Below are 67,092 nucleotides of genomic sequence, written 5' to 3'. Positions count from 1 at the left end.
AGATAACTCAATCATACATAAAAGAATTCAGAGAAGATTCAAATATTATTCATAGATAAGTTGGATCATAAACCCACAATTCATCGGTCTCAACAAACACACCGCAAAAAGAAGATTACATTGAATAGATCTCCACGAGAGAGGGGGAGAACATTGTATTGAGATCCAAAAAGAGAGAAGAAGCCATATAGCTACTAGCTATGGACCCGAAGGTCTGAAGTAAACTACTCACAGTTCATCGGAAGGGCTATGGTGTTGATGTAGAAGCGCTCCGTGATGGATGCCCTCTCCGGCGGAGCTCTGGAACAGGCCCCAAGATGGGATCTCGTGGATACAGGAAGTTGCAGTGGTGGAATTAGGTTTTTTGGCTCTTTCTCTGGTCTAATGGGGGTACGTAGGTATATATAGGAGGAAGGAGCATGTCGGAGCTCCGAGGGGCCCACGAGGCAGGGGGCGCGCCCAGGGGGGCGCCCTCCACCCTCGTGACCTCCCCGCAAACTTCTTGGAGTAGGGTCCAAGTCTCCTGGATCACGTTCGGTGAGAAGATCACGTTCCCGAAGGTTTCATTCCGTTTGGACTCCGTTTGATATTCTGTTTCCTCGAAATACTGAAATAGGCAAAAAAAACAGCAATTCTGGTTTGGGCCTCCGGTTAATAGGTTAGTCCCGAAAATAATATAAAAGTGGAAAATAAAACCCAATATAGTCCAAAACAGTAGATAAAGTAGCATGGAGCAATCAAAAATTATAGATACATTGGAGACGTATCAGGCATCCCCAAGCTTAATTCCTGCTCGTCCTCGAGTAGGTAAATGATAAAAAGAGAATTTTTGATGCGGAGTGATACTTTGGCATAATTTCAATGTAAATCTTCTTAGTCATGGTATGAATATTCAGATCCGAAAGGTTCAAGACAAAAGTTCATATTGACATAAAAATGATAATACTTCAAGCATACTAATTAAACAATTATGTCATCTCAAAATAACATGGCCAAAGGAAGTTCATCCCTACAAAATCATATAGTTAGGCTATGCTTCATTTTCGTCACACAAAGATGTTCCCAACTTCTATACCCCCGATGACAAGCCAAGCAATTGTTTCATACTCAAATAATCTCAAACTTTTCCAACCTTCACGCAATACATGAGCGCGAGCCATGGACATAGCACTATGGGTGGTATAGAATATGATGATGGGGATTGTGTGGAGAAGACAAAAAAGGAGAATGTCTCACATCAACGAGGCTAATCAATGAGCTATGGAGATGCCCATCAATTGATGTTAATGCAAGGAGTAGGGATTGCCATGCAACGGATGCACTAGAGCTAAGAATGCTCAACAAAAGAAAACTAGTGGGTGTGCATCCAACTTGCTTGCTCATGAAGACCTAGGGCATTTTGAGGAAGCCCATCGTTGGAATATACAAGCCAAGTTCTATAATGAAAAATTCCCACTAGTATGAACAAGACAACTTATGAGACTCACTATATGAAAATCATGGTGCTACTTTGAAGCACAATATATGAGACTCACTACATGAACAACAAGGTGCTACTTTGAAGCACAAGTGTGGAAAAAGAGATAGTAGCATTGCCCTTTTTATTTTCTCTTTTTTGGGCCTTTCTTTTTTTCCTTTCTTTTTGGCCTTTCTCTTTTTTTTGATTGGGCAATGCTCTAATAATGATGATCATCACACTTCTATTGATTACAACATAATGATTACAACTCGATACTAGAACAAGATATGACTCTATATGAATGCCTCCGGCGGTGTACCGGGATGGTGCAATGAATCAAGAGTGACATGTATGAAAAATAATGCATGGTGGCTTTGCCACAAATACGATGTCAACTACAAGATCATGCAATGGAAATATGACAAAAGTAAAGCATGTCATGATGATGATGATGATGATGATGGAAGTTGCATGGCAATATATCTCGGAATGGCTATGGAAATGCCATGATAGGTAGGTATGGTGGCTGTTTTGAGCTGGGCCTCCGGTTAATAGGTTAGTTCCAAAAATAATATAAAAGTGGAAAATAAAGCCCAATATAGTCCAAAACAGTAGATAAAGTAGCATGGAGCAATCAAAAATTATAGATACGCTGGAGACGTATCAGGCCCCTGTTGGCTGCCCGCAATCCACGCTTGCAACCCCTCAATCAAGGTAGGCACAATGGCGGTGAGCATCGATCCCAGTTGTTGTTGTACTTGCTCTTGGATAATCTACGGAATCCGCGCCACTTGTGCCTTGAGTTCTTGAACCTCGCGCGACTGGCTTTCCGAGCTGGTCTTTCCCTCCTTCCGCCCACCAGTGTTATAGTATGACGACCATTTTGTTGACAAGCCTTTGCCGGCCACACGACCAGCTGACGACGACTTACTGAGCTTATCCTTGTTTTTCATTACGTTCAACGCCCTATTTAGAGTGTTGTCCCAAGGGGTGCTCTGAGCCGACCCCGCGCTACTGCTTTCAGTCTCCTGCGGAAGGAATGTGAACCATTTAGAAATTTGGCTTCATTAATTAGAATGCAACCATATGGAGCTAATTACGCGGGGGTGTATTCCTTACCAGAACACGCTCAAGCGCCCTGGTCTTCGGATCCGTGGTAAGCTCCTTTGTTACTAGGTCCTCCTTGTACCGGGCCCTGACATAGTTCCTGGTCTGCTTGTCACGGTATTTCTCGAAGCAGGGCGGTAGGCCTTGCTCGGCACGCTCCGCGTCCTCCTTGTCCCATATAGGCTCCGCCACTCTTTAACCGTCGGCACCGAGTTTGTGTTCCCCTAAGTTCAACTCCCGCAATTCTTTCCCCCACTGACTTGATTCGGAGGTTGCGCTGCTCTCGCACTTGATCTTGAACTCCTTGTAGTCATCTTCGCTGATCGAAGGATTTTTCGCCTTGATCTTCTCATAACTATCACCTTTGTCAATCATTCTCTTCACTGTGGAGCGGGGGAGGGTGCGGGGGGTCGTCGGCGACGGTGGAGCGGGGGAGGGTGCGGGGGGTGCTCGGCAGCGAGGGGGATCTGCGAGGGGGGATAGCGATCGAGATGGAGGACACTAGAATAGAAGAAATATCATTTCAATATGTCGAAATACAATCGAGAAATGAAGGCTACAATTGAAATACAATCGATCTTAGCTAGCTATCTGTTCACAATCTTCTTGCCCTTCTTTTTCGCAAATGGAGTTCTTCTGTGGAACGGACATCCTTTAGGTAGGGTGGTCCTGCTTCTTCTTGTGGTGTATGGCACTTCATCGTCGTCGTCATGTTCCATCTTCAGGTCACGATACTTGTCGAAGTTTTGCTCATTGGCGACTCCATCCATTCCGATGATCTTCCTTTTGCCTCTCCTCACGACAACACGACTGTGCTTTGACAGGTCGGTAATGAAGAAGCATTGGTCCACTTGGGAAGCCAGTACCCATGGCTCATTTTTTGCGGTGACGTTTGCGCCCGTGGTCTTGGATTTGGCTTCGGGTATAACCATGGTGGTGAAATACCGGTCTTCTTTTAGGACGCTCTTGGCCCATCTGACGCGGAACATCGGGACCTTCTCTCCAGCGTAGCTCAGCTCCCAGATCTCCTCGATCCTTCCGTAGTATCTGTCCTTGTCGTTACCGGTGTAGGATTCCATCGTTACCCCGGAGTTCTGATAACCATCTCTCTTCATGTCCTTGTCATCGGTGTAGAATGTGTAGCCGTTGATATCGTACGCCTCATAGGTCATCAGGTTGTGCTCGGCGCCCTGTGACAAGGCGAATATGAGTTTTTCTTCCGCGGAAGAATCCTCATGTAAAGGGTACGACAGAAGCTTCTCCTTGAACCAACGCGTGAAACATGAGTTGTGGTCTTTGTTTATATTTCCTTCCGTCCTCTATTGGCCGCGGTCATTGTACGTCTTCTCAATAAAGGTTTTGTGCTCTACCACCCAAGGATCGACCACGTCTATGTGTTGTAGCGCGACTAGGTTTGCTCTTTCAAAGTCGGTGAGTCGACCCTCGAAGTCGACATGCATTTCGCGGTGACCCTCGCGGTGACCCCATCCAGCGAAGCTGCCGAGGTGCCTGTTGATGGGTAGACCAACGGGGTTCTCGATGCCTAGATAATTCGTGTAGTACGAGATGCACTCTTCGGTCAGAAAGCCCCTGGCTATGCTTCCCTCTCGACATGACATGTTGCGAACGTATCCTTTGATGACACCATTCTTCCTTTCGAACGGCATCATGCTATGCAGGAACGTCGGCCCGAGTTGGATGATATCCTCCATGATATGGACCAGCAGATGCACCATAACATCGAAGAATGCGGGCGAGAAGTACATCTCAAGCTCGCATAGTATCACCACGATCTCTTCCTGTAGCCTTCTGAGTTGCCTCGCGCCAACCGACTTCCGAAAGATAACGTAGAAAAAGTTGCATAGGCCAAATAGCGTTTCACGGACGTGCGCGTCCAAGAGCCCACGGAATGCAATTGGAAGTATCTGCGTCATCAGCACGTGACAGTCATGAGACTTCATCCCGTTGAACTTCTGCTTCGCTGGGTCTAGGTATCTGCTTATATTCCCCGCGTAACCGTAAGGAAGTTTTACTCCTACGAGGCAGGTGAAAAACTGCTCGATCTCCTCCTGACTTAGATTGAAGCACGTGGGAGGGTAGTCATTTCCGGTCTTCTTGGCCTTTTTGCCTTTGCGATGACTTTCCGTGTCCTGCTTCGCCTCATCATCATCATCATCATTAGCGTGAAGCTCCTCCCTGATGCCCATTGATTTCAAGTATGCCCTTGCTTTCGGCCCATCTTTGGTCCTCTCTGGCATGTTGAGCAGTGTACCAAGCAGACTCTCGCACACGTTCTTCGTGATATGTATGCCATCAAGGCTGTGAGGCACACGGTGGATCTTCTAGTACGGCAAGTCCCAGAAAACAGACCTCGTTTTCCATACCTTCAGCAGCGGCTCTGGCGCCTTTCGCTTCTTTCCCAGCTCTGGCGCCTTTTGCTACTTTCCCGACAGTGGGCAATCTTTCCAATTTTTCAACAGCTCGTCTATTTCCTCGCCGCTCCTCGTACGCGGGCGTCTTCGGGGTTTGGTTTCACCATCGAACAGATCCTTGCGTTTTCTCCATGGGTCATCATCGTGAAGCCACCTTCGATGTCACATGAACACGGTTTTCGAAGACCCGGGATCTCTGTCTAGCTGGCGATACGTTGTGTCATCCATGCACCTGACGCATCCAGAAAATCCATGGACCACCTGCCCCGTGAGATATCCATAACCGAGATAGTCGTGCACCATCGTGAGCAGTGCGGCTCTCATAGGGAAATATTCTTTCTCTGTGGCGTCCCACGTATTGGCTGGCATTTTCCACAGCGTGTCTAGCTCCTCTTTCAGCAGCCCCATATACAGATTGATGTCGTTCCCTGGTTGTTTCGGTCCTTCAATTAGCATACTCATGTGAATGTACTTCCTCTTCATGCACAACCAGGGGGAAGGTTGTACATCCACACAAACACAGGCCAGGTGCTATGTGTGCTTCTCTAGCTGCCAAATGGATTGACTCCATCGGTGCTTGCGCCTAGCACGATGTTCCTTGGATCGTCCCCAAATTCTGGGTGTTCGAGGTTCAACGCTTGCCACTGGCTCGCATCCTTAGTATGACTCAGCATCTTGTCTTTTTTATTTATCTCCGGATCATTTCCGTCATCTTCTCGCTTCTTCTCCTCCCTATCCGCGTGCCAACGCAGGAGCTTTGCTAGCTTAGGGTCCGCGAAATACCACTACAGACGAGGAGTGATCGGAAAGTACCACACCACTTTTCGAGGAGCTTTCTTCCTCTTCTTGTATCGAGTGACGCCGCACACCGGACATATGGTAGACTCCGCGTGCTCGTCCTGATAAATGATGCAATTGTTCATGCACACATGGTATTTCACATGCGGTAAATCCAGAGGACACACGATTTTATTCGCCTCCTCGAAACTGGTCAGGCACTTGTTCCCCATGGGAAGACGTTCGTGCCAGAATGACATGTTCTCGTCAAAGCATGCGTCGGTCATTTTGTGTTTTACGTTCATCTCCAGAGCCATGAGCGTTAATTTCAGGCGGGTATCCTCGGGCCTGCGTCCTTCATACAATGGAGTTACCGCGTCTATCTCCAGTTGATCCAGCTTGGCTTTCTCTCGGCTGGCAGCTCTTGTGTTATCCGTCTGCTTGAGAAGCAGCTCTTGAATATGAGGGTCCTACACCCAGTCCATCGATGGTGCATCGTCGTTTGCTCCGGCATCTTCATCTTCCTCATCATCATGTCCGGCATATTCTACATGATGACTGTGTACAGCATCACCGTCGTGATCATGTCCTGGAGATTCTTCGTCTTCTCGCCCGCCCTCGCCGCGGTGGTTGTCTTTCTGCCCTTCCTCATTTCTTGCCCGCCCCCCATGGACGACTTCATAGTCATCTTCATCACCTTGCCACCGATAGCCATCCATGAAACCATGCAAGAGCAGGTGGTCCCGCACCTACCCGGAATCCGGGTCAGCAATAAGGCTCTTCAGCTTGCATCTTCGGCACGGACATCTTATCTCCGTCTCGTTCTTTTTAAGCATCTCGGCCTTCGCGGAGCTCAAAAACCTATTCACGATGCCTTCGGTCATCGTGCGGACCATGGTCGCCTGCGGGGTAGAGCAAAACGATATTTTAGAACCAAGAAAAAATTTGGCATGACTTTCCCTAAAAATAGGACTAAAAAGAATGCATAGTGCCAAATTTCTCGCCGAAACGGAAATGAGTCAACATTCCGGCAAAATATTGGCAACTATCGCATTTCAAATACCGGTACCTTTAAACACAAACATATATGCAACACCACAAACATACATACATCTAGCTAGGCCATAAAAAGTGCATGTGCACGTTGTTGGAGGGAGAAAAAAAAGTAGATCTACAACATAAATATAGCTTTCCCCTTACTTACCTATCAAAAAAGGTAACTTAACCACTTAATTTGGATGAATCTATGGTGCAAATGAGGTGAGGAGGAGGAGGCAGCCGAGACAAGCTTGGAGGAGGAGGTGGAGAGAATGAAGTGGGGAAAGTGAGTGTGTAGGTGTGACTGTCCAAAATATCTAGCTGGTCCCAGGTTACTAATGGCGCACCACCCACAAATGCGCCATTAGTAACCCTGCTTACTAATGGCGCACTAGCTTGTGGTGCGCCATTAGTATTTTTGCAAAAAAAAATGACATTAGTGGCGCACATGATGAGTGGTGCGCATTACTAGTTAAACTAGTAATGGCGCACTGTTAACTAGTGTGACATTAGTATTTTTGGAAAAAAATATGTTAGTACTAGCGCACCATTGGTGTGGTGCGCCATTAGTGTGATAGACACTAATGGCACACCAGCACATGGTGCACCACTACTATATAGTAGTGGCGCACCACATGTCTGGTGTGCCATTAGTGTCCATATTATCTATAGCCCTTTTCCTAGTAGTGGGTGGCGCGAGAGAGCAGTCTTATGGTTTCAAACCATGAGTTGCTATGACGCCACACTTGGCAAGCCTGAAGGGGAACTTGATGCCCCACAAGAATAAGCTTTTCAGAAAATGGATACTCTATTTAAGGCTGCTCTCTTGAGTGTTCTTGGTGATAACATAGTTGATGCTTATGCATCAATTGACAATGGAAAAGATATGTGGGACGCACACGAGGCCAAGTTTGGGGTCTCGGATGCAGGCACTGAGCTGTACATCATGGAGTAATTCTATGATTACAGGATGACTGAAGAGCGCTCCGTGGTTGAGCAAGCTCGTGAGATACAGTCATTTGCTAGAGAACTTGATCACTTCAATTGTATGCTACCAGACAAGTTTGTTGCCGGAGGTATCATCACTAAGCTTCCTCCTTCGTGGAGGAACTCTGCTACCTTACTGAAGCATAAGAAGCAGGAGTTTTCCGTTCCGGATCTCATTGGCACTCTTGATGTGGAAGAAAAGGTGAGAGCAAGGGACACACGTGCTCAAGGTATTGAGGGAGGATCTAGTGCCAATTTGGTACATAAGAAGAACTTCCAGCCCCACAAGTTCAAGAACAAGGGCAAATTTGATGGTAAAGCAAAGTTTGATGGGAAGAAGAAGGCTGTGCAACACACGAACTTCAAGAAGAAGAATGACAAGAAGAAAGGTGTTTGCCATGTGTGTGGGGATCCTGATCATTCGGCTCCTAGTTGCCCTAATAGCTATGACAAGCGTCATCTTGGGAAAGGCGGCAAGACCGCTAATGTTGTCATTGGAGATATTGACATGAAGGATGCTGGGTATGGTATATTTCCCACTATTCTTTCAGTATGTCATTCTCCTGATTGGTTGATTGATACGGGTGCTAATGTGCATGTATGCGATTGGGGTGGTCGAGGTGGTGGTGGAGGAGTGCACCGGGTAGAGCTCGTCAAGACTATCACATCGGTGAAGAACCATCCGGGTACGGGCCTCCTTCACAGAAAAACCAACATCATCAAATTCAAGGGTAATAGGATTCTCACGAGCAAGACGACGAACAAAAACAAGGTTCATGACTAAATCAGGAGAAACAAGAACATTAGACATGGTGATGGGTGTAGATGTGGAAGGAAACAAAGTACGACCAATATGTGTGATAGGTAAAGAGGAACCGTTACCAACGGTGATGTGAGTAGGAGCATGAACTGGGGTGGAGGAGGTTAGGTTACTGGGATGAGATGTCATGTGGGCGGTGGCGCCCGAGTCCATGTACCAATCTCCATCCCCACTGTATTGGCTTGGTCACGGGGCCGAATGCAGTGCATCCAGAAGAGCAGGGTCCCATGGAGGAGGAACATGTGGTGGGAAGAAATCTTCGTAGGGCGGCAGCACAGCCGCCGACCATTGGCGGGGTGGGATGGGCCGCGTAGCCGGCGCTGGCTGACGTGGCGAGGTAGGCCCGATGGCCCGCCGGTCGAGGCCCGACGAGGCCTGGCGCTGGGGCCCATGGCACTGGCATTGAGTACGCATGGACAACGCCGGTCCACGGGTTGGTGCCTTAGGTTCAGGGTGGGGTGGGATGGTGGTGCTGCTTAGGATGCCTACCTAGCGGTTGTTACGCCGGCCACCGCCGGGCTGCTGTTCAGGCGCACCGGGGAGGGGGGGTGGCGCTGTTGAGAGCGGGTAGAGGCATGACGACGCAGGGGGCAAAGGCCACGGAGCCGGCGGAGTAGGTGGTGGGCGGCGCCACAAGAAGTGCCGGCGGCGAGGACGGTGTGCTGCATCCGCTTCTTCACCTGCTTCATCCGGCGTTCCTCCCAACCCAGGTATGCAACAAACTTGGGGAAGGAGGGATCCGACATAAAGGTGAGATTGGCGGTGGCGTTGCCGAAGTCCTCGTTGAGGCCGGCCATGAGCGTGCTGAGGAGGAGATCATTGTCAATCTTGATGCCAATGTCACGGAGCTCATCGGAGAGCGTCTTGAGGCGTCGGCAGTAATCATCAATTGATCGAGCATCTTGATGACCACAAAAAAATTCTTGTTGCAGAAATACGCGATGTTGAAGATGATTGTCAGTGAATAGGCTGTTGAGCTTCGCCCACATGACGTGTGCATCATCACCATCGCTCATGACGGTGTGAAACAAGGACTTCGAAACGGTGAGGAAGAACAACCGGATGAGCGTGGCATCGATGGCGTTCCACTCGGAGTCATCCTTCATGGCGCTCGAATCGACGTAGCCGTCGACATGATCCACGAGATTGTACTCGCGAAAGACGATAGATAAGTAGGTTTTCCACGCGTAGTACATGGAGTCATGGGGATCAAGACAAATGGGAACATGTTCATGGATGTTCAGGTTGCGGGTGTCGGTGGGATCCGGGCCGGCGAAGGGGTTGGTGGCGCTGGAGAGGGAGGAGTTGAAAGACATGGGGGGAGAGGGGAAAGTGGCGGTGTGGCCACGGTAGGGAGTGGGGGCGGTGGCACATCGGCTTTATGGTTAGGGTTTTTGGAGGGGGAGGAGGGGGCGGCCCGACTGCAAGGGAGGTGGCAGCGGCGGTGGGAGAGGCGGGTGCGGCGGCGGCGGGTGATGAAGCTATGTACCTAGGGTAGGGTCATGGATCTGTTCAAGATACCCTCCCCAAGTACATCCCTAAAGGTACCAGGAGCATTCGAAGAAAAATCATCATCCACTCGACCATGAAGTTATGTTCCACTCGACAATCCTGAAGACACCCGACTGTACAGATAATCACTCGACTACCAGAAGATCTAGAGCCACTCTACTCTGCAACGGTCGAGAATTAAGTCATAGCTTTAATGGTCATTATGTATCTTTATTGCAGGTGTTACCAGTAACGCCCCCTTCTTTATGTACCTTAAACCCTCTGTGACGTGGGCTGGCAGGGGTCCTGGCGCACTCTATATAAGCCACCCCCTCCACAGGCACAGGGGTTCGCACTTTTTGTAACACACACGCATATAATCCAGTCGACCACCTCCGGGCTCCGAGACGTAGGGCTGTTACTTCCTCCGAGAAGGGCCTGAACTCGTAAAACTCCTATGTACAACTCTTCCATAGCTAAGATCTTGCCTCTACATTCCTACCCCCCATTCTACTGTCAGACTTAGAACCACGACTTCGCTTGGCTTCAGGAGGCTCCACTCGACGTCGACGCACTCCCCGTCCGCGGGGCAACGCACTTTCGCGCATGCGTCCGCGGCGTCCTCCTGCGGCAGCCGTCGACCCAGTATCGGTCGGCTCCTGTAGCTTCCCCCCTCCATGCGGCCCTCCGGAGCAAACGTTCCGGTCGATCGAGGCTTCAGCGGTGGGTGAAGCATGCGGTGGCTCGCCAGTCGGCCACCCCCCAAGTCGCGGCAATCGAGCCCGACGAAACCCTCTATGGCCTGTTCGATCTGTCGACTGGCTCCGTAGAGACTACATCCGAGTGCGACAGCAGCGACCCTGCGGCGGAAGTTTTGATAGTCAACGGACCACGCAGTCCTCCTAGCTCCCCCCATGAAGACGGAGGCGATGGGGGCGGTGATCCGTCGCGTGTTCATGAAGAGTACCGCCCCGAACCCCTCTCGTCGCAGCGTAGAGAAGAACTTCGCCGCCGGAACATGGATGCACTTCACACTCCTATCGTTGGAGAAACCCCTGAGGCCCAGGCCTTGGAGGAGGCGCGCCTGGCCAACTTGGCTGAGCGCACTCGACTGGAGAACCTCCAGCGCGCACTCGACGAGCGTGCTCGGCAGCCTTCTCCTGAATCCAGTCGGCGTCAACTTTTTCCGCCTCCGACTCAGGTATACCGAACTCCAATCCAGAATCTCGCAGCTGCAGCCCGAATAGCGGAGACAATTCAACCTTCCCAGTCAGAAGCTGGTCGGGGTTTGGTGCAGATCCGGGCCTTGCACCGAGCCGCGGGTGAGCAGAACACAGTAGTATCTCAGTCGCGGAATAGGATTCACAGCACATCCATGGTTGCAGACACAGTCTAGTCGACTCACAGCCCAAGATCGCCCCCGAGGCGTGAGGGACGTGGAGATCGACGAGATCAGTACATAAACCGTGAGCAGTATGATCACCGAATCGATCGCGATGATCGTCGTCGAGTGCCCACACCTCCTCCAAGGAGTGGGTCATACGTGCCTCAGCAACATGATGACAGGCACCCTCACAGTGTTGGGCGAGGGATTCCAGTCGACCCCAGAGAGCCAGGTTTTGATGCGAGATCTATTTGTTGGGGAACATAGTAATTTCAAAATTTTCCTACGCACACGCCAGATCATGGTGATGCATAGCAATGAGAGGGGAGAGTGTTGTCTACGTACCCTCGTAGACCGACAGCGGAAGTGTTATGACAACACGGTTGATGTAGTCGTACGTCTTCACGGCCTGACCGATCAAGAACCGAAACTTCGGCACCTCCGAGTTGAAGGAAATATGCCCTAGAGGCAATAATAAAGTTATTATTTATTTCCTTATATCCTGATAAATGTTTATCATTCATGCTAGAATTGTATTAACCGGAAACATAATACATGTGTATACATAGACAAACAAAGTGTCACTAGTATGCCTCTACTTGACTAGCTCGTTAATCAAAGATGGTTATGTTTCCTAACCATTAACAATGAGTTGTTATTTGATTAACGGGATCACATCATTAAGTGAATGATCTGATTGACATGACCCATTCCATTAGCTTAGCACCCGGTCGTTTAGTATGTTGCTATTGCTTTCTTCATGACTTATACATGTTCCTATGACTATGAGATTATGCAACTCCCGTTTACCAGAGGAACACTTTGTGTGCTACCAAATGTCACAACGTAACTGGGTGATTATAAAGGAGCTCTACAGGTGTCTCCAAAGGTACATGTTGGATTGGCGTATTTCCAGATTAGGATTTGTCACTCCGATTCTCGGAGAGGTATCTCTGGGCCCTCTCGGTAATGCACATCACTTAAGCCTTGCAAGCATTGCAACTAATGAGTTAGTTGCAGGATGATGTATTACAGAACGAGTAAAGAGACTTGCCGATAACGAGATTGAACTAGGTATTGGAATACCGACGATCGAATCTCGGGCAAGTAACATACCGATGATAAAGGGAACGACCTATGTTGTTATGCGGTCTGACCGATAAAGATCTTTGTAGAATATGTAGGAGCCAATATGAGCATGCAGGTTCCGCTATTGGTTATTAACTGGAGACGTGTCTCGGTCATGTCTACATTGTTCTCGAACCCGTAGGGTCCGCACGCTTAAGGTTACGATGACAGTTATATTATGAGTTTATGCATTTTGATGTACCGAAGTTTGTTCGGAGTCCCGGATGTGATCACGGACATGACGAGGAGTCTCGAAATGGTCGAGACATAAAGATTGATATATTGCAAGCCTATGTTTGGATATTGGAAGCATTCCGGGTGAAATCGGGATTTTACCGGAGTACCGGGAGGTTACCGGAACCCCCCGGGAGCTATATGGGCCATATTGGGCCTTAGTGGAAAAGAGAAGAGGCAGCCTAACATGGGCCGCGCGCCCCTCCCCTCCCTTGGTCCGAATAGGACATGGAGAGGGGGCCGGCCCCTCTCTCTCTTTTCCCCCCTCCGCGAATCCTATTCCAACTAGGATTGAGGGGGGGCGGGGTGGAATCCTACTCCCAGAGGGAGTAGGACTCTCCTGGCGCGCCTCTCCTAGGCCGGCCGCACCCCCCCCCCTTAGTCCTTTATATACGGAGGCAGGGGCACCCCAGAAACACACAAGTTGATCCACGTGATCTTATTCTTAGCCGTGTGCGGTGCCCCCTTCCACCATAGTCCTCGATAATATTGTAGTGGTGCTTAGGCGAAGCCCTGCGACAATAGTGCATCAAGATCGTCACCACGCCGTCGTGCTGACGGAACTCTTCCCCGACACTTTGCTGGATCAGAGTCCGGGGATCGTCATCGAGCTGAACATGTGCTAGAACTCGGAGGTGCCGTAGTTTCGGTGCTTGATCGGTCGGGCCGTGAAGACGTACGACTACATCAACCAAACGCTTCCGTTGTCGATCTACTAGGGTACGTAGATCATACTCTCCCCTCTCGTTGCTATGCATCACATGATCTTGCGTGTGCGTAGGAATTTTTTTGAAATTACTACGTTCCCCATCAGTGGTATCAGAGCCTAGGTTTTATATGTTGATGTTATATGCACGAGTAGAACACAAGTGAGTTGTGGGCGATATAAGTCATACTGCTTACCAGCATGTCATACTTTGGTTCGGCGGTATTGTTGGATGAAGCGGCCCAGACCGACATTACGCGTACGCTTACGCGAGACCGGTTCTCCCGACGTGCTCTGCACAGAGGTCGCTTGCGGGTGACAGTTTCTCCAACTTTAGTTGAACCGAGTGTGGCTACGCCCGGTCCTTGCGAAGGTTAAAACAGCACCAACTTGACAAACTATTGTTGTGGTTTTGATGCGTAGGTAAGATTGGTTCTTGCTTAAGCCCGTAGCAGCCACGTAAAACTTGCAACAACAAAGTAGAGGACGCCTAACTTGTTTTTGCAGGGCATGTTGTGATGTGATATGGTCAAGACATGATGCTGAATTTTATTGTATGAGATGATCATGTTTTGTAATCAAGTTATCGGCAACTGGCAGGAGCCATATGGTTGTCCCTTTATTGTATGCAATGCAATCACGATGTAATGCTTTACTTTATCACTAAGCGGTAGCGATAGTCGTGGAAGCACAAGCTTGGCGAGACGACAATGATGCTACGATGGAGATCAAGGTGTCACGCCGGTGACGATGGTGATCACGACGGTGCTTCGGAGATGGAGATCACAAGCACAAGATGATGATGGCCATATCATATCACTTATATTGATTGCATGTGATGTTTATCTTTTATGCATCTTATCTTGCTTTGATTGACGGTAGCATTATAAGATGATCTGTCACTAAATTATCAAGAAGTGTTCTCCCTGAGTATGCACCGTTGCGAAAGTTCTTCGTGCTGAGACACCACGTGATGATCGGGTGTGATAAGCTCTACGTTCAAATACAACGGGTGCAAAACAGTTGCACACGCGGAATACTCAGGTTTTACTTGACGAGCCAAGCATATACAGATATGGCCTTGGAACACGGAGACCGAAAGGTCGAGCGTGAATCATATAGTAGATATGATCAACATAGTGATGTTCACCAATGAAACCGCTCCATCTCACGTGATGATTGGACATGGTTTAGTTGATTTGGATCACGTAATCACTTAGAGGATTAGAGGGATGTCTATCTAAGTGGGAGTTATTTAAGTAAATTAACTGAACTTAAATTTATCATGGAACTTAGTACCTGATAAGTATCTTGCTTGTTTATGCTTGATTTTAGATAGATGGCTCGTGCTGTTGTTCCGTTGAATTTTAATGCGTTCCTTGAGAAAGCAAAGTTGAAAGATGATGGTAGCAATTACACGGACTGGGTCCGTAACTTGAGGATTATCCTCATTGCTGCACAGAAAAATTACGTCCTGGAAGCACCGCTAGGTGCCAGGCCTGCTGCTGGAGCAACGCCGGATGTTATGAACGTCTGGCAGAGCAAAGCTGATGACTACTCAATAGTTCAGTGTGCCATGCTTTACGGCTTAGAATCGGGACTTCAACGACGTTTTGAACATCATGGAGCATGTGAGATGTTCCAGGAGTTGAAGTTAATATTTCAAGCAAATGGCTGGATTGAGAGATATGAAGTCTCCAATAAGTTCTATAGCTGCAAGATGGAGGAGAACAGTTCTGTCAGTGAGCATATACTCAAAATGTCTGGGTATAATAATCACTTGATTCAATTGGGAGTTAATCTTCCAGATGATTGCGTCATTGACAGAATTCTCCAATCACTGCCACCAAGCTACAAGAGCTTCGTGATGAACTATAATATGCAAGGGATGAATAAGACTATTCCCGAGCTCTTCGCGATGCTGAAAGCTGCGGAGGTAGAAATCAAAAATGAGCATCAAGTGTTGATGGTCAACAAGACCACTAGTTTCATGAAAAAGGGCAAAGGGAAGAAGAAGGGGAACTTCAAAAAGAACGGCAAGCAAGTTGCTACTCAAGAGAAGAAACCCAAACCTGGACCTAAGCCTGAAACTGAGTGCTTCTACTGCAAGCAGACTGGTCACTGGAAGCGGAACTGCCCCAAGTATTTGGCGGATAAGAAGGATGGCAAGGTGAACAAAGGTATATGTGATATACATGTTATTGATGTGTACCTTACTAATGCTCGCAATAGCACCTGGGTATTTGATACTGGTTCTGTTGCTAATATTTGCAACTCGAAACAGGGACTACGGATTAAGCGAAGATTGGCTAAGGACGAGGTGACGATGCGCGTGGGAAACGATTCCAAAGTCGATGTGATCGCAGTCAGCACGCTACCTCTACATCTACCTTCGGGATTAATATTAGACCTAAATAATTGTTATTTGGTGCCAGCGTTAAGCATGAACATAATTTCTGGATCTTGTTTGATGCGAGACGGTTATTCATTTAAATCAGAGAATAATGGTTGTTCTATTTATATGAGTAATATCTTTTATGGTCATGCACCCTTGAAGAGTGGTCTATTTTTATTAAATCTCGATAGTAGTAACACACATATTCATAGTGTTGAAGCCAAAAGATGCAGAGTTGATAATGATAGTGCAACTTATTTGTGGCACTGCCGTTTAGGTCATATCGGTGTAAAGCGCATGAAGAAACTCCATGCTGATGGACTTTTGGAACCACTTGATTATGAATCACTTCGTACTTGCGAACCGTGCCTCATGGGCAAGATGACTAAAACACTGTTCTCTGGTACTATGGAGAGAGCAACAGATTTATTGGAAATCATACATACAGATGTATGTGGTCCGATGAACATTGAGGCTCGTGGCGGATATCATTATTTTCTCACCTTCACAGATGACTTAAGCAGATATGGGTATATCTACTTAATGAAACACAAGTCTGAAACATTTGAAAAGTTCAAAGAATTTCAGAGTGAAGTAGAAAATCATCGTAACAAGAAAATAAAATTCCTACGATCTGATCGTGGAGGAGAATATTTGAGTTACGAGTTTGGTGTACATTTGAAAAATTGTGGAATAGTTTCGCAACTCACGCCACCCGGAACACCACAGCGTAATGGTGTGTCCGAACGTCGTAATCGTACTTTACTAGATATGGTGCGATCTATGATGTCTCTTACTGATTTACCGCTATCGTTTTGGGGATACGCTCTAGAGACGGCCGCATTCACGTTAAATAGGGCACCATCAAAATCCGTTGAGACAACGCCTTATGAACTCTGGTTTGGCAAGAAACCAAAGTTGTCGTTTCTGTAAGTTTGGGGCTGCGATGCTTATGTGAAAAAGCTTCAACCTGATAAGCTTGAACCCAAATCGGAGAAATGTGTCTTCATAGGATATCCAAAGGAGACTATTGGATACACCTTCTATCACAGATCCGAAGGCAAGACTTCTGTTGCTAAATTCGGAAACTTTCTGGAGAAGGAGTTTCTCTCGAAAGAAGTGAGTGGGAGGAAAGTGGAACTTGACGAGGTAACTGTACCTGCTCCCTTATTGGAAAGTAGTACATCACAGAAAACTATTTCTGTGACACCTACACCAGTTAGCGAGGAAGCTAATGATGATGATCATGAAACTTCATAACAAGATACTACTGAACCTCGTAGATCAACCAGAGTAAGATCCGCGCCAGAGTGGTACGGTAATCCCGTTCTGGAAGTCATGCTACTGGATCATGATGAACCTACGAACTATGAAGAAGCGATGGTGAGCCCAGATTCCGCAAAGTGGCTTGAAGCCATGAAATCTGAGATGGGATCCATGTATGAGAACAAAGTATGGACTTTGGTTGACTTGCCCGATGATCGGCAAGCAATTGAGAATAAATGGATCTTCAAGAAGAAGACTGACGTTGACGGTAATATTACTGTCTACAAAGCTCGACTTGTCGCAAAAGGTTTTCGACAAGTTCAAGGGATTGACTACGATGAGACCTTCTCACCCGTAGCGATGCTTAAGTCTGTCCGAATCATGTTAGCAATTGCCGCATTTTATGATTATGAAATTTGGCAGATGGATGTCAAAACTGCATTCCTGAATGGATTTCTGGAAGAAGAGTTGTATATGATGCAACCAGAAAGTTTTGTCGATCCAAAGGGAGCTAACAAAGTGTGCAAGCTCCAGCGATCCATTTATGGACTGGTGCAAGCCTCTCGGAGTTGTAATAAATGCTTTGATAATAAGATCAAAGCATTTGGTTTTATACAGACTTTTGGAGAAGCCTGTATTTATAAGAAAGTGAGTAGGAGCTCTATAGCATTTCTGATATTATATGTAGATGACATATTACTAATTGGAAATAATATAGAATTTTTGGATAGCATAAAGGGATACTTGAATAAGAGTTTTTCAATGAAAGACCTCGGTGAAGCTGCTTACATATTAGGCATTAAGATCTATAGAGATAGATCAAGACGCTTAATTGGACTTTCACAAAGCACATACCTTGACAAAGTTTTGAAGAAGTTCAAAATCGATCAAGCAAAGAAAGGGCTCTTGCCTGTGTTACAAGGTGTGAAGTTGAGTACGACTCAATGCCCGACCACTGCAGAAGATAGAGAGAAGATGAAAGATGTTCCCTATGCTTCAGCCATAGGCTCTATCATGTATGCAATGCTGTGTACCAGACCTGATGTGTGCCTTGCTATAAGTTTAGCAGGGAGGTACCAAAGTAATCCAGGAATGGATCACTGGACAGCGGTCAAGAACATCCTGAAATACCTGAAAAGGACTAAGGATATGTTTCTCATATATGGAGGTGACAAAGAGCTCATCGTAAAAGGTTACATTGATGCAAGCTTTTACACTGATCCGGACGATTCTAAATCGCAAACCGGATACGTGTTTACATTAAACGGTGGAGCTGTCAGTTGGTGCAGTTCTAAACAAAGCGTTGTAGCGGGATTTACATGTGAAGCGGAGTACATTGCTGCTTCGGAAGCAGCAAATGAAGGAGTCTCGAGGAAGGAGTTCATATCCGATCTAGGTGTCATACCTAGTGCATCGGGTCCAATGAAAATCTTTTATGACAATACTGGTCCAATTGCCTTGGCAAAGGAATCCAGATTTCACAAGAGAACCAAGCACATCAAGAGACGCTTCAATTCCATCCGGGATCTAGTCGAGGTGGGAGACATAGAGATTTGCAAGATACATACGGATCTGAATGTTACAGACCCGTTGACTAAGCCCCTTCCACGAGCAAAACATGATCAGCACCAAGGCTCCATGGGTGTTAGAATCATTACTTTGTAATCTAGATTATTGACTCTAGTGCAAGTGGGAGACTGAAGGAAATATGCCCTAGATGCAATAATAAAGTCATTATTTATTTCCTTATATCATGATAAATGTTTATTATTCATGCTAGAATTGTATTAACCGGAAACATAATACATGTGTGAATACATAGACAAACAAAGTGTCACTAGTATGCCTCTACTTGACTAGCTCGTTAATCAAAGATGGTTATGTTTCCTAACCATTAACAATGAGTTGTTATTTGATTAATGGGATCACATCATTAAGTGAATGATCTGATTGACATGACCCATTCCATTAGCTTAGCACCCGATCGTTTAGTATGTTGCTATTGCTTTCTTCATGACTTATACATGTTCCTATGACTATGAGATTATGCAACTCCCGTTTACCAGAGGAACTCTTTGTGTGCTACCAAACGTCACAACGTAACTGGGTGATTATAAAGGAGCTCTACAGGTGTCTCCAAAGGTACATGTTGGATTGGCGTATTTCGAGATTAGGATTTGTCACTCCGATTGTCGGAGAGGTATCTCTGGGCCCTCTCGGTAATGCACATCACTTATGCCTTGCAAGCATTGCAACTAATGAGTTAGTTGTTGGATGATGTATTACAGAACGAGTAAAGAGACTTGCCGGTAACGAGATTGAACTAGGTATTGGAATACCGACGATCGAATCTCGGGCAAGTAACATACCGATGACAAAGGGAACGACGTATGTTGTTATGCGGTCTGACCGATAAAGATCTTCGTAGAATATGTAGGAGCCAATATGAGCATCCAGGTTCCGCTATTGGTTATTGACCGGAGACGTGTCTCGGTCATGTCTACATTGTTCTCGAACCCGTAGGGTTCGCACGGTTAAGGTTACGATGACAGTTATATTATGAGTTTATGCATTTTGATGTACCGAAGTTTGTTCGGAGTCCCGGATGTGATCACGGACATGACGAGGAGTCTCGAAATGGTCGAGACATAAAGATTTATATATTGGAAGCCTATGTTTGGATATCAGAAGCATTCCGGGTGAAATCGGGATTTTACCGGAGTACTGGGAGGTTACCGGAACCCCCGGGGAGCTATATGGGCCATAGTGGGCCTTAGTGAAAAAGAGAAGAGGCAGCCCAACATGGGCCGCGCGCCCCTCCCCTCCCTTGGTCCGAATAGGACAAGGAGAGGGGGCCGGCCCCTCTCTCTCTTTTCCCCCCTCCGCGAATCCTATTCCAACTAGGATTGAGGGGGGGGGGGGAATCCTACTCCCAGAGGGAGTAGGACTCTCCTGGCGCGCCTCTCCTAGGCTGGCCGCACCCCCCCTTTAGTCCTTTATATACGGAGGCAGGGGCACCCCAGAAACACACAAGTTGATCCACGTGATCTTATTCTTAGCCGTGTGCGGTGCCCCCTTCCACCATAGTCCTCGATAATATTGTAGTGGTGCTTAGGCGAAGCCCTGCGACAGTAGTGCATCAAGATTGTCACCACGCCGTCGTGCTGACGGAACTCTTCCCCGACACTTTGCTGGATCGGAGTCCGGGGATCGTCATCGAGCTGAACGTGTGCCTAAAACTCGGAGGTGCCGTAGTTTCGGTTCTTGATCGGTCGGGCCGTGAAGACGTACGACTACATCAACCGTGTTGTCATAACGCTTCCGCTGTCGGTCTACGAGGGTACGTAGACAACACTCTCCCCTCTTGTTGCTATGCATCACCATGATCTTGTGTGTGCGTAGGAAAATTTTGAAATTACTACGTTCCCCAACAAATAGATCTCTCATCAAACCTGGCTCTCTGGGTCGACTGGAATCCCTCGCCCACACTGTGAGGGGCCTGTCATCATGTTGCCGAGGCACGTATGACCACTCCTTGGGGGAGGCGTGGGCACTCGACGACGATCATCGCGATCGATCGGTGATCATACTGCTCACGGTTTCTGTACTGATCTCGTCGATCTCCGTCCCTCACGCCTCGGGGGCGATCTTGGGCTGTGAGCCGACTGGACTGTGTCTGCAACCACGGATCTGCTGTGAATCCTATTCCGCGACTGAGATACTACTGTGTTCTGCTCACCCGCGGCTCGGAGCAAGGCCCGGATCTGCACCAAACCCCGACCAGCTTCTGACTGGGAAGGTTGAATTGACTCCGCTATTCGGGCCGCAGCTGCGAGATTCTGGATTGGAGTTCGGTATACCTGAGTCGGAGGCGGAAAAAGTTGACGTCGACTGGATTCGGGAGCATGCTGCCGAGCACGCTCGTCGAGTGCGCTGGAGGTTCTCTAGTCGAGTGCGCTCAGCCAAGTTGGCCAGGCGCGCCTCCTCCAAGGCCTGGGCCTCAGGGGTTTCTCCAACGATAGGAGTGTGAAGTGCATCCATGTTCCGGCAGCGAAGTTCTTCTCTCCGCTGCGAAGAGAGGGGTTCGGGGTACTCTTCATGAACACGCGACGGATCACCGCCCCCATCGCCTCCGTCTTCACGGGTGAAGCCAGGAGGACTGCGTGGTCCATTGACCATCAAAACTTCCGCCGCAGGGTCGCTGCTGTCGCACTCGGATGCAGTCTCTACGGAGCCAGTCGACAGATCGAACAGGCCGTAGAGGGTTTCGTCGGGCTCGATTGCCGCGACTTGGGGGTGGCCGACTGGCGAGCCACCGCATGCTTCACCCACCGCTGAAGCCTCGATTCGACCGGAACGTTTGCTACGGCGGGCCGCAGGGAGGGGGGAAGCTACAGGAGCCGACCGATACTAGGTCGACGGCTGCCGCAGGAGGACGCCGCGGACGCACGCGCGAAAGTGCGTTGCCCCGCGGACGGGGAGTGCGTCGACGTCGAGTGGAGCCTCCTGAAGCCAAGCGGAGTCGTCGGCGACAAACACGAGCGCGCCGAGACGGATCTCGCGGCCCTCAGCCAAACCTCCGCCTGAAACCATGATGAAGGGGATCGGAAAAATTGCAACTTCTCCAAAAAGTCGCTAAGACACCTGCCCCACGGTGGGCGCCAACTGTCGTGGTTCTAAGTCTGACAGTAGAATGGGGGTAGGAATGTAGAGGCAAGATCCTAGCTATGGAGGAGTTGTACGAGTTTACGAGTTCAGGCCCTTCTCGGAGGAAGTAACAGCCCTACGTCTCGGAGCCCGGAGGCGGTCGACTGGATTATATGCTGTGTGTGTTACAAAAAGTGCGAACCCTTGTGCCTGTGGAGGGGGGTGGCTTATATAGAGTGCGCCAGGACCCCAGCCAGCCCACGTCACAGAGGGTTTAAGGTACATAAAGATGGGGGCGTTACTGGTAACGCCTGCAATAAAGATACATAATGACCATTAAAGCTATGACTTAATTCTCGACCGTTGCAGAGTGGAGTGGCTCTAGATCTTCTGGTAGTCGAGTGATTATCTGTACAGTCGAGTGTCTTCAGGATTGTCGAGTGGAACATAACTTCATGGTCGAGTGGATGATGATTTTTCTTCGAATGCTCCTGGCACCTTTAGGGATGTCCTTGGGGAGGGTATCTTGAACAGATCCATGACCCTACCCTAGGTACATAGCTTCATCACCTGCTGCCGCGCCGCACCACGCCTAGGCTGCCACCTCCCTGCAGCCGGCCGCCGCCTCTACTCCTGCATATAAAACCCATAACTAAACCGATGTGTTGTTGGGATTGTAGTAATTTCAAAAATTTCCTACGCACACGCAAGATCATGGTGATGCATAGCAACGAGAGGGGAGAGTATGATCTACGTACCCTTGTAGATCGACAACGGAAGCGTTTGGTTGATGTAGTCGTACGTCTCCACGGCCCGACCGATCAAGCACCGAAACTACGGCACCTCCGAGTTCTAGCACACGTTCAGCTCGATGACGATCCCCGGACTCCGATCCAGCAAAGTGTCGGGGAAGAGTTCCGTCAGCACGACGGCGTGGTGACGATCTTGATGCACTACTGCACATAAGGTCACGTAGGATCAACTTGTGTTTCTCTGGGGTGCCCCTGCCTCCGTATATAAAGGATCAAGAGGGGGAGGCCGGCTGGCCACATAGGGCGCGCCAGGAGGAGTCCTACTCCCTCCGGGAGTAGGACTTCTCGCCCAATCCTAGTTGGAATAGGACTCGCGAGGTGGGAAAAGAGAGAGAGAGAGAGAAGGAGGGGCGCCGGGCCCCTCTCTCCTTGTCCTATTCGGACTAGGGGGAGGGGCGCGCGGCCCAGCCCTGGCCGCCTCTCCTCTTCTTCCACTAAGGCCCATTAAGGCCCATGTAGCTCCCCGGGGGGTTCCGGTAAACTCCCGGTACTCCGGTAAAATCCCGATTTCACCGGGAACACTTCCGATATCCAAACATAGGCTTCCAATATATCAATCTTTATGTCTCGACCATTTCGAGACTCCTCGTCATGTCCGTGATCACATCCGGGACTCCGAACAAACTTCGGTATATCAAAATGCATAAACTCATAATATAACTGTCATCGTAACCTTAAGCGTGCGGACCCTACGGGTTCGAGAATAATGTAGACATGACCGAGACATGTCTCCGGTCAATAACCAATAGCGGGACCTGGATGCCCATATTGGCTCCTACATATTCTACGAAGATCTTTATCGGTCAGACCGCATAACAACATACGTTGTTCCCTTTGTCATCGGTATGTTACTTGCCCGAGATTCGATCGTCGGTATTCCGATACCTAGTTCAATCTCATTACCGGCAAGTCTCTTTACTCGTTCTGTAATACATCATCCCGCAACTAACTCATTAGTTGCAATGCTTGCAAGGCTTAAGTGATGTGCATTACCGAGAGGGCCCAGAGATACCTCTCCGACAATCGGAGTGACAAATCCTAATCTCGAAATACGCCAACCCAACATGTACCTTTGGAGACACCTGTAGAGCTCCTTTATAATCACCCAGTTACGTTGTGACGTTTGGTAGCACACAAAGTGTTCCTTCGGCAAACGGGAGTTGCATAATCTCATAGTCATAGGAACATGTATAAGTCATGAAGAAAGCAATAGCAACATACTAAACGATCGGGTGCTAAGATAATGGAATGGGTCATGTCAATCAGATCATTCACTTAATGATGTGATCCCGTTAATCAAATAACAACTCATTGTTCATGGTTAGGAAACATAACCATCTTTGATTAACGAGCTAGTCAAGTAGAGGTATACTAGTGACACTTTGTTTGTCTATGTATTCACACATGTATTATGTTTCCGGTTAATACAATTCTAGCATGAATAATAAACATTTATCATGATATAAGGAAATAAATAATAACATTATTATTGCCTCTAGGGCATATTTCCTTCATGTGCCACCGCCCCCACTCCCTACCACGGCCACACCGCCACTTTCCCCTCTCCCCCCATGTCTTTCAACTCCTCCCTCTCCAGCGCCACCAACCCCTTCGCCGGCCCGGATCCCACCGACACCCGCAACCTGAACATCCACGAACATGTTCCCATTTGTCTTGATCCCCACGACTCCACGTACTACGCGTGGAAAACCTACTTATCTATCGTCTTTCGCGAGTACAATCTCGTGGATCATGTCGACGGCTACGTCGATTCGAGCGCCATGAAGGATGACTCCGAGTGGAACACCATCGATGCCACGCTCATCCGGTTGTTCTTCCTCGCCTTTTCGAAGTCCTTGTTTCACACCGTCATGAGCGATGGTGATGATGCACACGTCGTGTGGGTGAAGCTCAACAGCCTATTCACTGACAATCATCTTCAACGTCGCGTCTTTCTGCAACAAGAATTTTTTTGTGGTCATCAAGATGCTCGATCAATTGATGATTACAGCCGACGCCTCAAGACGCTCTCCGATGAGCTCCGTGACATCGGCATCAAGATTGACGATGATCTCCTCCTCAGCACGCTCACGGCCGGCCTCAACGAGGACTTCGGCAACGCCGCCGCCAATCTCACCTTTATGTCGGATCCCTCCTTCCCCAAGTTTGTTGCATACCTGGGTTGGGAGGAACGCCGGATGAAGCAGGTGAAGAAGCGGATGCAGCACACCGTCCTCGCCGCCGGCACTTCTCGCGGCGCCGCCCACCACCTACTCCGCCGGCTCCGTGGCCTTTGCCCCCTGCGTTGTCATGCCTCTACCCGCTCTCAACAGCGCCACCCCCCCTCAACGGTGTGCCTGAACAGCAGCCCGGCGGTGGCCGGCGTAACAACCGCCAGGTAGGCATCCTAAGCAGCAGCACTAGCCCACCCCACCCTGAACCTAAGGCACCAACCCGTGGACCGGCGTTGTCCATGCGTACTCAATGCCAGTGCCATGGGCCCCAGCGCCAGGCCTCGTCGGGCCTCGACCGGCGGGCCATCAGGCCTACCTCGCCACATCAGCCAGCGCCAGCTACGCGGCCCATCCCACCCCGCCAATGGTCGGCGGCTGTGCTGCCGCCCTACGACGATTTCTTCCCACCACATGTTCCTCCTCCATGGGACCCTGCTCTTCTGGATGCACTGCATTCGGCCCCGTGACCAAGTCAATACAGTGGGGATGGAGATTGGTACATGAACTCGGGCGCCACCGCCCACATGACATCTCATCCCAGTAACCTAACCTCCTCCACCCCGGTTCATGCTCCTACTCGCATCACCGTTGGTAACGGTTCCTCTTTACCTATCACACATATTGGTCGTACTTTGTTTCCTTCCACATCTACGCACATCACCATGTCTAATGTTCTTGTTTCTCCTGATTTAGTCATGAACCTTGTTTCTGTTTGTCGTCTTGCTTGTGAGAATCATATTACCCTTGAATTTGACGATGTTGGTTTTTCTGTGAAGGAGGCCCGTACCCGGATGGTTCTTCACCGGTGTGATAGTCTCGACGAGCTCTACCCGGTGCACTCCTCCACCACCACCTCGACCACCCCAATCGCCCTCGCCGCCTGTGTCGACCTTTGGCATGCTCGTTTGGGACACCCCAACTCCACCATTTTGCGTCAAATTCTTCAGAGTTTTTCATTATCATGTAATAAGGTTGTCGACCATACTTGTGAGGCTTGCCATCTTGACAAGCAAGTTTGTCTCCCCTTTAGCGCATCTACAACTATTTCCACTATCCCATTTCAGTTACTTCATAGTGATGTTTGGACATCTCCGGTTGCAAGTAACACCGGCTACCTCTACTATTTGGTGATTTTAGATGATTTTTCTCATTATGAGTGGACATTTCCTCTTTGTCGCAAATCCGATGCCTTTGCCACACCCACCGCATTTTATTCCTATGTCATCACATAGTTCGGTCGTCCCATACTTGTACTCAAACCGATAACGGAAAAGAATTTGACAACGTCGCCATTCACAATCTTCTTGCTTCACACGACACCATCTTCCGCCTAACTTGTCCCTACACTTCACAGCAAAATGACCGTGCTGAGCATATCCTACACACTCTCAATGATTGCGTTCATACGCTACTCTTTCACTCTAAATTACCTCCCCGATTCTGGCTTGATGCTCTCCCCACCGCCACTCCTCTTCTTAACATTTGATCGTATCGTCCCCTTTGGAACTACGACCCTCACCAAGTCCTCTTTGGTGCGCCTCCAAGTATCGTGTCCACCACCCCCCACGAACTCACCCCACAATCACTTCCTTGCATCTTCCTTGGCTACCCGTCCAACACCAAAGGTTACCGGTGCTATGATCCAGTGTTCCACTGCGTGTATGCCTCGCGGCACATGTACATTGACGAGACGGTGTTTCCTTTTCAGCAGGTACCACCCTCTGCCGAGTCCTCTGTGGCATCTCTCTCCCCTTGTAACTTGTATGTATCTTGGGAGACAAGGCAACCGGTGCACCCCCATTATCTATATATGTGCCTAGTGCACGATCAATCAAATCATCGATGCGTCCAATCCCTCTCTTCCTAACTTACAGGAATGTCTCCTCCCACTGAACAAATATCGCCAGAAGGCTGAAATAAATCAAAGAAAATGCGATCTCCAATATCAAATCTAAGAATTAAATTCTTGTGTGCTGGGAATAGCACCGTCCTCCTAACCATCCAACCATAGTGGTTCGCACACTCTAGTTTCCTAAGCTCGAATTACTTAGGGTGCATGTTTCCTTATTTCAATCACATATATGTGGCACAGATTATTTTTTTCTATTTCGAATTGTAAATAACTCTACTTTTCTTAAGAGTATGGCATGGTAGAGAGGAAGAACCATGAGTGGGCATTAGCGTAGTGAATACTGTGTAGTAGATGTCAAGCAGTACGTGCATATAGAGTAATATATTGCATCATGGAAGGTGATCGATGTAATATATGCACACGTGCACTAGTTTTTTAACTGTTAGCACAAAAGAAAAATTGAAGTGAGAAATTTACTTGTTGTCTCGTATTCGAGGTGACTGTTTCATGTCATCGACCTTTACCAAAAATGCAGGTCACTTCCGTACATACATACACTACCCGCTGCAGTACAGCTACCAACAGTGACCACAATTATCATACCACGGACGAACAATGATACTTGCAAACCACCTGGCTTCAATTAAACACTTATTTGTTCACATGGACAATCAATCGTCGAGTAATCGAAGAAGGGCACCTAATTTGCTTTCTGCAGCAGAGCATGCACATAACCAAGAACACTGTCATGTGTACTGACCATGGAAATTGAATTGGACATGATTGCCTGCCACTTTCTATCTTGATTTAAAATTGGAGAAAAAAAACTCATCGCCCACGACACCTACCCCAAGTGCTGGCTGGTAATGAGCAGATGTGAGCTTTTCCCGTATTCAAATCATTATGGTTGATAACATGGAGGCGATTTTGCACACGTAGCAACCATGTCGACATGACAAACATACATAAAAATATTAGGAACTAATATATTACATCATGGAAGGTGACCAATGTTATATGTGCACGTGTATTTGTTTTGTAACTGTTAACACACATGAAAAATTAAAGCGAGAGAAATTTAGTTGTCATCTCGTATTCATGATGACTATTTCATATCATCGACGGATATGAAGATGACAAGAGAGTATGTATAAGTCCGGCTACGTACAGTACCCGCAACTATCATATTACGAATGAACTGTGGTACTTGCAAACCACCTGGCTTCAATTAAACATTTATTTATTGAGTGAATTCCACTTTTTACTCCTTAGTTATGCATTTTTGACACTAATTACCCTATCGAATGAAAAATCGTCAAGATTACCCCTTTTAAAAGCTTTGAAACCTTGTTTTTTTATGCGTGTCTATTGGGCAAGGTGTAAGGTGTTGACTAGAGTTTAAAAATATGAAGATGAGGAGGAGGATTTGAACATATGGGTAAGAGAAATCTGAACATGAATATCGATTATGCCCTCAGATCTTTACGCATTTTACCGTGCCACGTCGGCGTAACATGCCGGTACTATCTAACAGAAACAAGCAAAGTGCTAAACTGGGGTAAAACTGTGTTCAAAATCTTCTAAATGAAATATTTGGTAGAAGTTGCACTAAATAGGGTAATATGTGTCACAAATGCAGAACTACAGAGTAAAAAGTGGAATTCACTCTTATTTATTCATGCCAAAAATCGGCCCTAGAGTAATAAACGAAGAGCTATTAATGTGCTCCCTATGCCCGAGAATGCACAACCATGGGAGTCGAGTCAAACTTGATTGCTCGAGGTTGCCAACTCGCTCGGGTTCAAGACAAACATCTACCTTGGTATACAAGTGGAAAAACTCAACGCCAAACCTACCTTACTAATTTTTGTAGTTTTGCCTCTTATATTTTGAAATTAGAAAAGCTTGACCCTTAACTTCTGACACAGAGCAGATTTGATCCTTTACCCAAGTCAAAACAGTATAGTCATTGACATGGCGGCAATTTTGCACCCATAACAAGCCTTTCGACATGAAAATCAATAAAAATGAATAAAATATATTTTACATACAAATTTATACAGAAATCAGGAAAACCCTATAAGTATTCCAATAAATAAATAATTGTTCTGAATACACTTCAAGAGTACTATAAAAAGACTGCTCGTGAATGTATAATTTATTTATACGTTTTCCACAGTTTCCAGATTTTTGTTCAAACTTCTAAATTTATTCCTCTTTTATCTTGTCCTGAATTTCCATTGCTGTTTTGTTTAGTAACGAATGCATGTTTTTTTATCTTGTTTTTGTGCCGATTGGTTTGTGCATAAAAGCATCACCACATTAGTGCTCAGATGAAGTTCACCAGGTCAGCAATCAAAGCATCCAAACTTTAAATCATTTGGTCACCTGAATTTCACCAGGTTAGCGATCAAGGCATCCAATCTTTACATTTAGAGTATGGGAATCATAAATAAACTTAGCCAGCACTTTAGTGGTCAAATATAATGTTAGTCCCTTCAGATGCAAAACTAAGTTGTATACCCAAGACAACACTAGAGATCATTGCCACTTTTGCTTTATGCATACATGACATGCACATTGTCTGAAGTTCAATTCGCTTTGATATATTCCACGTTTTATGGTATCTTTGAAACACAATATTATGAAAACGTCGAAATAGAAGAAGAAAAGAACACATGATGAGAATGGCAACACATGATGAAAACGTGTGGTTGTCTCATAACATAGTGAGTAATATGGCTTGCTAGAATTCAAACAAAATATGTAGGCCTGCCAAATTACTAGTACCATTTAACTCTATTTGTTGATTCTCAAAAAAAAGAAACTCTATGTGGTGGCCTGGGTGATTAATTATGCGGTTCCAAATTAACTATCAGCTTAGCTAATCAGAGTACACTGACTAATTAATTGAAAACTGTAGCTAGCATGGGTGGCGCTTTCAGCCGCGTCAGCATTCACCATGGAAAATAGCAGAAGTGTGTCAATAAAGGAAAACAACGACAACATGTGGGTCCTCCACTGCTATTGCTCTCTAAAGGCTATATATAGAGAGTGTGTGTGTATATGTCCTTTCTTTCTCATCTCTTGGTGTTGCTAGCAACCTGGCTGCTCCCTCCTTGGTATTACTAGCAGTACTCTGATTCCCTCCCACTATCTCTTCTCTCCAACCTCCAGCAGCTCTCGCCCTCCCAACAACTCTCTTAAATAGCCTCTCTAGAAGTCTAGATCACCGGTCATGATCCGCCCTCCCGCCTTGCTAGATTCATCAAGCTGCTGGAACACAAACAACAGCCAGCAGCAGGTATGCATCCTTGTGTTTCTATAGCTATCTAATAAGTAGTATAGTCCCTCAAGATTTTGCACACAAGAAAAAAGAGTATGTGTGTCTGTGCACTAGCTAAGCTAGGGTTTGTTAATTGCAGATATATACCTTCGAATATACTTCGTGCATATACATCTTGGCTATATGCTTAATTGATTACTCATCTCCTTGTTGATTCGTAGCTGCAGCAAATCGGCAGTAGCACTCATAACACTGCTACTCCGCCTGCTGGTCCTGGTGATGGTGGAGGCAGCAATCAGGAAGGGTTTATGGCCACGGCCTGGGCCGGAGAGGGTTGTGGTGCTGGGGATGGCGATAGAGGCGAGAGCGGGAATCGCAAGCCGATGTCCATGTCGGAGCGGGCACGGCTGGCGCGGGTGCCGCGGCCTGTACCGGGGCTCAACTGCCCACGCTGCGACTCCACCAACACCAAGTTTTGCTACTTCAACAACTACTCCCTCACCCAGCCTCGCCACTTCTGCCGCGCCTGCCGCCGCTACTGGACCCGCGGCGGTGCGCTCCGAGAGGTGCCCACCCGCCGCCACGCCAAGCGCAAGGACAAGCCCAAGACGGCATCGTCCGCCTTGGAAGCCACTGCGGCAGGGATGTTGTCTGCGACGTCGACGATTCCCAGCAGTACATCTTGTGCCACCGGCACCGCGGCGCCCGGCCTGCAGTACTCCATGTTTGGCAGCGGGTTCGCCAACAGCTTCGACCCAGCGACCCTCAGCCCCAGCTTTCATGCCAGGCTGCTCTTCGCGGACAGCGACGCCTACGGGGCGGACGGCTGCGCGCAGCAGCACTACCACCAGGCCCACGTGAACGGGATGGAGCAGTGGGCGGCGGCGCAGATGGACAGCTTCCCATTCATGCACGCCAGGGATCATCAGATGTCCGGACCGCCAACTGACGCAATGCCCATCACGGTGGAGGCAATGCAGGGCATGTGGGCGGAGCTAGAGCTAAAGTTACCCTGATGCACCACCTAACCACACCGTAAAATTTCAAGCAACGATGTATTTAATAAGGGTGTATTTCACAACTTGTAACACGGAATTTGGGACATAATAGAAGCCGGTGTACAAAAATCAACAGTATTTTTTCAATATAATTGTTGGAAATATGAGCAATTTACCAAATGATTTTATTAATAGAAATATTAGATAAGCATGACTAATATAACATGGATAAAAGTAGTCATGCGATCTGACAGAGAGAAGGTAAATAACATCTTCATATATGAACTGCAACCAAACATGTCTAAAGCAGATAGTAGAACAGGTTGTATAAATGGCGTAGAACCTAACATATGTAGGACATACACTAGAGCAAATAACTGTGAGAGGACCTCTAACAGAAAGAGTAAGAACACTTATAGGACAGCAGCAGCAGCAGCACTGGACTTGGGGTTGGTGTCCTCGCCAGCCATGTCATCGAGAAGGTTGTCGACGTCGGGGAAGAAGTCGTCGTCGGGGAAGTAGTCGTCAGAGTCCAGGGCGTTCGTGACAAAGAAGTCAGTAGTCGTGCTGAGCGCTCCCCAAAAACCTTATCACCCTTCTCCCGTACATAACTCAAAAGGTGCGGTTCCGGAGGCTTATTGTCCCAACCTGCGGTGCACGCCGCAAGCCGGGATGGTGAAAAACGTAGCAGCGGCGCAGTGCTCAGGAACTTGTGGCGAGAGGAAGAAGAGTTTCTGGTGCGTCTCTCTGAGAGGAGCGACCTCCCTTTTATAGGCACAAGAGAAGGAGGCGAGAGGCTGTGCTGGAAGCTGAATAGAACGAGGGAGACGAAACGTCAATCTGCACGTTCGGTATTCAATCTCCACTACAGCAAAACGTTTCAGCTTCCGTGTGGCCTTTCGTATACCCGTCGTGCGTGGTAAAAATTTAGACATCGGCTCGGCTCATTCCCGCAACCCGCGACGAGGCGCGCGGCGAAGGAGGAGCGCGCGTGGATGTCCCTCTTGTTCTCATCCTCATACATGTGGAGAAAGAGCCTCCCTTATAAAGAGGTCCAACTCCCTCTAAACTAGCAATGTGGGACTAAACTTTAGTTCCACCTCTTTCCTTGCACGAATGGGCTGCGTGGGCCTCTAGGATTTATTAGGAGTTTCTAAAACTGCTATTGGGCTAGGCCCAAAATAGACAAAATTCCAGCAATCCCCCATCAGATCTGAGAGACACCCAAAATTTGCCTTTGGTTCCAAAACACTGTTTTATATACCGGTACTGCAGTGGAGACTGTTGAGTTGAACTTCCACCTAGAACTCTAGGCTACACTAGTAAGCAACTTGAACAGTGGACTGGGCTTTGAACTGCAAGTTTACTGCGAATCTAGCTTCACATAAAGCCTTGACCGATACGTGGCTACCGTGGGTCTTCCCCGCGGGTGGAGCTTATGCGTCATACTCCAAGACCTTTCATGAGTTTACTAGAGAGAACCCTACTCTCATAGATTGCGACGTTTGACAATCAGACTCTTATAGGTGTGTTCTTCAAAAGATGTTCTGCAGGACAACATCTATGCTTAAATGAGCCACTTAGAACACATTAAGATATACATCATCCTGCCGTGCAGATTTAGGAGAGTATTCCATCTTCATGGAGTTGATCTTCATGGACGATCGTACCCCCGATGTCGCCATCCACAAAGCCCTTGCCCTCTGGCACCTTGGCCACGAAAACTGGGTATGCCACATCCTTCTCTCTAAGACGCCGCTTCTCCAAAGAAAGAACACTGTCGTGCAGACTCCGCATAGCACCGGGTGCAGCATTCAGCATATTTGGCGGTAGCATCGCCCTACCCGCCACATGCACCCTCCTCGAGATATCCTTAGGTGAAGGTGGCCGTCCTGAGCACGGATCGAACTCGGTGCCGGCTGGCTCGCACCGGCGCCCTTGTTAGTCTTTTGTTTCCGTCCCTTCTTCTTGATCTCCTGTAATGGGACCGAGTTCTGCTCACAGACCGCCTTCTTGAGCGTGTTGGGGCTGATAATATTTCGCACCACAGCTATCTGAGGCTCGGTGAAGGCGGGAGCTGGAGGCGTGTCCTGAGAACTGAACGCCAGACGATGCCTGTTGCAATTGGATTTCTCCGCCGTACCAGCTAGATCGCGGTGGTCTTGGTTGGGTTCTTGAGAAAGAGGCCCGCAGAACTCGTCAGCGTACCCATGTTCGGCAAAGTACTTATCAACATTGGTAAATGTACCGTCATCGTTGTCGTCGCCGTCCGGATCCTGTGCCATAGGGCTGTCCGGATCCTGTGCCATAGGGATGTCCGGCAGGTCCGGTAGCGTTGCGGCGTTCTTGCCATGGCTTGGCGCCGGCACGACTGGCGGTCTTGTCTGTGGGGTGGTGTCCCCCGTCCCCAAACGAATCTGGCTCTTCAGCCAAAGCAGGGGCCAGTTTACGCAGGCGCTGAGGGTCATCTCATCTTCTTCGTCGGCCCCAGCGGGTCGAATCGGAGGTAACAGCTCGTCGCAGCCTGGCAGCACCCGAACCACTTCAACCCTATACATTGTAGGTGGCATCGGATTACCGTGGAACATGGGGTTGCCCGGTTGAACGATTCTGCCCTTGGCGACATCGACCAACTCGGCGCCCACGAAGTGCAGAAGAGTGCAAGGAACGTCGGCGGTGCCCTGCGAAAACATGTACAGGGCGTCAGGGATGCCCAGTCAAAGGCAAGGAGATGAAGTCATCGGCCGAGAGGCTTAGTTACGGTGATGCCGTCGAGCTCGGCTAATGTCGAGGCACCGCCAACGGCGGGCGTGCAACTGACGGAGGGGGTGCTTGTTGGCGAGGTGCCGGCCGGCGTACACCCGGGTGCATTAAGCTCCAATGCCCGTGCCGGCGCCGGAGACACGAATACCGCCTCCGCCGGAGACACCAATGGCGCCACCGCCGGAGACACCAATGGCGCCGCCTGCGCGCTGTGCGAGTTGCTGGCCGTGAAGCTGGGAACCGGGGGAGGCCCCTGTTGGCCGCCCGCAATCCACGTCGTCAGCCCATGAATCAACGTAGGCACCATGGCGTTGAGCGTCGTTCTAAGTTGTTGTTGCACTTGCTCTTGGACAAGCTCCGGAATCCGAGCCACTTTGTGCCTTGAGTTCTTCAACCTCGCGCGTCTGGCTTTCCGAGCTGGTCTTTTTCTCCTTCCGCACACCAGCGGTATAGTATGACCCCCATTTTGTGGACAAGCCTTTGCCGGCCACACGACCAGCTAACGTCGGCTTAGTGAGCTTATCCTTGGTTTTCATTACATTCAACGCCCTATTTAAAGGGGTGTCGAAAGGGGAGCTCTTAGACGACCCCGCGCTACTACTTTCAGTGTCCTGCGAAAGGAACGTGAACCATTTAGAAATATTGGGGATTAATTAGAGTGCAACCATATGGAGCTAATTACGCGGGGGTGTATTCCTTACCAGAAGAAGCTCAAGCGCCCTGGTCTTCGGATCCGTGGTAAGCTCCTTTGTTATCGGGTCCTCCTTGTACCGGGCCCTGACATAGTTCCTGGTCTGCTTGTCACCGCTGTATTTCTCGAAGCGGGGCGGTAGCCCTTGCTCGGCACGCTCCGCGTCCTCCTTGTCCCATATAGGCCCCGCCACTCTGTAACCGCCGGGACCGAGTTTGTGTTCCCCTAAGTTCAACTCCCACATTTCTTCCCCCCACTGACTTGATTCGGAGGTTGCACTGCTCTCGCACTTGATCTTGAACTCCTTGTACTCATCTTCGCTAATCAAAGGATATTTCTCCTTGATCTTCTCATAACTATCACCTTTATCAATCATTCTCTTCACCGCGCTTCTCCAAGTAGACAGGGCCGTGCTCATCTTCGTGAGGGCGGCACTGTTCACTTTATTCCCTGAGAGGCGTGTGTTTTCAAATTCGGCGGGGAACTTGTATCGTTCGTGCAGCTTCGTGAAGAGGAGGTTGCGCAAATTCCCTCGGTCCTTATGCCTAAGGTTCTCGGTGTTGATCGAGACGGTGCTCCGGAGAATGCACCCGAGCTGAACCGAGTACCCCTTGACTATATGTTTGGGCTCCGTTGGATTCCCGTCGGAGTCCACTTGAGTGAATTCCTCCTTGAGGGTGCGGAGCGCATTCGGGCGCCGGTCCTTCCTTTGCTTCTTCGGTTGGCTACCATCTGTGTGTGCGCCGCCATCATCAGTGGTGGCATCCTCGGCGGGACCATCAGTGGTGTCATCCCCGACGCCATTAGGGGTTGTGTAATCAGGATCGGTGTCTTCCGCAGCGTCCTCATAGCGGTGAGGTTGTTCCTCTATCTCCTGGGACAGCTCCCAGAATTGCTTGCCGCCCGAACCACCGGCCTCATCGTTGTGGGCCATGTTTCGCTCTAAATAGGAAAAAAGTTTGGTCAAAAAGTTGGTTATTATCAAGGAACAAGATCATGGTCTCATCATTTAGGGTTTGTCGACACCGAGGCACCCTAAAAGCCTAAGCTTTCATCATTTAGGGTTTGTCGACGCCGAGGCACCCTAAAAGCCTAAGCGTACATCATTTAGGTTCTCATCGACACCGAGGCATCCGGGGCAGCCAAGTTAAGTTTTCATCATTTAGGGTTTATCGATGCTGAGGCACCCTAGGTTGGGCCTAATCACTTGGCACTAATCACTTGGCTCTATTGCCACCTATGTTGGGTTTATCATCTAGGGTTTATCGATGCTAAGGAGAATTCTAAGTTGGGCCTAATAACTTGGCTCTATTGCCACCTATGGTTTAATGCAGCAAGAATGGCAGGGCAGTTGATCCTACTTAACTAAGTACTAAGATACCCCGGCCCATGCATTAGTCGCAAGTACCCCATATGTCCTATTTTTAGCAAAGTCATGCTAAAATTCACGGAAAATTTTAGCATGACCTTTGCTGAAAATAGGACATATGGAATACCCGAATTTGCCGGAACGGAAGTTAATCGACATTCCGGCAAACTCAAGGGCAACTCGGGGTACCTGCAAATTCATCAGGACACAATGGTCGGAGTCAAAACCCAGCAAACTAGCAAGATGATCATCATCTTTGCAAGACAGTAGCTCAAGTTTTGGACAGTAGCCTCTGAAGAAAACAGCATTGCAACATTCAAGTTCACAGGATAAAAAAATCATCCACATTCACCAACCCACATGATGTTAAAACCCACATGATGTTATAACTGTATACACTGAACATGATGATACCAAATGGGAAGGAAAATTGTATCACTCTAGATTAGTGTAGCCACTATCTAACAAAACCAGAATGTTAACAAAATTACACCATGATGATACCAAATTCTTGTAGCAGTACAATGAGTTCACAGGATAAAAAAATCATCCACATTCAGCAACCCAAACTGGTGGAGATACAGCAAACCAGAACCTCCCAGGTTTCTGCCATTTTATTTTTCCCACCGTATATGTTTTTTGATTCATGTCATGGTACTTGCTGTCAAACCAAGTATTTTCTTTCTACATAATCTGGGAAGTTTCCTTCTTACTGTCTCACTATCTTACTGTCTCACTACAAAAAACTAGTATGGTTAGTTGAGACTAGTATGCTTAGTTGCATTATGACAGGCAAAAACTACAAATATTTGTGTTTTTAGTTGAGCAATGCAGCGACAGTGTGATAGGCAAGTTTCAGCTGGCAAAGTGTCATGATTCAGACAACAGAGCAGCTAAGCATAGCAAGTGGATAGTTTAGTCAGTATACTAGTACTCTTTAGAAAGCATGAGACATATATTACCTGGAGGAGACTTCGTCGGAGAGTTGCCTGTGAATTGAAAATACAACGAGATCAGCAAAGGACAGTAAGATATATACTGAAATTATCATAACAAAATGCCAGCTACTGCCATGGTCAAAGAATAGATTATGATAGCTGGACAAGTACAGGTCAAACTAGATAATTTTCAGAACCGGTTTAACCACCGCAGGATAAAACAATGCATCCAAGACTGGGCTTAGACTAATATCCTCATAGCATAATCTGACATCAAGCAAATAATATAAGAACAGTGAAAATGTATGTTCACTGCAAATGAATATGGACAAAGTGTTCACATTCTTGGAGTAACAAATATTCATCTACTCATTTGTTGATACCTAGGAGTAACAAGACTGCACTTGCCAATAATGTTTTATTTATGCTTCCCAAGGACCAACTCCTAAACTGAACACAAAAAACTGTGTGCACATCTGCAAGTTGTAGAAGGAAAAGGTGCAACACTAAAAAAATATCGAAGTAACAGATCCATTAATCAATTATGGACTTCTTACATGTTACATCTATCATTATGGACTTCTTACATGTTTCATATTGTTGCATGAATCCAAATTCACTGGAATATTGTTGCATGAAGCAAAAGAGGCCCTGGGCATCCATCCAACACAGCTAAACAAAGAAAATGCAGTTCCATGCTTTCACAATACAATTCCCTTCAGATTTCTTATTATGAGACAACAAGATACTTGTCACTGAAATTTTCTTCAGATTTCACAGTACTGAATTTCAATGGGAAAAATTCTTAGTACAGTTCAATCTCAGGGAATCAAATATGAGAATCAAATATGGGTCATGCAGTTCCACTATCTGTATAAAGAACCATCGGTGGCGCTCCACTAAGAACCATGACGCCCGCTGGTGCCGAGGATATGGGGATTGCCGGTGGGAGGAGATGGGATTGGGGTAGGGTCGCCTCACTCACGTTCTGGCTAGCACGCCAGCGTCGGGGAGAGGCGGGCGGGTTCGGGTGGCGTGAGCAAGGAGGTTGCTCGGTGCGGCGCTCCTCGATCTACGGTGGCGGTCCTCCTCGATCTGCGGCGGCGGTCCTCCCGGCCCGAGAGTCACTTGGCAGCAGCAGCTTCCTAGCTCGTCGGGGCACTCCTCCCTGGTTCGGACTGGCCACGCTGCTCGGGGACGGCGAAGGAGGCGAGGGGGGCGGCGAACACAGGGGGCAGCGGGTGAGATCGATGAGGCAGGGGAGAGATTAGAGAGATTGGGGATTTAGTGTGGGGGGAAGCTTTCTAATGGCGCACCACCCCCTCGTGCGCCATAAGTACGACTATTCTAATGGCGCACCACCCCTCGGTGCGCCATTAGAATTTTGTTTTAATCTAGCCCACTAGCCATATCTACAACCTAACCCTATCTACAACAGAACCCACCCACTAGCCCGACTGGTCAGCACGCAGCACACACACTAGGAGGTCCTAGGTTCGATTCCCAGGCTCCCTAATATTTTTTTATGCATTTTAAATGCTGTTTTTATATTTATTTGTGTTTAAATATGTTCAAACTTGTTTAAATCATAACGGTAATATTTTTTTTATAAAAATAGTAATAATTTTTTTAAAAAATATGTTCAAATTTGTTACTTGAAAATATCATCGGCGGCGGTGGTGGAGCGGGGGAGGGTGCGGGGGGTGCCCTTTGGCGGCGGTGGAGCGGGGGAGGGTGCGGGGGGCCGGGTGCTCGTCGGCGGCGGTGGAGCGGTGGAGGGTTGCGGTGGGTCGTCGGCGGCGGTGGAGCTAGCGGGGGAGGGTGCGGGTGGGATAGAGATGGAGGGGGATCGAGATCGAGATGGAGGGGGAATCGAGATCGAGATGGAGGGGGATCTCTTCCTGTATATCTCAAGCTCGCATAGTATCACCACGATCTCTTCCTCTAGCCTTCTGAGTTGCCTCACGCCAATCGACTTCCGAGAGATGACGTCGAAAAAGTTGCATAGGCCAAATAGCGTTTCACGGACGTGCGCGTGCATGATCCCACGGATTGCAACTGGAAGTATCTGCGTCATCAGCACGTGACAGTCGTGAGACTTCATCCCGCTGAACTTTTGCTTCGCTAGGTCTAGGTATCTGCTTATCTTCCCCGCGTAACCGCAAGGAAGTTTTACTCCTAGGAGGCAGGTGAAAAACTGCTCGATCTCCTCCTGACTTAGAGTGAAGCACGCAGGAGGGTAGTCATTTCCCGTCTTCTTGGCTTTTTGCCTTTGCGACGACTTTCTGTGTCCTGCTTCGCCTCATCATCATCATCATTAGCGTGAAGCTCCTGCCTGATGCCCAGTAATTTCAAGTCTGCCCTTGCTTTCGGCCCATCTTTGGTCCTCTCTGGCATGTTGAGCAAGCTACCAAGCATACTCTCGCACACGTTCTTCGTGATATGCATGACATCAAGGCTGTGAGGCACACGGTGGATCTTCCAGTACGGCAAGTCCCAGAAAACAGACCTCGTTTTCCATACCTTCAGCAGCGACTCTGGCGCCTTTCGCTTCTTTCCCGGCTCTGGCTCCTTTTGCTTCTTTCCCGGCAGTGGGCAGTCTTTCCAATTTTTCAACAGCTCGTCTATTTCCTCGCCGCTCCTCGTACACGGGCGTTTTCGGGGTTCGGTTTCACCATCGAACAGATCCTTGCGTTTCCTCCACGGGTCATCGTCGCGAAGCCACCTTCGATGTCCCATGAACACGGTTTTCGAAGACCCGGGATCTCTATCTAGCTGGCGATACGTTGTGTCATCCATGCACCTTACGCATCCAGAAAATCCGTGGACTACCTGCCCCGCGAGATATCCGTCACCGAGATAGTCGTGCACCGTCGTGAGCAGTGCGGCTCTCATAGGGAAATATTCTTTCTCTGCAGCGTCCCACGTATTGGTTGGCGTTTTCGACAGCGTGTCTAGCTCCTCCTTCAGCAGCCCCAGATACAGATTGATGCCGTTCCCTGGTTGTTTCGGCCCTTCAATTAGCATACTCATGTGAATGTACTTCCTCTTCATGCACAACCAGGGGGGAAGGTTGTACTTCCACACAAACACAGGCCAGGTGCTATGTGTGCTTTTCTGGCTGCCAAACGGATTGACTCCATCGATGCTCGCGCCCAGCACGATGTTCCTTGGATCCTTCCCAAATTCTGGGTATTCGAAGTTCAACGCTTGCCACTGGCTCGCATCCTTAGGGTGACTCAGCATCTTGTCTTTTTTATTTATCTCCGGATCATTTCCGTCATCTTCCCGCTTCTTCTCCTCCCTATCCGTGTGCCAAGGCAAGAGCTTTGCTACCTTAGGGTCCGCGAAATACCGCTGCAGACGAGGAGTGATCGGAAAGTACCACACCGATTTTCGAGGAGCTTTCTTCCTCTTCTTGTATCAAGTGATGCCGCACACCGGACATATGGTAGACTCCGCGTGCTCGTACCGATAAATGATACAATTTTTCATGCACACATGGTATTTCACATGTGGTAAATCCAGAGGACACACGATTTTCTTCGCCTCCTCGAAACTGGTCGGGCACTTGTTCCCCTTGGGAAGACGTTTGTGCCAGAATGACATGTTCTCGACGAAGCATCCATCGGTCATTTTGTGTTTTACCTTCATCTCTAGAGCCATGAGCGTTACTTTCAGGCGGGTATCCTTGGTCCTGCATCCTTCATACAATGGAGTAACCGCGTCTATCTCCAGTTGATCGAGCTTGGCTTTCTCTCGGGCGGCACCTCTTGCGTTATCCGTCTGCTTGAGAAGCAGCTCTTGAATATGAGGGTCCTGCACCCAACCTCCATCGTCGTCTGCTCCGGCATCTTCATCTTCATGATCATGCCCTTCGTCTTGATCTTCCTCATCATCATGTATGACATCTAGTACATGATGACTGTGTACAGCATCACCGTCATGATCATGTCCTGGAGATTCTTCGTCTTCTCGCCCGCCCTCGCGGCGGTGGTACTTGTCTTGTTGCCCTTCCTCATTTCTTGCCCGGCCCCCATGGACGACTTCATAGTCATCTTCATCACCTTGCCATCGATAGCCATCCATGAAACCACGCAAGAGCAGGTGGTCCCGCACCTGCCCTGAATCCGGGTCCGCAATAAGGCTCTTCAGCTTGCATCTTCGACACGGACATCTTATCTCCGTCTCGTTCGTTTGAAGCATCTCGGCCTTCGCGGAGCTCAAAAACCTATTCACGATGCCTTCAGTCATCGTGCGGACCATGGTCGCCTGCGGGGTAGAGCAAAACGATATTTTAGAACCAAGAAAAAATTTGGCATGACCTTCCCTAAAAATAGGACCAAAAAGAATGCATAGTGCCAAAATTCTCGCCGAAACGGAAATGAATCAAAACATTCCAGCAAAATATTGGCAACTATCGCATTTCAAATACCGGTACCTTCAAACACAAACATATATGCAACACCACAAACACATGCAACACCACAAACATACATAGATCTAGCTAGGCCACAAAAAGTGCATGTGCACGTTGTTGGAGCGAGCTAGGGAGAAAAAAAGTAGATCTACATCATGAAGATAGCTTTCCCCTTACTTACCTATCAAAAAAAATGTAATTTCACCACTTAATTTTGATGAATCTATGGTGGAAATGAGGTGAGGAGGAGGAGGCAGCTGAAAGCTTGGAGAAGGAGGTGGAGGGAATGAAGTGGGGAAAGTGAGTGGGTAGGTGTGGGGCTCTCCAAAATATCTTGTTGGGGTCCCAGGTTACTAACGGCGCACCACCAGCAAATGCGCCATTAGTAACCCTGGTTACTAATGGCGCACCTGCAGGCGGTGCGCCATTAGTAGTTTTGCAAAAAAGTAAAAATAAATAAATATATATACTAATGGCGCACCGGGTAATAGTGCGCCATTACTAGTTTAAACTAGTAATGGCGCACTGTGAAACGGTGCGCCATTAGTAGTTTTGCAAAAAAAAGAATAAATATTTTTTACAGTAATGGCGCACTGTCTGGCTGGTGCGCCATTACTAGTTAGAACGAGTAATGGCGCACTTCGACCTGATGCGCCATTAGTTTGTATGGAAAGTGGAAAAAAAATTAATACTAGTGGCGCACCCTGTTTCTGGTGCGCCATTAGTGTCTTCCGCACTAATGGCGCATCACCAACCGGTGCGCCATTAGTATATAGTAGTGGCGCACTGCTTCCATGGTGCGCCATTAGTATCAATCCTATCTATAGCCCTTTTCCTAGTAGTGATCTCTTTATTCTTTGTGGGAACTCAGTTTAGGACATGACATGCAGTCAATATCGCCTCCCCCCACCATGCCTTGGAGAGACCCGACGTGTCTAACATGGCGTTAACCAACTCTGTTAGAGTACGATTCTTTCTTTCGGCCACCCCATTTGAGTGAGGTGAATAGGGAGGCGTCCTCTCATGGATTATACCATGTTCCGCACAAAATGCATCAAATTCATTGGAAAAGTACTCTCCACCACGGTCGGACCTAAGCCTCTTGATTTTTCGATCAAGTTGGTTTTCCACATCATCTTTATAGATCTTGAAAAAGTTCAAAGCCTCATCCTTAGATTTCAGAAAATCCACACGGCAGTATCTAGTGGAGTCGTCAATTAACGTCATGAAATATTTCTTTCCACCTTTTGTCAAAACACCATTCATTTCACATAGATCTGAATGTATGAGTTCTAGTGGTGCCATATTTCTCGTTTCCGCAGACACATGAGACTTACGAGGTTGCTTAGCTTGCACACACACTTGACACTTGGATCCCTTGACAGTGGTGAAATTAGGGATTAAGTTCAACTTCGCTAGTCGCGACATGCAACCAAAATTAACATGACAAAGACGTGAATGCCACACATTTGATTCACTATTGTTGCAAATATGATTAACAACTTTATTGCAAATGTCTGATAAGGATAAACGAAACAGGCCTCCTGACTCATAGCCTTTACCAACAAAGGTTCCATACTTGGATATTACAAATTTATTCGACTCAAAGACAAGCTTGTAGCCATCTCTACACAGAAGAGATCCGCTAACAAGATTTTTATTGACGGAGGGGACATGATGCACATTCTTCAGCCGCAGGATCTTCCCCGAAGTAAACTTTAGATCGACAGTGCCAACACCACGAACAGAAGCACTTGAACCGTTGCCCATCAGCACGGTTGAAGTCCCTACGGTCTGATAAGACGAAAACATGGAAATATCACTGCATACATGCACATTAGCACCCGTATCAATCAACCAATCAGGAGAATGACATACTGAAAGAATAGTGGGAAATATACCATACCCAGCGTCCTTCATGTCAATATCTCCAATGACAACATTAGCGGTCTTGCCGCCTTTCCCAAGATGACGCTTGTCATAGCTATTAGGGCAACTAGGAGCCCAATGATCAGGATTCCCACACACATGACAAACACCTTTCTTCTTGTCATTCTTCTTGAAGTTCGTGTGTTGCACAGCCTTCTTCTTCCCATCAAACTTTGCTTTACCATCAAATTTGCCCTTGTTCTTGAACTTGTGAGGCTGGAAGTTCTTCTTATGTACCAAATTGGCACTAGAGCACGTGTGTCCCTTGCTCTCACCTTTTCTTCCACATCAAGAGTGCCAATGAGATCCGGAACGGAAAACTCCTGCCTCTTATGCTTCAGTAAGGTAGCAGAGTTCCTCCACGAAGGAGGAAGCTTAGTGATGATACCTCCGACAACAAACTTGTCTGGTAGCATACAATTGAAGTGATCAAGTTCTCTAGCAAATGACTGTATCTGATGAGCTTGCTCAACCACGGAGCGCTCTTCAGTCATCCTGTAATCATCGAATTACTCCATGATGTACAACTCAGTGCCTGCATCCGAGACCCCAAACTTGGCCTCGTGTGCGTCCCACATATCTTTTCCATTGTCAATTGATGCATAAGCATCAACTATGTTATCACCAAGAACACTCAAGAGAGCAGCCTTAAATAGAGTATCCATTTTCTGAAAAGCTTATTCTTGTTGGGCATCAAGTTCCCCTTCAGGCTTGCCAAGTGTGGCGTCATAGCAACTCATGGTTTGAAACCATAAGACTGCTCTCACGCGCCACCCACTACTAGGAAAAGGGCTATAGATAATATGGACACTAATGGCACACCAGACATGTGGTGCGCCACTGCTATATAGCAGTGGTGCACCATGTGCTGGTGCGCCATTAGTGTCTATCACACTAATGGCGCACCACACCAATGGTGCGCCAGTACTAACATATTTTTTTCCAAAAATACTAATGGCACACTAGTTAACAGTGCGCCATTACTAGTTTAACTAGTAATGCGCACCACTCATCATGTGCGCCACTACTATCATATTTTTTTTGCAAAACTACTAATGGCGCACCACAAGCTGGTGCGCCATTAGTAAGCAGGGTTACTAATGGCGCATTTGTGGGTGGTGCGCCATTAGTAACCTGGGACCAGCTAGATATTTTGGACAGCCACACCTACACACTCACTTTCCCCACTTCATTCTCTCCACCTCCTCCTCCAAGCTTGTCTCGGCTGCCTCCTCCTCATCACCTTATTTGCACCATAGATTCATCCAAATTAAGTGGTTAAATTACCTTTTTTTGATAGGTAAGTAAGGGAAAGCTATATTTATGTTGTAGATCTACTTTTTTTCTCCCTCCAACAACGTGCACATGCACTTTTTATGGCCTAGCTAGATGTATGTATGTTTGTGGTGTTGCATATATGTTTGTGTTTAAAGGTACCGGTATTTGAAATGCGATAGTTGCCAATATTTTGCCGGAATGTTGATTCATTTCCGTTTCGGCGAGAATTTTGGCACTATGCATTCTTTTTAGTCCTATTTTTAGGGAAAGTCATGCCAAATTTTTTCTTGGTTCTAAAATATTATTTTGCTCTACCCCGCAGGCGACCATGGTCCGCATGATGACTGAAGGCATCGTGAATAGGTTTTTGAGCTCCGCGAAGGCCGAGATGCTTCAAAAGAACGAGACAGAGATAAGATGTCCGTGCCGAAGATGCAAGCTGAAGAGCCTTATTGCTGACCCGGATTCCAGGTAGGTGCGGGACCACCTGCTCTTGCGTGGTTTCATGGATGGCTATCGGTGGCAAGGTGATGAAGATGACTATGAAGTCGTCCATGGGGGCCGGGCAAGAAATGAGGAAGGGCAGCAAGACAACCACCGCGGCGAGGGCGGGCGAGAAGACGAAGAATCTCCAGGACATGATCACGACGGTGATGCTGTACATAGTCATCATGTAGAAGATGCCGGACATGATGATGAGGAAGATGAAGATGCCGGAGCAGATGACGATGCACCATCGATGGACTGGGTGCAGGACCCTCATATTCAAGACCTGCTTCTCAAGCAGACGGATAACGCAAGAGCTGCCGGCCGAGAGAAAGCCAAGCTGGATTAACTGGAGATAGACGCGGTTACTCCATTGTATGAAGGACGCAGGCCCGAGGATACCCGCTTGAAAGTAACGCTCATGGCTCTAGAGATGAACGTAAAACACAAAATGACCGACACATGCTCCGACGAGAACATGTCATTCTGGCACAAACGTCTTCCCATGGGGAACAAGTGCCCGACCAGTTTCGAGGAGGCGAATAAAATCGTGTGTCCTCTGGATTTACCGCATGTGAAATACCATGTGTGCATGAACAATTGCATCATTTATCAGGACGAGCACGTGGAGTCTACCATATGTCCGGTGTGCGGCGTCACTCGGTACAAGAAGAGGAAGAAAGCTCCTCGAAAAGTGGTGTGGTACTTTCCGATCACTCCTCGTCTGCAGCGGTATTTTGCGGACCCTAAGCTAGCAAGGCTCCTGCGTTGGCACACAGATAGGGAGGAGAAGAAGCGAGAAGATGACGGAAATGATCCGAAGATAAATAAAAAAGACAAGATGCTGAGTCACCCTAAGGATGCGAGCCAGTGGCAAGCGTTGAACTTCGAACACCCAGAATTTGGGACGATCCAAGGAACATCGTGCTGGACGGAAGCACCGATGGAGTCAATCCATTTGGCAGCTAGAGAAGCACACATAGCACCTGGCCTATGTTTGTGTGGATGTACAACCTTCCCCCTGGTTGTGCATGAAGAGGAAGTACATTCACATGAGTATGCTAATTAAATGACCGAAACAATTAGGGAACGACATCAATCTGTATCTGGGAATGCTGAAAGAGGAGCTAGACAGGCTGTGGAAAACGCCAGCCAATACGTGGGATGCCACAGAGAAAGAATATTTCCCTATGAGAGCCGCACTGATCACGACGGTGCACAACTATCTCGGTTATGGATATCTCACGGGGCAGGTGGTCCATGGATTTTCTGGATGTGTCAGGTGCATGGATGACACAACGTATCGCCAGCTAGATAGAGATCCCGGGTCTTTGAAAACCATGTTCATGTGACATCGAAGGTGGCTTCATGACGATGACCCATGGAGAAAACGCAAGGATCTGTTCGATGGTGAAAACCCCGAAGACGCCCGCGTACGAGGAGCGGCGAGGAAATAGACGAGCTATTGAAAAATTGGAAAGATTGCCCACTGTCGGGAAAGTAGCAAAAGGCGCCAGAGCTGGGAAAGAAGCGAAAGGCGCCAGAGCCGCTGCTGAAGGTATGGAAAACGAGGTCTGTTTTCTGGGACTTGCCGTACTTGAAGATCCACCGTGTGCCTCACAGCCTTGATGGCATACATATCACGAAGAACGTGTGCGAGAGTCTGCTTGGTACACTGCTCAACATGCCAGAGAGGACCAAAGATGGGCCGAAAGCAAGGGCATACTTGAAATCAATGGGCATCAGGGAGGAGCTTCACGCTAATGATGATGATGATGATGATGAGGCGAAGCAGGACACGGAAAGTCATCGCAAAGGCAAAAAGGCCAAGAAGACCGGAAATGACTACCCTCCCGCGTGCTTCAATCTAAGTTAGGAGGAGATCGAGCAGTTTTTCACCTGCCTCGCAGGAGTAAAACTTCCTTACGGTTACGCGGGGAATATAAGCAGATACCTAGACCCAGCGAAGCAGAAGTTCAGCGGGATGAAGTCTCACGACTGTCACGTGCTGATGATGCAGATACTTCCAGTTGCAATCCGTGGGATCATGGACGCGCACGTCCGTGAAACGCTATTTGGCCTATGCAACTTTTTCGATGTCATATTTCGGAAGTCGGTTGGCGCGAGGCAACTCAGAAGGCTACAGGAAGAGATCGTGGTGATACTATGCGAGCTTGAGATGTACTTCTCGCCCGCATTCTTCGACGTTATGGTGCATCTGCTGGTCCATATCATGGAGGATATCATCCAACTCGGGCCGACGTTCCTGCACAGCATGACACCGTTCGAAAGGATGAATGGTTTCATCAAAGGATACGTTCGCAACATGTCATGTCCAGAGGGAAGCATAGCCAAGGGCTTTCTGACTGAAGAGTGCATCTCCTACTACACGAATTATCTAGGCATCGAGAACCCCGTTGGTCTACCCGTCAATAGGCACCTCGGCAGCTTCGCTGGATGGGGTCACCGCGAGGGTCACCGCGAAATGCATGTCGACTTCGAGGGTCGACTCACCGACTTTGAAAGAGCAAACCTAGTCGCGCTACAACACATAGACGTGGTCGATCCTTGGGTGGTAGAGCACAAAACCTTTATTGAGAAGACGTACAATGACCGCGGCCAATAGAGGACGGAAGGAGATATAATCAAAGACCACAACTCATGTTTCACGCGTTGGTTCAAGGAGAAGCTTCTGTCGTACCCTTTACATGAGGATTCTTCCATGGAAGAAAAACTCATATTCGCCTTGTCACAGGGCGCCGAGCACAACCTGATGACATATGAGGCGTACGAGATCAACGGCTACACATTCTACACCGATGACAAGGACATGAAGAGCGATGGTTATCAGAACTCCGCGGTAACGATGGAATCCTACACCGGTAACGACAAGGACAGATACTACGGAAGGATCGAGGAGATCTGGGAGCTGAGCTACGCTGGAGAGAAGGTCCCGATGTTCCGTGTCAGATGGGCCAAGAGCGTCCTAAAAGAAGACCGGTATTTCACCACCATGGTTATACCCGAAGCCAAATCCAAGACCACTGGCGCAAACGTCACCGTAAAAAATGAGCCATGGGTACTGGCTTCCCAAGTGGACCAATGCTTCTTCATTACCGACCTATCAAAGCACAGTCGTGTTGTCGTGAGGAGAGGCAAAAGGAAGATCATCGGAATGGATGGAGTCACCAATGAGCAAAACTTCGACAAGTATCATGACCTGAAGATGGAACATGACGACGACGATGAAGTGCCATACACCACAAGAAGAAGCAGGACCACCCTACCTAAAGGATGTCCGTTCCACAGAAGAACTCCATTTGCGAAAAAGAAGGGCAAGAAGATTGTGAACAGATAGCTAGCTAAGATCGATTGTATTTAAATTGTAGCCTTCATTTCTCGATTGTATTTCAACATATTGAAATGATATTTCTTCTATTCTAGTGTCCTCCATCTCGATCGCTATCCCCCCTCGCCAGATCCGCCTCGCTGCCGAGCACCCCTCGCACCCTCCCCCGCTCCACCGTCGCCGACGACCCCCTGCACCCTCCCCCGCTCCGCAGTGAAGAGAATGATTGACAAAGGTGATAGTTATGAGAAGATCAAGGCGAAAAATCCTTCGATCAGCGAAGATGACTACAAGGAGTTCAAGATCAAGTGCGAGAGCAGCGCAACCTCCGAATCAAGTCAGTGGGGGAAAGAAATGCGGGAGTTGAACTTAGGGGAACACAAACTCGGTCCAGACGGTTACAGAGTGGCGGAGCCTATATGGGACAAGGAGGACGCGGAGCGTGCCGAGCAAGGCCTACCGCCCCGCTTCGAGAAATACCGTGACAAGCAGACCAGGAACTATGTCAGGGCCCGGTACAAGGAGGACCTGGTAACAAAGGAACTTACCACGGATCCGAAGACCAGGGCGCTTGAGCGTGTTCTGGTAAGGAATACACTCCCGCGTAATTAGCTCCATATGGTTGCATTCTAATTGATGAAGCCAAATTTCTAAATGGTTCACATTCCTTCTGCAGGAGACTGAAAGCAGTAGCGCGGGGTCGGCTCAGAGCACCCCTTGGGACAGCACTCTAAATAGGGCGTTGAACGTAATGAAAAACAAGGATAAGCTCAGTAAGTCGTCGTCAGATGGTCGTGTGGCCGGCAAAGGCTTGTCAACAAAATGGTCGTCATACTATAACACTGGTGGGCAGAAGGAGGGAAAGACCAGCTCGGAAAGCCAGTCGCGTGAGGTTCAAGAACTCAAGGCACAAGTGGCGCGGATTCCGGAGATTATCCAAGAGCAAGTACAACAACAACTAGGGTCGACGCTCACCGCCATTGTGCCTACCTTGATTGAGGGGATGCAAGCGTGGATTGCGGGCAGGCAACAGGGGCCTGATACGTCTCCAACGTATCTATAATTTTTGATTGCTCCATGGTACTTTATCTACTGTTTTGGACTATATTGGGCTTTATTTTCCACTTTTATATTATTTTTGGGACTAACCTATTAACCGGAGGCCCAGCTCAAAACAGCCACCATACCTACCTATCATGGCATTTCCATAGCCATTCCGAGAAATATTGCCATGCAACTTCCATCATCACCATCATCATCATCATCATGACATGCTTTACTTTTGTCATATTGCCATTGCATGATCTTGTAGTTGACATCGTATTTGTGGCAAAGCCACCATGCATTATTTTTCATACATGTCACTCTTGATTCATTGCACCATCCCGGTACACCGCCGGAGGCATTCATATAGAGTCATATCTTGTTCTAGTATCGAGTTGTAATCATTATGTTGTAATCAATAGAAGTGTGGATGATCATCATCATTAGAGCATTGCCCAATCAAAAAAAAGAGAAAGGCCAAAAATAAAGGAAAAAAAGAAAGGCCCAAAAAAAAGAGAGAATAAAAAGGGCAATGCTACTATCTCTTTTTCCGCACTTGTGCTTCAAAGTAGCACCTTGTTCTTCATGTAGTGAGTCTCATATATTGTGCTTCAAAGTAGCTCCATGATTTTCTAGTGGAAATTTTTCATTATAGAACTTGGGGCTTGTATATTCCAACGATGCTTCCTCAAAATGCCCTAGGTCTTCATGAGCAAGCAAGTTGGATGCACACCCACTAGTTTCTTTTGTTGAGCATTCTTAGCTCTAGTGCATCCGTTGACATGGCAAATCCCTTACTCCTTGCATTTAACATCAATTGATGGGCATCTCCATAGCTCATTGATTAGCCTCGTTGATGTGAGACTTTCTCCTTTTTGTCTTCTCCACACAATCCCCATCATCATATTCTATACCACCCATAGTGCTATGTCCATGGCTCGCGCTCATGTATTGCGTGAAGGTTGGAAAAGTTTGAGATTATTTGAGTATGAAACAATTGCTTGGCTTGTCATCGGGGGTATAGAAGTTGGGAACATCTTTGTGTGATGAAAATGAAGCATAGCCTAACTATATGATTTTGTAGGGATGAACTTCCTTTGGCCATGTTATTTTGAGATGACATAATTGTTTAATTAGTATGCTTGAAGTATTATCATTTTTATGTCAATATGAACTTTTGTCTTGAACCTTTCGGATCTGAATATTCATACCATGATTAAGAAGATTTACATTGAAATTATGCCAAAGTATCACTCCGCATCAAAAATTCTCTTTTTGCCATTTACCTACTCGAGGACGAGCAGGAATTAAGCTTGGGGATGCCTGATACGTCTCCAACGTATCTATAATTTTGATTGCTCCATGCTACTTTATCTACTGTTTTGGACTATATTGGGCTTTATTTTCCACTTTTATATTATTTTTGGGACTAACCTATTACCCGGAGGCCCAGCCCAGAATTGCTGTTTTTTTGCCTATTTCAGTATTTCGAGGAAACAGAACATCAAACGGAGTCCAAACGGAATGAAACCTTCGGGAACGTGATCTTCTCACCGAACGTGATCCAGGAGACTTGGACCCTACTCCAAGAAGTTTCCGGGGAGGTCACGCGGGTGGAGGGCCCCCCCCCTTGGCGCGCCCCCCTACCTCGTGGGCCCCTCGGAGCTCTACCGACGTGCTCCTTCCTCCTATATATACCTACGTACCCCCATTAGACTAGAGAAAGAGCCAAAAAACCTAATTCCACCGCTGCAACTTCCTGTATCCACGAGATCCCATCTTGGGGCCTGTTCCGGAGCTCCGCCGGAGAGGGCATCCATCACGGAGGGCTTCTACATCAACACCATAGCCCTTCCGATGAAGTGTGAGTAGTTTACTTCAGACCTTCGGGTCCATAGCTAGTAGCTAGATGGCTTCTTCTCTCTTTTTGGATCTCAATACAATGTTCTCCCCCTCTCTCGTGGAGATCTATTCAATGTAATCTTCTTTTTGCGGTGTGTTTGTTGAGATCGATGAATTGTGGGTTTATGATCCAACTTATCTATCAATAATATTTGAATCTTCTCTGAATTCTATTATGTATGATTGAGTTATCTTTGCAAGTCTTTTCGAATTATCCGTTTGGTTAGGCCAACTAGATTGGTAGTTCTTGCAATGGGAGAAGTGCTTAGCTTTGGGTTCAATCTTGCGGTGTCCTTACTCAGTGACAAAAAGAGTTGCAAGGCACGTATTGTATTGTTGCCATCGAGGATAACAAGATGGGGTATTTATCATATTGCATGAATTTATTCCTCTACATCATGTCATCTTGCTTAAGGCGTTACTCTGTTTTTAACTCAATACTCTAGATGCATGCTGGATAGCGGTCGATGAGTGGAGTAATAGTAGTAGATGCAGGCAGGAGTCGGTGTACTTGTCCAGGACGTGATGCCTATATACATGATAATACCTAGATAACCTCATAACTATGCTCAATTCTATCAATTGCTCAACAGTAATTTGTTCACTCACCGTAGAATATCTATGCTCTTGAGAGAAGCCACTAGTGAAACCTATGGCCCCCGGGTCTATTCTCATCATATCAATCTCCATTACATTATTTTACTTGTTTTGCTTTTACTTTTCACTTTGCATCTTTATACCAAAAATACCAAAAATATTATCTCTATCAGATCTCACTCTCGTAAGTGACCGTGAAGGGATTGACAACCCCTAAGCGTTGGTTGCGAGTTGCTATCGTTTTGTGCAGGTACGAGGGACTTGCGCGTGACCTCCTACTGGATTGATACCTTGGTTCTCAAAAACTGAGGGAAATACTTACGCTACTATGCTGCATCACCCCCTCCTCTTCGTGGAAAACCAACGCTAGCTCGAGACGTAGCAAGAAGGATTTCTGGCGCCGTTGCCGGGGAGGCCTACGCCAAGTCAAGTCAAGATTTACTCTCCCGTCAACGAGCCATTTCTGGCGCCGTTGCCGGGGAGGCCTACGCCAAGTCAAGTCAAGATTTACTCTCCCGTCAACGAGCCAATTCTGGCGTCGTTGCCGGGGAAGCCTACGCGAAAGTCAACATACCAAGTACCCATCACAATCTCTATCTCTCGCATTACATCATTTGCCATTTGCCTCTCGTTTTCCTCTCCCCCACTTCACCCTTGCCGTTTTATTCGCCCTCTCTTTCCCTTTGCCTTTTGTTTGCTTGTGTGTTAGTTTGCTTGCTTGTTCATCACGATGGCCTTACCTAATTTTGGTGATCTTCACCTTAAAAGGCTAGAAGATATCGAAAACAATGTCAGGAAGTTTATGGTCTTGCAATTTGAGCATAATAATTTCTTTAGAAACGAGCTTAAGGAACAAAAGAGTTTTATGAGTTATATGAATAAAGAGCTCGATGATATGTCCAAAGAATTTGATGGTGTAAGAGCCCAAATTGCTCATCCTGAAAAAATGACAGCTGAAATTTCGGATAGGCAGGCCACCTTAGTCAATAAGATGGCCGCTAAACCGAATAACTATGAAAATCAAGATGAAGATCTAAAAGTTATTGATGTGTCCCCTATTAAATCTTTGTTTTGCAATATGAATCTTGATGAATCTGATTATGATCTTCCCTTACCTAGAAGGCGTTCTAAGAATTCTGAGTTTTTAGATCCTGATGATGAAATTGATAAAAAAGGGATTGAAAGAAATAAAAATCTAGATATTGCTAAACCCACTATTTTGGATCTCAAGGAATTTAACTATGAAAATTGCTCTTTAATTGATTGTATTTCTTTGTTGCAATCCGTGTTAAATTCTCCTCATTCTTATAGTCGAAATAAGGCCTTTACCGAACACATTGTTAACGCCTTAATGCAATCTTATGAAGAAAATCTTGAGTTGAAACTTTCTATCCCTAGAAAACTCCATGATGAGTGGGAACCTACAATTAAGATTAAAATTAAAAATTACGAGTTTTATGCTTTGTGTGATTTGGGTGCTAGTGTCTCTACTATCCCCAAAGCTTTGTGTGATTTGCTAGATTTCCGTGACTTTGATGATTGCCCTCTAAACTTGCATCTTGCGGATTCCACTATTAAAAAGCCTATGAGAAGAATTAATGATGTTCTTATTGTTTCAAATAGGAATTATGTGCCCGTAGATTTTATCGTTTTTGATATAGATTGCAATCCTTCATGTCCTATTATTCTTGGTAGACCTTTCCTTAGAACGATTGGTGCAATTATTGATATGAAGGAAGGGAATATTAAATTCCAATTTCCCTTAAAGAAGGGCATGGAACACTTTCCTAGAAAGAAAATAAAATTACCATATGAATCTATCATGAGAGCCACTTATGGATTGCCTACTAAAGATGGCAATACCTAGATCTATCCTTGCTTTTATGCCTAGCTAGGGGCGTTAAACGATAGCGCTTGTTGGGAGGCAACCCAATTTTATTTTGTGGTTTTTGTTTTTGGTTCTTTTTAGTAATAAATAATCCATCTAGATTCTGTTTAGATGTGGTTTTATCTTTTAATTAGTGTTTGTGCCAAGTTAAACCTATTAGATCTTCTTGGAAGATAGTTATTTGATCTTGCTGTAATTTCCAGAATCTTTGCGCTCAGTGCCCGAATTGTCAAAAATCACCAGAACGTGATAAAATAGTGATTCAAATTGCTTCTGATCAATAAAAAAATTTCCCAGGTCGTCCAATTTTGGTAGAATTCTTTGGGTTCCAGAAATTTGCGTTAGTAACAGATTACTACAGACTGTTCTGTTTTTGACAGATTCTGTTTTGCGTGTGTTGTTTGCTTATTTTGATGAATCTATGGCCAGTAAAATAGTTTATAAACCATAGAGAAGTTGTAATACAGTAGGTTTAACACCAATACAAATAAGGAACAAGTTCACTACAGTACCTTAAAGTAGTCTTTTGTTTTCTTTCTCTAACGGAGCTCACGAGATTTCTATTGAGTTTTGTGTTGTGAAGTTTTCATGTTTTGGGTGAATTCTTTTGATGGATTATGGAACAAGGAGTGGCAAGAGCCTAAGCTTGGGGATGCCCATGGCACCCCCAAGATAATCCAAGGACACCAAAAAGTCAAAGCTTGGGGATGCCCCGGAAGGCATCCCCTCTTTCGTCCACTTCCATCGGTAATTTACTAGGAGCTATATTTTTATTCACCACATGATATGTGTTTTGCTTGGAGCGTCTTGTATTATTTGTGTCTTTGCTTGTTAGTCTACCACAATCATCCTTGCTGTACACACCTTTTGTGAGAGCCATGCATGAATTGAAATTTGTTATAATACTCTATGTGCTTCACTTATATCTTTTGAGCTTGATAGTTTACTCTATGTGCTTCACTTATATCTTTTTGAGCGTGATAATTTTTGCTCTAGTGCTTCACTTAGATCTTTTAGAGCACGGTGGTGGTTTGTTTTAAAGAAACTTGATCTCTCATGCTTCACTTAGATTAATTTGAGAGTCGTTAATAGCATGGTAATTTGCTTAATGTTAATATACTTGGTATTCAAGATATGTGAAACTTTCTTTTTAGTGGGTTGAATACTAAGATAAGTTTGATGCTTGATAATTGTTTTGAGATATGGAGGTGATAATATCATAGTCGTGCTAGTTGAGTAGTTGTGAATTTGAGAAATACTTGTGTTGAAGTTAGCAAGTCCCGTAGCATGCACGTATGGTTAAAGTTGTGTAACAAATTTGAAGCATGAAGTGTACCTGGCTTGTGCATCCTTATGAGTGGCGGTCGGGGACGAGCCATGGTCTTTTCCTACCAATCTATCCCCCTAGGAGCATGCGCGTAGTACTTGATTTTTGATGACTTCTAAATTTTTGCAATAAGTATATGAGTTATTTTGACTAATGTTGAGTCCATGGATTATACGCACTTTTACCTTTCCACCATTTGCTAGCCTCTTCGGTACCGTGCATTGCCCTTTCTCACATTGAGAGTTGGTGCAAACTTCACCAGTGCATCCAAACCCCGTGATATGATACGCTCTTTCACACATGAACCTCCCTATATCTTCCTCAAAACAGCCACCATACCTACCTATCATGGCATTTCCATAGCCATTCCGAGATATATTGCCATGCAACTTCCATCATCATCATCATCATCATCATACATCATCTTCATCATCATCATCATGACATGCTTTACTTTTGTCATATTGCCATTGCATGATCTTGTAGTTGACATCGTATTTGTGGCAAAGCCACCATGCATTATTTTTCATACATGTCACTCTTGATTCATTGCACTATCCCGGTACACCGCCGGAGGCATTCATATAGAGTCATATCTTATTCTAGTATCGAGTTGTAATCATTATGGTGTAATCAATAGAAGTGTGATGATCATCATTATTAGAGCATTGCCCAATCAAAAAAAAGAGAAAGGCCAAAAAGAAAGGAAAAAAAGAAAGGCCCAAAAAAAGAGAAAATAAAAAGGGCAATGCTACTATCTCTTTTTCCACACTTGCGCTTCAAAGTAGCACCTTGTTCTTCATGTAGTGAGTCTCATATATTGTGCTTCAAAGTAGCACCATGATTTTTGTATAGTGAGTCTCATAAGTTGTCTTGTTCATACTAGTGGAATTTTTCATTATAGAACTTGGCTTGTATATTCCAACGATGGGCTTCCTAAAAATGCCCTAGGTCATCATGAGCAAGCAAGTTGGATGCACACCCACTAGTTTTCTTTTGTTGAGCATTCTTAGCTCTAGTGCATCCATTGCATGGAAATCCCTACTCCTTGCATTAACATCAATTGATGGGCATCTCCATAGCTCATTGATTAGCCTCGTTGATGTGAGACTTTCTCCTTTTTTGTCTTCTCCACACAATCCCCATCATCATATTCTACACCACCCATAGTGCTATGTCCATGGCTCGCGCTCATGTATTGCGTGAAGGTTGGAAAAGTTTGAGATTATTTGAGTATGAAACAATTGCTTGGCTTGTCATCGGGGGTATAGAAGTTGGGAACATCTTTGTGTGACGAAAATGAAGCATAGCCTAACTATATGATTTTGTAGGGATGAACTTCCTTTGGCCATGTTATTTTGAGATGACATAATTGTTTAATTAGTATGCTTGAAGTATTATCATTTTTATGACAATATGAACTTTTTTCGTGAACCTTTCGGATCTGAATATTCATACCATGATTAAGAAGATTTACACTGAAATTATGCCAAAGTATCACTCCGCATCAAAAATTCTCTTTTTATCATTTACCTACTCGAGGACGAGCAGGAATTAAGCTTGGGGATGCCTGATACGTCTCCAACGTATCTATAATTTTTTATTTCTCCGTGCTACTTTATCTACTGTTTTGGACTATATTGCGCTTTATTTTCCACTTTTATATTATTTTTGGGACTAACCTATTAACCGAAGGCCCAACCCAGAATTGCTGTTTTTTGCCTATTTCAGTATTTCGAGGAAACAGAATATCAAACGGAGTCAAAACGGAATGAAACCTTCGGGAACGTGATCTTCTCACCGAACGTGATCCAGGAGACTTGGACCCTACTCCAAGAAGTTTCTGGGGAGGTCACGAGGGTGGAGGGCGCGCCCCCCTGCCTCGTGGGCCCCTCGGAGCTCCACCGACGTGCTCCTTCCTCCTATATATACCTACGTACCCCCATTAGACCAGAGAAAGATCCAAAAAACCTAATTCCACCGCCGCAACGTCCTGTATCCACGAGATCCCATCTTGGGGCCTGTTCCGGAGCTCCGCCGGAGAGGGCATCCATCACGGAGGGCTTCTACATCAACCCCATAGCCCTTCCGATGAAGTGTGAGTAGTTTACTTCAGACCTTCGGGTCCATAGCTAGTAGCTAGATGGCTTCTTCTCTCTTTTTGGATCTCAATACAATGTTCTCCCCCTCTCTCGTGGAGATCTATTCGATGTAATCTTCTTTTTGCGGTGTGTTTGTTGAGACACCTATAGAGCTCCTTTATAATCACCCAGTTACGTTGTGAAGTTTGGTAGCACACAACGTGTTCCTCCGGCAAACAGGAGTTGCATAATCTCATAGTCGTAGGAACATGTATAAGTCATGAAGAAAGCAATAGCAACATACTAAACGATCGGGTGCTAAGCTAATGGAATGGGTCATGTCAATCACATCATTCTCCTAATGATGTGATCCCGTTAATCAAATGACAACACATGTCTATGGTTAGGAAACATAACCATCTTCGATTAACGAGCTAGTCAAGTAGAGGCACACTAGTGATGTTTAGTTTGTCTATGTATTCACACAAGTATTATGTTTCCGGATAATACAATTCTAGCATGAATAATAAACATTTATCATGATATAAGGAAATAAATAATAACTTTATTATTGCCTCTAGGGCATATTTCCTTCAGTCTCCCACTTGCACTAGAGTCAATAATCTAGATTACACAGTAATGATTCTAACACCCATGGAGCTTTGGTGCTAATCATGTTTTGCTCGTGGAAGAGGCTTAGTCAATGGGTCTACTACATTCAGATCCGTATGTATCTTGCAAATCTCTATGTCTCTCACCTGGACCAAATCCTGGATGGAATTGAAGCGTCTCTTGATGTGTTTGGTTCTCTTGTGAAATCTGGATTCCTTTGCCATGGCAATTGCACCAGTATTGTCACAAAATATTTTCATTGAACCCTATGCACTAGGTATGACACCTAGATCGGATATGAACTCCTTCATCTAGACTCCTTCGTTTGCTGCTTCTGAAGCAGCTATGTACTCCGTTCACATGTAGATCCCGCCACAATGCTTTGTTTAGAACTGCACCAACTGAAAGCTCCACCGTTTAATGTAAACACGTATCCGGTTTGCGATTTAGAATCGTCTGGATCAGTGTCAAGGCTTGCATCAACGTAACCATTTACGATGAGCTCTTTGTCACCTCCATATATGAGAAACATATCCTTAGTCCTTTTCAGGTATTTCAGGATGTTCTTGACCGCTGTCCAGTGATCCACTCCTGGATTACTTTGGTACCTCCCTGCTAGACTTATAGCAAGACATACATCAGGTCTGGTACACAGCATTGCATACATGATAGAGCCTATGGCTGAAGCATAGGGAACATCTTTCATTTTCTCTCTATCTTCTGCAGTGGTCAGGCATTGAGTCTTACTCAATTTCACACCTTGTAACACAGGCAAGAATCCTTTCTTTGCTTGATCCATTTTGAACTTCTTCAAAATTTTGTCAAGGTATGGGCTTTGTGAAAGTCCAATTAAGCGTGTTGATCTATCTCTATAGATCTTAATGCCCAATATGTAAGCAGCTTCACCGAGGTCTTTCATTGACAAACTTTTATTCAAGTATCCCTTTATGCTATCCAGAAATTCTATATCATTTCCGATTAGTAATATGTCATCTACATATAATATCAGAAATGCTACAGAGCTCCCACTCACTTTCTTGTAAATACAGGCTTCTCCAAAAGTCTGTACAAAACCAAATGCTTTGATCACATTATCAAAGCGTTTATTCCAACTCCGAGAGGCTTGCACCAGTCCATAAATGGATCACTGGAGCTTGCACACTTTGTTAGCTCCCTTTGGATCGACAAAACCTTCCGGCTGCATCATATACAACTCTTCTTCCAGAAATCCATTCAGGAATGCAGTTTTGACATCCATCTGCCAAATTTCATAATCATAAAATGCGGCAATTGCTAACATGATTCGGACAGACTTAAGCATCGCTACGGGTGAGAAGGTCTCATCGTAGTCAATCCCTTCAGTTCTCAGGAGATGCATCCAGCTGCCGCCTTCACCGAGCCTCAGATAGCCGAGGTGCCAACTATTATCAGCCCCAACACACTCAAGAAGGCGGTCTGTGAGCAGAACTCGATCCCATTACAGCAGCAGAAGAAGAAGGGACGGACAAGAAAGAGTAACAAGGGTGCCAGCCAGCCGGCATCGAGTACAATCCGTGCTCAGGACGGTCCGCCTTCACCTAAGGATTTCGTGCTGTTGTTCGATTGTAGATAGATGGCCCGTGCTATTGTTCCGTTGAATTTTAATGCGTTCCTTGAGAAAGCAAAGTCAAAAGATGATGGTAGCAATTACACGGACTGGGTCCGTAACTTGAGGATTATCCTCATTGCTGCACAGAAGAATTACGTCCTGGAAGCACTGCTGGGTGCCAGGCCTGCTGCTGGAGGAACACCAGATGTTATGAACGTCTGGCAGAGCAAAGCCGATGACTACTCAATAGTTCAGTGTGCCATGCTTTACGGCTTAGAATCGGGACTTCAACGACATTTTGAACGTCATGGAGCATATGAGATGTTCCAGGAGTTGAAGTTAATATTTCAAGCAAATGCCCGGATTGAGAGATATGAAGTCTCCAATAAGTTCTATAGCTGCAAGATGGAGGAGAACAGTTCTGTCAGTGAGCATATACTCAAAATGTCTGGGTGTAATAATCACTTGATTCAATTGGGAGTTAATCTTCCAGATGATTGCGTCATTGACAGAATTCTCCAATCACTTCCACCTAGCTACAAGAGCTTCGTGATGAACTATAATATGCAAGGGATGGTTAAGACAATTCCCGAGCTCTTCGCAATGCTGAAAGCTGCGGAGGTAGAAATCAAGAAGGAGCATCAAGTGTTGATGGTCAACAAGACCACTAGTTTCAAGAAAAAGGGCACAGGGAAGAAGAAGGGGAACTTCAAAAAGAACAGCAAGCAAGTTGCTGCTCAGGAGAAGAAACCCAAATCTGGACCTAAGCCTGAAACTGAGTGCTTCTACTGCAAGCAGACTGGTCACTGGAAGCGGAACTGCCCCAAGTATTTGGCAGATAAGAAGGATGGCAAGGTGAACAAAGGTATATATGATATACATGTTATTGATGTGTACCTTACTAATGCTCGCAGTAGCACCTGGGTATTTGATACTGGTTCTGTTGCTAATATTTGCAACTCGAAACAGGGACTACGGATTAAGCGAAGATTGGCTAAGGACGAGGTGACGATGTGCGTGGGAAATGGTTCCAAAGTCGATGTGATAGCGGTCGGCACGCTACCTCTACATCTACCTTCGGAATTAGTATTAGACCTAAACAATTGTTATTTGGTGCCAGCGTTGAGCATGAACATTATATCTGGATCTTGTTTGATGCGAGACGGTTATTCATTTAAATCAGAGAATAATGGTTGTTCTATTTATATGAGTAATATCTTTTATGGTCATGCACCCTTGAAGAGTGGTCTATTCTTATTAAATTTCGATAGTAGTGACACACATATTCATAATGTTGAAGCGCATGAAGAAACTCCATACTGTTGGACTTTTGGAACCACTTGATTATGAATCACTTGGTACTTGCGAACCATGCCTTATGGGCAAGATGACCAAAACACCGTTCTCCGGTACTATGGAGAGAGCAATAGATTTGTTGGAAATCATACATACATATGTATGTGGTCCGATGAATGTTGAGGCTCGTGGCGGATATTGTTATTTTCTCACCTTCATAGATGACTTAAGCAGATATGGGTATATCTACTTAATGAAACATAAGTCTGAAACATTTGAAAAGTTCAAAGAATTTCAGAGTGAAGTTGAAAATTATCGTAACAAGAAAATAAAATTCTTACGATCTGATCATGGAGGAGAATATTTGAGTTACGAGTCCATAAATGGATCGCTGGAGCTTGCACACTTTGTTAGCTCCCTTTGGATCGACAAAATCTTCTGGTTGCATCATATACAACTCTTCTTCCAGAAATCCATTCAGGAATGCAGTTTTGACATCCATCTGCCAAATTTCATAATCATAAAATGCGGCAATTGCTAACATGATTCGGACAGACTTAAGCATCGCTACGGGTGAGAAGGTCTCATCGTAGTCAATCCCTTGAACTTGCCAAAAACCTTTTGCGACAAGTCGAGCTTTGTAGACAGTAATATTACCGTCAGCGTTAGTCTTCTTCTTGAAGATCCATTTATTCTCAATTGCTTGCCGATCATCGGGCAAGTCAACCAAAGTCCATACTTTGTTCTCATACATGGATCCCATCTCAGATTTCATGGCTTCAAGCCACTTTGCGGAATCTGGGCTCACCATCGCTTCTTCATAGTTCGTAGGTTCATCATGATCCAGTAGCATGACTTCCAGAACGGGATTACCGTACCACTCTGGCGCGGATCTTACTCTGGTTGATCTACGAGGTTCAGTAGTATCTTGTTCTGAAGTTTCATGATCATCATCATTAGCTTCCTCGCTAACTGGTGTAGGTGTCACAGAAACAGTTTTCTGTGATGTACTACTTTCTAATAAGCTTCCCCAAAGCTTTGTGTGCTTTGCTAGATTTTCGTGACTTTGATGATTGCTCTCTAAACTTGCATCTTGCGGATTCCACTATTAAAAAGCCTATGAGAAGAATTAATGATGTTCTTATTGTTTCAAATAGGAATTATGTGCCCGTAGATTTTATCGTTCTTGATATAGATTGCAATCCTTCATGTCCTATTATTCTTGGTAGACCTTTCCTTAGAACGATTGATGCAATTATTGATATGAAGGAAGGGAATATTAAATTCCAATTTCCCTTAAAGAAGGGCATGGAACACTTTCCTAGAAAGAAAATAAAATTACCATATGAATCTATCATGAGAGCCACTTATGGATTGCCTACTAAAGATGGCAATACCTAGATCTATCCTTGCTTTTATGCCTAGCTAGGGGCGTTAAACGATAGCGCTTGTTGGGAGGCAACCCAATTTTATTTTTTGGTTTTTGTTTTTGGTTCTGTTTAGTAATAAATAATCCATCTAGATTCTGTTTAGATGTGGTTTTATCTTTTAATTAGTGTTTGTGCCAAGTTAAACCTATTAGATCTTCTTGGAAGATAGTTATTTGATCTTGCTGTAATTTCCAGAATCTTTGCGCTCAGTGCCCGAATTTTCAAAAATCACCAGAACGTGATAAAATAGTGATAAAAATTGCTGCTGATCAATAAAAAAATTGCCCAGGTCGTCTAATTTTGGTAGAATTTTTTGGGTTCCAGAAGTTTGCGTTAGTAACAGATTACTACAGACTGTTCTGTTTTTGACAGATTCTGTTTTGCGTGTGTTGTTTGCTTATTTTGATGAATCTATGGCCAGTAAAATAGTTTATAAACCATAGAGAAGTTTTAATACAGTAGGTTTAACACCAATACAAATAAGGAACAAGTTCACTACAGTACCTTAAAGTAGTCTTTTGTTTTCTTTCTCTAACGGAGCTCACGAGATTTCTATTGAGTTTTGTGTTGTGAAGTTTTCAAGTTTTGGGTGAATTCTTTTGATGGATTATGGAACAAGGAGTGGCAAGAGCCTAAGCTTGCCCCGGAAGGCATCCCCTCTTTCGTCCACTTCCATCGGTAATTTACTTGGAGCTATATTTTTATTCACCACATGATATGTGTTTTGCTTGGAGCGTCTTGTATTATTTGTGTCTTTGCTTGTTAGTCTACCACAATCATCCTTGCTGTACACACCTTTTGAGAGAGCCATGCATGAATTGAAATTTTTTAGAATACTCTATGTGCTTCACTTATATCTTTTGAGCTTGATAGTTTACTCTATGTGCTTCACTTATATCTTTTTGAGCGTGATAATTTTTGCTCTAGTGCTTCACTTAGATCTTTTAGAGCACGGTGGTGGATTGATTTAAAGAAACTTTATCTCTCATGCTTCACTTAGATTATTTTGGCAGCTTTGCAAGCTCTTCGCAACAGGCTCCGAGAGTCGTTAATAGCATGGTAATTTGCTTAATGTTAATATACTTGGTATTCAAGATATGTGAAACTTTCTTTTTAGTGGGTTGAATACTAAGATAAGTTTGATGCTTGATAATTGTTTTGAGATATGGAGATGGTGATATTAGATAGTCGTGCTAGTTGAGTAGTTGTGAATTTGAGAAATACTTGTGTTGAAGTTAGCAAGTCCCGTAGCATGCACGTATGGTTAAAGTTGTGTAACAAATTTGAAGCATGAAGTGTACCTGGCTTGTGCATCCTTATGAGTGGCGGTCGGGGACGAGCGATGGTCTTTTCCTACCAATCTATCCCCCTAGGAGCATGCGCGTAGTACTTGATTTTTGATGACTTCTAAATTTTTGCAATAAGTATATGAGTTCTTTTGACTAATGTTGAGTCCATGGATTATACGCACTTTTACCTTTCCGCCATTTGCTAGCCTCTTCGGTACCGTGCATTGCCCTTTCTCACATTGAGAGTTGGTGCAAACTTCGCCGGTGCATCCAAACCCCGTGATATGATACGCTCTTTCACACATAAACCTCCCTATATCTTCCTCAAAACAGCCACCATACCTACCTATCATGGCATTTCCATAGCCATTCCGAGATATATTGCCATGCAACTTCCATCATCATCATCATCATCATCATCATCATCATGACATGCTTTCCTTTTGTCATATTGCCATTGCATGATCTTGTAGTTGACATCGTATTTGTGGCAAAGCCACCATGCATTATTTTTCATACATGTCACTCTTGATTCATTGCACCACCCGATACACCGCCGGAGGCATTCATATAGAGTCATATCTTGTTCTAGTATCGAGTTGTAATCATTATGTTGTAATCAATAGAAGTGTGATGATCATCATTATTAGAGCATTGCCCAATCAAAAAAAAGAGAAAGGCCAAAAAGAAAGGAAAAAAAGAAAGGCCCCAAAAAGAGAAAATAAAAAGGGCAATGCTACTATCTCTTTTTCCACACTTGTGCTTCAAAGTAGCACCTTGTTCTTCATGTAGTGAGTCTCATATATTGTGCTTCAAAGTAGCACCATGATTTTCATATAGTGAGTCTCATAAGTTGTCTTGTTCATACTAGTGGGAATTTTTCATTATAGAACTTGGCTTGTATATTCCAACGATGGGCTTCCTCAAAATGCCCTAGGTCTTCATGAGCAAGCAAGTTGGATGCACACCCACTAGTTTTCTTTTGTTGAGCATTCTTAGCTCTAGTGCATCCGTTGCATGGCAATCCCTACTCCTTGCATTAACATCAATTGATGGGCATCTCCATAGCTCATTGATTAGCCTCGTTGATGTGAGACTTTCTCCTTTTTTGTCTTCTCCACACAATCCCCATCATCATATTCTATACCACCCATAGTGCTATGTCCATGGCTCGCGCTCATGTATTGCGTGAAGGTTGAAAAAGTTTGAGATTATTTGAGTATGAAACAATTGCTTGGCTTGTCATCGGGGGTATAGAAGTTGGGAACATCTTTGTGTGACGAAAATGAAGCATAGCCTAACTATATGATTTTGTAGGGATGAACTTCCTTTGGCCATGTTATTTTGAGATGACATAATTGTTTGATTAGTATGCTTGAAGTATTATCATTTTTATGTCAATATGAACTTTTGTCTTGAACCTTTCGGATCTGAATATTCATACCATGATTAAGAAGATTTACATTGAAATTATGCCAAAGTATCACTCCGCATCAAAAATTCTCTTTTTATCATTTACCTACTCGAGGACGAGCAGGAATTAAGCTTGGGGATGCCTGATACGTCTCCAACGTATCTATAATTTTTGATTGCTCCATGCTACTTTATCTACTGTTTTGGACTATATTGGGCTTTATTTTCCACTTTTATATTATTTTTGGGACTAACCTATTAACCGGAGGCCCAGCCCAGAATTGCTGTTTTTTGCCTATTTCAGTATTTCGAGGAAACAGAATATCAAACGGAGTCCAAACGGAATGAAACCTTCGGGAACGTGATCTTCTCACCGAACGTGATCCAGGAGACTTGGACCCTACTCCAAGAAGTTTCCGGGGAGGTCACGAGGGTGGAGGGCGCCCCCCCTGGGCGCTCCCCCCTGCCTCGTGGGCCCCTCGGAGCTCCACAGACATGCTCCTTCCTCCTATATATACCTACGTACCCCCATTAACGACAGAATAGGCCAAACCCTAATTCCACCCGTAACTTCCTGTATCCACGAGATCCCATCTTGGGGCCTGTTCCGGAGCTCCGCCGGAGAGGGCATCCATCACGGAGGGCTTCTACATCAACACCATAGCCCTTCCGATGAAGTGTGAGTAGTTTACTTCAGACCTTCGGGTCCATAGCTAGTAGCTAGATGGCTTCTTCTCTCTTTTTGGATCTCAATACAATGTTCTCCCCTCTCGTGGAGATCTATTCGATGTAATCTTTTTTGCGGTGTGTTTGTTGAGACTGATCCAACTTATCTATGAATAATATTTGAATCTTCTCTGAATTCTTTTATGTATGATTGAGTTATCTTTGCAAGTCTCTTCGAATTATCCGTTTGGTTTGGCCAACTAGACTGGCAGTTCTTGCAATGGGAGAAGTGCTTAGCTTTGGGTTCAATCTTGCGGTGTCCTTACTCAGTGACAGAAAGAGTTGCAAGGCACGTATTGTATTGTTGCCATCGAGGATAACAAGATGGGGTATTTATCATATTGCATGAATTTATTCCTCTACATCATGTCATCTTGCTTAAGGCGTTACTCTGTTTTTAACTTAATACTCTAGATGCATGCTGGATAGCGGTCGATGAGTGGAGTAATAGTAGTAGATGCAGGCAGGAGTCGGTCTACTTGTCACAGACATGATGCCTATATACATGATCATACCTACATAACCTCATAACTATGCTCAATTCTATCAATTGCTCAACAGTAATTTGTTCACCCACCGTAGAATATCTATGCTCTTGAGAGAAGCCACTAGTGAAACCTATGGCCCCCGGGTCTATTCTCATCATATCAATCTCCATTACTTTATTTTACTTGTTTTGCTTTTACTTTTCACTTTGCATCTTTATACCAAAAATACCAAAAATATTATCTCTATCAGATCTCACTCTCGTAAGTGACCGTGAAGGGATTGACAACCCTTAAGCGTTGGTTGCGAGTTGCTACCGTTTTGTGCAGGTACGAGGGACTTGCGCGTGACCTCCGACTGGATTGATACCTTGGTTCTCAAAAACTGAGGGACATACTTACGCTACTGTGCTGCATCACCCCCTCCTCTTCGGGGAAAACCAACGCTAGCTCGAGACGTAGCAGGGCCGCCCCCGGTTCCCAACTTCATGGCCAGCAACTCACACAATGCATAGGCGGCGCCATTGGTGTCTCCGGCGGAGGCGGTATTGGTGTCGCCGACGCCGGCACGGGCATTGGAGCTTAATGCACCCGGGTGTACGCCCGCCGGTACCTCAGCAGCAAGCGGCCCTTCCGTCAGTTGCACGCCCGCCGTTGGCGGTGCGTCGACATTAGCCGAGCTCGACGCCATCACGGTAACTAATTAAGCCTCTCGGCCGATGACTTCATCTCCTTGCCTTTGACTGGGCATCCCTGACACCCTACATGTTTTCGCAGGGCGCCGCTGACGTTCCATGCACTCTCCTGCACTTCGTGGGCGGAGAGTTGATCGATGTCGCTAAGGCAGAATCGTTCAACCGGGAAACCCCCGTGTTCCACGGTAATCCGATGCCACCCATTGTGTATAGGGTTGAACTGGTTCGGGTGCTGCCAGGTTGCGACGAGTTGTTACCTCCGATTCGACACGCTGGGGCCGACGAAGATGATGTGATGACCCTCAGCACCTGCGTAAGATGGCCCCTACATTGGCCGAAGAGCGAGATTCGTTTGGGGCGGGGGACACCACCCCACAGACAGCACCGCCAGTCGTGCCGGTGCCAAGCCATGGCAAGACCGCCGCAATGCTACCGGACATGCC

General features: G+C 46.3%; 1 protein-coding gene across 1 annotated transcript; it reads left to right on the top strand.

The window, feature by feature from the left end:
* The first annotated feature begins 29,914 nt into the window (after positions 1–29,914).
* Positions 29,915–31,213, top strand: LOC125549561 (dof zinc finger protein DOF5.1-like). Its single transcript, XM_048712945.1, has 2 exons — positions 29,915–30,073; positions 30,277–31,213. The coding sequence occupies exons 1-2, from the start codon at positions 30,008–30,010 to the stop codon at positions 31,069–31,071; spliced, it is 861 nt and encodes a 286-aa protein (XP_048568902.1). The 5' UTR covers positions 29,915–30,007; the 3' UTR covers positions 31,072–31,213.
* The last annotated feature ends 35,879 nt before the right edge of the window (positions 31,214–67,092 follow it).

The sequence above is a fragment of the Triticum urartu genome, chromosome 3, assembly GCF_003073215.2.
Source record: "Triticum urartu cultivar G1812 chromosome 3, Tu2.1, whole genome shotgun sequence".
In the NCBI taxonomy this organism is placed as follows: Eukaryota; Viridiplantae; Streptophyta; class Magnoliopsida; order Poales; family Poaceae; genus Triticum; species Triticum urartu.
Note: the sequence above shows the minus strand (reverse complement) of the source record. Positions and strands in the feature narration are given on the sequence as shown.

Excerpts from the sequence above, each read along its gene's own strand:
- LOC125549561 (XM_048712945.1), top strand. The coding sequence starts at position 30,008 with ATGATCCGCCCTCCCGCCTTGCTAGATTCATCAAGCTGCTGGAACACA. Across the intron at positions 30,074-30,276 it reads CAAACAACAGCCAGCAGCAG|CTGCAGCAAATCGGCAGTAG; the intron begins GTATGCATCCTT and ends GTTGATTCGTAG.